General features: G+C 44.0%; 2 long non-coding RNA genes across 2 annotated transcripts; both read left to right on the top strand.

The window, feature by feature from the left end:
• The first annotated feature begins 31,038 nt into the window (after window positions 1-31,038).
• On the top strand, window positions 31,039-34,721 carry LOC144323864 (uncharacterized). The gene is made up of 2 exons (XR_013389223.1): window positions 31,039-31,218; window positions 34,500-34,721. It is a non-coding gene; the product is annotated as an uncharacterized LOC144323864 (long non-coding RNA).
• Window positions 34,722-35,709: 988 nt separating this feature from the next.
• Window positions 35,710-47,765, top strand: LOC144323865 (uncharacterized). Its single transcript, XR_013389224.1, has 3 exons — window positions 35,710-36,266; window positions 43,073-43,171; window positions 44,076-47,765. It is a non-coding gene; the product is annotated as an uncharacterized LOC144323865 (long non-coding RNA).
• Window positions 47,766-72,089: the final 24,324 nt, after the last annotated feature.

Genomic DNA, 72,089 nt, shown 5'->3' with positions numbered 1-72,089 from the left:
GAGGATACTCAAAGTTCTCTCATTTAAAAACATACCTCCACCACCATGCCTTCATCACCAAAAAAAATGTTATTGCCATTAATGCCCAGGCCCTTTCCCTGGGATTGAAGCCCCCATAGTGTGTCTACCAGTGAGGAGGATCTCTTGGGCTTCAGGACCCAGAGGAGCCAGTTGGAGGGCAAAGAGGTTTGTAGAGAGACTTGAGGCCCAGCACAAGAGTTAAACAGAAGGATCAGAAGAGGAGAAGCAACTGTGTCTTCAGTGTTTCTCTAAGGCTAATCCTAGTAAAGAAATTGCTAGAACTCTGTTCCCCTACACAATCCCTCAAACATTTCTGAAGTCACTAGATCACTTTGGGTGTGCCCATGAACGAGTCCCCTTCACACTTCAGCTTCCGCTCTATCAGGAATGTTTCCCATCCCAGCCTCGGCTGCTCACAAATCCACCCTGGATATGCTGATACCAGCATTATTGGCCCTGGTCCTCCAGCATTGTCAGAATCCCTTGAAATGACTCCTTCTACTTTATTCTCCACCCTCATTCCCTGAGGACACAATTAGGAGCCTCTCAGTGCTGGGTGAGATGACAAAGACTCACATATGGGCTGTACAAAACATCACCCACTGTCTTATGACAGTTCTATGGCCCCCAAAACAAACCTCTGCACCTCTACTCTTTACTGAAGGTGAATTCCAACCCAGAAGTTTTCTGATTCCCCATATAACCCACCCTATTGTCCTTCCACACTTAGCAGATTAATGTTTTAATGCAATCACTGTAGCAACCATCATGGTAGATTTTCCCCATATTAAGCCAGCCCTTATATTCCTGGTGTTTCTCCAAGACACATCAGCCTTGGGGCAAAATGGCACAGAGTTAATAGGCTGATTCCAGCCCCACCCCTGTTGCAAGATCTCAGATGTTCCCAAGAGTTCCCTCTTGCAAAGGGGCCACCTCCTCCATGCTCACAAAACTGCTTCACCCTTTTCCAATTACCAATACCAGGGAGCATATTGTGTGATAAGTCACTTTCGCCTCCAATGACATCTTTAACTCCTGCTTCTGCATCCACTCAAGCTATCAATGCCCATGATGGCCATCAGAGTGGCCTACAAGTCACAATGTCAGCCATCAGAAAATCATGACCAAACTAGCAAGAATTTTTAGAGTTGCTAGTGATAGACACCCAAGTAAATGTAAGTGCAGGAATTTGTTAGGTCCCATGACTGGGAAAAAATCAAGATGGTACCATATTTAGGAATCCCAGTCTCCCCTCCCCTACCCGTCTCCTCCACTCACTTGTATGCTGGCTTCATTCCCAAACAGGCTCCCTCCATGCCTTGGCAAAATTGGTCACTGTGACTGTTGGCTCCAAATTTACGGCTGTGCATAGCGGGAAGAAGGAGAATCCAAGCTTTCTCATTCAGAAGCTCCAGAACCTCTGATTGCCCCAGCTGGTAACTGCTTTCCCTGAACCATGCCCTGTGACCAAAGGAACACAAACTTCTGTGGACCAAGGTCAGAGGCCCACTCCTGTGTGGGAGAGTATTAGCTTCAACTGAACTAAATGGAAGAGGGTCCCCAGAGGAAAGAAAGATTTTTATCACCAAAATAAGGAGAAGTGTTCCGGAAAGTCTAAAGCAACAGAAACCCAAATAGACTTTATTCCAAGAAGTTAAAATATCTCTTAGCTCTTTTACGTTTGCTCAAGAACTGGGGTAAATAAAACCAGGCCTGCAAGCTCAGGAGTGAGAACCAGTGTGGCATTGAATCTGGACCTTAGTGTGGGAATCTGGGATCTGGAAAGGCAAGAGAAGCAAAGTAGGGACAGCTGTTGATTCCAACTCAGCCTGGCCAAGTCCCTTGCTCTTCGTGGGCCTCCTGAACAGATTGGCCTCACTCACTGTCCTTCACACTGAGCCCCTAAGCCCACCGAAGCTTCATTATTGCCCCAGGATCAAACCTCAGCATAAGGTATGAAAACCCTATCTCCATGCTGCTCTTTTCAAATGTGCCCAGATACAAACATGTTAGCAGTTGAAAAGCAGCTCCTGGCAAACATTAACGTAGGAACCATTAAGGTAGCTTGGGAATAAAGGCAACAGAGAGCTGAGAGATGGAAACAGGCTTCTGGCTACATCATTCGAGGCCTGATTCCCATCCCACCTGCAGACAGCACCTTCCATTACAAAAGCTATCCAGTTCCCCTTTCTGCGTACATCAAATTGGGTTGAATTTTCTATCACTTACAACCAAAAGAACCCTAAGCAAAAGAAACAGGGAGTGCCTTTCCTGAGCACTATCTTGAGTAATATGATGAACATTTGTGGTTTAGTGAGAACACTCAACAGATTAGAAATATCTGTCCTTGGTGTGAGTCCTGGTTGGGACAAGGAATGTTGGCACTGATGTCACATACTTGAGGAAATAAATAAATCCAAATCTATATGGCGCTAAATATCCTGTCTTTAGTTTCACAGATGCTGATCATTGATCAGACTCCAATCTCCATTTACCAGGGAAAAAAATGGGTTTAGAAACACATCCAACTTTCATTGCCTGGCACGAGATAATTGGCCAATTTTTATCCCACAGGATATCAGGGAAACTAGTGCAGTGAGATTTCATCTGATTTGTAAAGTAGTAGATCCCTGAACATTAATGTGCTGATCGGCTTTCAGAGAACCAACCAAGCGTCAAGCCAAAATGAGTCTTACAAGGGCTTCTATGAACCTGTTATTTTTCTGTTTAGTATTCAGTTTCATTTTAAGGATTAATTCTCTCAGTACAAGGTGAGCACTGGAACTGCATATGAATCTATGTACCCTATGAGCAGCTTTGTATTAAGCTAAATACCTGGAGCTTTCATGCATTTGTGAAACCCAAATCTCCCAAATGAACAACTGAGGTCTTACTTGCAGCTGAGAAGATAAAGCATTTTAAAGATAAAACTACTTCTTAGGGTTTTGAAGGCCTTGGACTTATTCACCTTTGAGATTGGGGTTTGGCTCACTTTTGGGGTGTGAAGAATCTGAACTAAATTTGTCTAACTGCAGAACCAGAGCCTCCTCACCTCTCTCCTGTCTAACATAGTTCCTGCAACAGACTAGAAAAACCACAAAAATATTTTTAGTTTTTTTCCTTCCTCTCTAAAAGAAATGCTAAAGTTAAAAAAGGTCTATTCCCTATCAACCAGGCCAAACCCATATATTAGCCTTCAGAAAACTAAATTCAAACAACATGAGGAATTCATTAGTTCATGAAAGTGAATGGCCCAGGGATGAGTGAAACTTCAGACAAAGCTTGATCCAGCACCCACTTTCTGAGATCAAGACCTAATATCTTCCTGCCCATTTTTAAGCTTAATTTAATCTACTTACTTTGGTGTTGGCTCCATTCTCAAGCAATCTCTCCTGGGATCCCTGGGTGGCTCAGTGGTTTAGTGTCTGCCTTTGGCCCAGGGCGTGATCCTGGAGTCCCGGGATTTAGTCCTGCATCAGGCTCCCTACGTGGAGCCTGCTTCTCCCTCTCCCTGTGTCTCTGCCTCTCTCTCCCTCTCTTTCTGTGTCTCTCATGAATAAATAAATAAAATCTTTTTTTTAAAAAAAAAAAGTAGTCTCTCCCTTCATTGTGTCAAGATGATGAGCAATAGCTTTCAGAGCTACATGATTCTTTATTCAATCCAGCAGAAATAGAATCTGTATCTCAGAATCTCTAGCAGAAGTTGTAAGGTTCTTCTGATCGGACTGGCTTAGATCATAAGCCCATTTCTTTTTCTTTCTTTTTTTTTTAGGATGCTATTTATTTATTCATGAGAGACACAGAGAAAAAGACAGGCAGAAACAGAAGCAGTCTCCATGCAGGGAGCCTGATGTGGGACTCTATCCCAGGACTCCAGGATCACACCCTGGGCGGAAGGCAGGCGCTCAACCACTAAGCCACCCAGGCATCCCAATAAGCCCATTTCTGAACCAATCACGATGGGAAAGGAGGATGCAACATGCTTATTGGCCCAAGCCAGAGTTCATCCTTGGAGCTAGGAGAAATGTCAATCCTACCCAGACCACATGGCTGGAGAACTTGGGTTATAGTAGGTAGGAGGAATGGGTCATGCTGGATGGTAATCCCCAAACATCCATTACAGTGCTCATTTTACACATGAAGCAACAGAAAACTAGAGAGGTTTCTTGACTCGGAATCACACAATGAACTAAGTGGGAGAGAGAGAAAGTACACCCCAAACTCACTGTCCTAAAGAGCCTTGTGAAACTAACTCCCAACCAACACTGAACAAATGCCATTGTGTCTTTTCATACTTCCAAAGTTTCTTGGGGGGGGGGGGGGAAAGACAGAAACATTCTATAGGTATGTGAGGGAAAGTAAATTACCTGCAAGGCCCTACATTCCTTAGGAGCAAGATCCAGGATTTTCAAGAACAAACAGCAAAGAAAAGAAAAGTCCCAAGAACCCAGTGCATAGACTAAATGGGTCATCGCAGCCAGACAGAGCAACCCAGGGTGCCAGGCATGGGAAACAAAAGAGAAAGTACTGCTTGGGCCTGGGGCAGCCTCCAGACTTGAGGGAGAAGTCTGGGGGGTGGGGGGTGGGGGGGGCGGCAGGACTGCCTTTTCTCTGTTCCGAATCCTTTGCTAGGCCATTTGCATCTCATTGTGGTCCTGGATGATTTAAGGAGCCCAGTGAAAGCCCTTGGATGTGGTTAGGACGTTCATGCTCCAGTGATAAATAATGTGACCAATGTGTATGGCCTAGAGTCACTGCATTATCAAAGGGCTCCATGGAAACGCGGGAAATGCCAGGGCTTCTTTTCCTGCTTCTGCTTGTTTTCCTTCTTTATTTATTTAATCTACTTGATGAATTGATTTCTTGTCCCTTTCCAAGTGTTTAATACCATCCTAGGAACTGACACCCTTCCCGTTGTTGGCATGTGATCTCTTCAATCCTGCAGTTCCACCAGAGCTTTGATCAGCAGTCAGAGTTGAAAGAAGAGGATGAAGGAGACCAGGCCCCTTGCCCATCCCTCTCCCTCTGCCACCCTCTCCAGACACTTTTTTTTCTTTATCAAAAGAAATCTCCTGGTTGACTTCAAAGGCAGCTCTGTATCCAGAGAGATAATACTGGTAGGGAGTAGGGGAGGAAGGGGAGGGTGGAGAGGAAGGGGTGGGGTCTCTGGGTGGGAAGGGATGGGGGCAGCTGGAAACCAGCCCCCCGCTTCAGTGCAACTTGTCCTATGGGGCCGGGCCCAGTCAGGAAGACTCAGGCCTGCATTTGGCAAGGGGTGTGACAGTAAGAACTCAGAAATCTGGGCTTGTCTTTGCTGACAGGGAAGTCAGGTTTGGACAGGGCAGAAAGGAATGACTACTGGTTGTTTATGGCACAGCTTCTTAAACTGACCCCTATTTCTGCCTCCAAACTGGGGTTTGGAGTCTGCGTTCGGGTTCCAGCTCTGCACATTTCAGATGTGTTCAGTTGAGCAAGCTTTTTACCTCTCTAAGCCCCTCTGACTTCTCAATGCATCCCTTAAATGAGATTATTTCTCTTTCCCTTCCACTGCAGGCATGACAAGCCAACAGGATTGGGAAGGGCAAATTGAGCATGCCCTGATCAAGACTGGTCACCATTGGGACTGAGCACTTCCCCCTCCCCCTATGCAGGCAGGGAGATAAAGCAAGACAAGTTCAAAGGCCTTAAGTTTTCCAGGTCACAAGCTGTTGGGGATGGGGATGTGTGTGTGCAGGAATTGGGAGGAAGCAATTTGCCAAGGGACTATCACAAGGTACACATGGGTGAGGACAGAGGTGGCCCAAATATCAGAGCAGTGGCTTTCAGGTGCCACATTCGAATTTTCACCAAATCTTCTCCATCACTATGAACCAGATAAAAAGAGTGTCACCCAGCAATAGCAGAGGAATAGACCACCAGCTTCCCAGCTACTACCGGGAACCTAAGACAACATCAGGGGAAGGAGGAGACTCCTTAATAGAGAACACATGCCAAGGTCTATTTCCCTGGGTGTCTTCCTGCCCCACTAGAGCTAAAGCCATCTCTGTGGCCAGAGAGAACATTACTAGCATCCAGGATACAGGGGTCATAATCTTCTTGCCTCTTAACAGTTGTTAGGATCCTAGAAGTTAAAGTGTATGGAGGTCTCTGAGACAATGCACGGCAGAGTGCCTATTGCAGAGGTAGTAGCCTTTGTTGGTGTTTCAACCACATGTTATTTGCTTTGTTTAGATTATAAGTTCCATCAGCCCTTCCTCTTTTCAAGGTGGAAACACCAGAATGCAACACAGATTTCAAATGTTTTCCTCTCTCATTTTGTGTGGTGGCATTTTAGGCACTAAGGCTGATAATGTTTTCTTTTCCACCATCCCATCATCACAGAACTTCACTTTCTGACATCATAAAGCCCTCTGTGCCAGAACAACCAATTAGGCATCGATGGATGGAGGAGCCTGTAACTCAAAGGCTCTTTTTTTCCATTTGTCTTCCAAGAGCAGTGATGGTTGCTTTTCAGACCCACACAGACTCCATCTGTGTCAGACCCTCCAACAGAATGGTTACATACGTCTCTTTAGGGGCACCTTGCCCACTTTGTGGATTCAGTATTGTCTCAATCATGTTCCGGTTTCCTTTTGGCATTTGTCACACACCTGGAGCCTTTGTGTCCTCCCTCTATGCTGTCATCGTGTGGTTACTCAGCAATTGCCAACTGGTTTTTCATATTAACCCAAGAAAAACATCATTAGGAATGGTGAGCCTGTGGCCAAATTCATTGCTTAATGGTCTGCTAAGCCAAACAGGAATAAATTGGAGATATCTGAGCTGAAGGCCTCCCTAACAGCAAGGAACATGAAGCTGATTCCTTGAATGTGAAAAAATGGTAGAGTTGCCCTTGCTGCATTATAGAGAGTTTTCCCTAAAATCACTTAAAGAAATGTACCATTTCTCTCTAAGTCTTCCTGCAAATATGCTTTTTTCCTACAAGATAAAGTCATCATACTGTTGTTTTCATTAAAATTCCTATTCCCCATAGAACAGCTTCTTTGGTAACTGGTTCTACTTCTTCTTAATAGAGCTGCAAATTATGGAGAAAGGGGTTCAATGTCCTCTTCCTTAGGGCTGCTCTTTTTCCTTCTCCTACCATTCTACCTCTACTTCTCCAGCTGACCATCTTCCCACCACCAGCAACCCCTACCTCCACCACCTCCCCACATCTAGCTTCACTATCATACAATCCCATAGATACATAAGCAGAAAAACCAAGTCACCTACAGGGTAAAATTCAGACTGCCATCAAACATCTGAATAATATAAGACAGAAGATCCTAAATGTCAAGGAAATAGAGTGACCCCCAGAATTTTATATGTAAGAAAGTTGTCCTTCAAATTCAAAAGCAACAGCCCAGATAAAACATACCAGAGAGAGAGAGAGAGAGAGAGAGAGAAATAGCTTTTGAAAAAAAATTTATCAATCAAATCCAGCCAATGAAAAAAAATAAATAAATGAACATAAAGAACTCAGAAAAAGAAAAATCCAGTTTTAAAATGCTTTAAAAAGAATAGGTGGCAAACATTAACATATCATCAAAGTACAAAGTTCATGCTATCGAGATACAATAATTGCAATAAGGTGTAAAAAAAAATAAACAAAATGTAAAAATTATCAGGTAACTAATAAAGGTGAAGGATGAAAGTTCTAATTTCCAAGTGTGACATATTATGGAGTTTGTAGATTTGTCTACATTTAAAGCACATGTTCAAAAGGTCTAGCAACCCCAACTTGTCAGGTTTTCTATAATCGTATGCTTTTACCTTTGGTAGTCTCTTCCAAGAACTTATTCACTAGTTGTCAATAAATGTTTACATGTGGTTTTAGTGATTTCCTTATTTCCTTACTTCTGTGAAGTAGCAGATTATGTAATTTACTACTTTTTGCTTCTCAAGACACACATGAAATGTTCCTATTTTTTCTCTTCTTTTATCTGTAGATAGAAGGAGAGAGACGATGGAGCAGTTATTTCCATGGAGTAAGATTGGATGCCATCTTTAGGTTTCTTCTCTGTATTTTAATGTGTTGAGTGATTTATTTTCATCATTATCATGTAACATTCTACAAAATCTGTTATTCAAGTGCTGGACTGGAACAAAAAAAGAATTGCTGGTACCTTCTCCTACTTCTCAGACTCCTTTCTGACCAGCTAGCAGGGGCATGAGGGAATGAGCATGGTTGTCAGGGTGCGAAATGTCCTATCTGTGCATTATCTCCGGAATTATTTTCTATCTGCACCAAAATATGAATTTCCTAACAACTCAAGTTATCAACTCCCCCTTGGAAGCATCTATCAGTTCTGGAAAAATGAATGTCTAAAGTAAATTGCAGTAATCTAGAATGAACATAAATATTCAAAGATGGGGGCAGTGGAATGGTTTCCATTTCCTCACCTGGAATCCCCACCTTCTGAGTCAGCCATCCAGGGAACAAGGCAACAATAGGGACAAATACTTTGCAACCCCCTAAGGACCAAATCCTTTATTCATGAATTACCTGGGACCTTTAAGAAAAATACAATTTCTAGAGGAAGTCAATAAAAGTAAAAGAAAACTTGTTCTAGCCAAAATTCAATGACACTAAAGGTCTTTGGGCGGCACCATATTTGGGGCTCAGTAGAATAGAGTAAGTGGAGAGGGCTTTGCATCTGCTGTAGGGTGGTCACCTGTGTCACTTATACCCCGATATTCTAGGCAATGGGCAAGGCAGAGTCTCAGGAGGAGCAATCAGAGCAACCATCCCAGAATAATTGACCATTCGGCACCACCAGAGAGTCCCACGTAGGAAAACAACTACTTGTATGTGCATTCATGGAGCGCTTTATGTCATTAAGTCTCATTCATCTTCCCAACGGCCTTATGAGGTCATCGATCTTATCTCCACTTTTTGCACAAGGAAACAGAAGCTTAGATAGTTTAAGTCTAAGGTCACTTAGCTACTTTTGGTGCCCCCAGGATTTAAAAATAGACTAATGATGAGCTGCTCAAATTTAAAGAGACAGGAGAATGAGTAAGGCAAAATCAGCTGAAGAGAGAGCAGAATGGTGTCTCAGGTCTGATCATATAAGAGTTCAATCTGGGCAGCTGAGGCTCAGAGTCTGGAATTCTAAAAGGCAGCCACAGCTGACAGGGTTAAGGGCCATATCCTCTCCCAAATCTCCAGTTACACAGCCTGATGGGCCAGGAGAGATGCCCTATTCCTCAGGATGGCACTCTAACCAAGAGAGATGTCAGGGTTCTGCACCTGGGCCCAGCCCTGATGAGTCAGAGATCAAGGTGTTCACCTGATATAAAAGGCCTCTTGAATCTTCTGGAGGTGTGCCACCTTTTGAGTGGAATTCAACCCAGACCTGTTTTAAATAAAATTAAGCTTTATTCCAAAAGCATAAGACTAAGGTGGCCAGATGCTTTCATTAAGACAACGCCCAGTCTCCACAGTGAATTGCAGCCCTCAAAGTCCCATTATCCAAAGATGTTCTCTATGAATTTGCTATAGCATCATCTTTGTCCCCACAACCACAGCTGGGCATGGTGGAAATCAGCAGTCATTCCTGAGAAGACAAGTCTTGCTGGAGCCGAGCACTTTCCTCCTACTGAGGGAACATCCTTACTCCAAGGATGAAGTATTGCCATGGAGCTCTGTGCCACACAAGTCCAGGGGGAGCCATGCGCATAGACTGCCATGTAAATGGTGCCCCTTGGAGCTGTGCCATATGGTGATTCTCCCTTCCTGCTGACCTCCTCAATGCCAATTCCCACTCATCCTCCATGACTCAGCTCAAGTGTTCTCTCTGAATGCTTTCCTGGCCTCCCTGCCAGGTGGCAATAATAATAGTAATAATTATAACTAACATTTACTCTGTACTACATACCTGCCCAGCATTACACTAAGCACTTTCTATACAGTGTCACATTACATAATTACCAGTAAGTATCAGCTTCATTTTATAAATGACAAAACTGAGACTTTGAAAGCTTGTTACTAGCCCAAAGTTCCAGAACTAGTCACTAATCAAGTCAGGATTCAAAGGAAGGCATGCTGATGTTAGGGGCCAAGCACTCCCCTCCCACTGAACCAACCATGTTCTCTTTTGTGTTCACAGTGCCTGAGAATCTACTTCTTTCAAGGCACTTGTAATAAATCGATGTACCCACTTGTTTATGATTTGTGTCTCCCACTAGACCATGAGCTCCTTGATATGGGCTCCTGGTTATTCATCTTTATTCCCTGGGCATCCACTAAAGAGTTATAATGACCAAGATATGGAAGCAGCCCAGATGCCCATCGGTAGGAAAATGTATAAAGAATATGTGGTATGGGGCAGCCCCAGTGGCTCAGGGGTTTAGCGCTGCCTTCAGGCCAGGGTGTGATCCTGGAGTCCCGGGATCAAGTCCCACGTCAGGCTCCCTACATGGAGCCTGCTTCTCCCTCTGCCTGTGTCTCTGCCTCTCTCTGTCTCTCATGAATGAATAAATAAAATCTTAAAAAAAAAAAGATGTGGTATGTATATTTACATATTTACAGATATAAATATGTACATACAGTGGAATATTACTCAGCCATGAAAAAATTAGATCTTGACATTTGCAACAGCGTGGATGGACCTGGAGGGTATTATGTTAAGTGAAATAAGTCAGACAAAGACAGACAAATACCATATGATTTCACTTATATGTGGAATCTAAAAACCAACATAAATTAACAAAGAAACAAGCCAAAAAAGCAGACTCTTAAATACAGAGAACAAACTGGTGGTGGTTGTCAGAGGGGAGGTGGATAATGGGAGGGATGAAATAGATAAGGGATTAAGAAGTAAAAACTTCCAGTTATAAAGTAAATAAATCATGGAAATGAAAAGTGGAGCATAAGGTATATAGCCAATAATACTGTAATAATGTTGTGTGGTGACAGTGGGTGACTAACTTATGATGAGCACCAAGAATGTATGCAGTTGTTAAATCAGTATGTTGAACACCCTGAACTAATATCACATTGCATATTAATTAATTATATTTCAGTTAAAAAATAGGAGGTGATCATGGAATGTACAATCTTAATGTAGTGGGAATAAAAGGTCAAACACACATACCCAGAGTTGGAAGTCAATAAACAGTTGAAAGCACTCATGCAGATATGATTGATACCACTTGGCGTGGACCATCTCCATCTGCCTCCACTTCAGGCTCTGTGCCTCGGTTTGCTTAAACATAGAGCACAGGCTCTGATTCAAATGGAGACAGGGAGTAAGAGAAGACAGGAACGGGTATGAAGGAGGGCTCTTGACTCCATCTTGCCAAGTTAAATACTTAATGCAGGCAGGAAGCCTCAGCTGTTAGCTTTGAGGCCAGTGGAAGACTCAAGGGCACTTCAGTTTCTGAAGAATATCTTGGGCTGAGAGGAGACCCATTTCTATGCTGAACGGAGCTATGCAGCCATTTTTGTTCATTGTCGAAGGCCTAGACCTCAGAAACACTCTAATGAAATAATTTTATACCTTTATTAGCAATTAAACCCTCTTATATGAAAGCCCCAAATATAAATCTGATGAAAGATGAATGGTTATAGTTGAAGTGGGGGTCAGGGAAGTGGAGCACCTCTGTTCAGCATTCCCTTTGCATGCCACCACAGCAGCCACTGAAGCACCTATGTCCAACGCTTAGGACCTCATGGAATACAGCAGGGGCCCCACTTTAACACTGCTTTGGCCTAGTCCCTCCACCTTATAAATGAAAAAAGAGAAAACCAGAGAGAAGAGACTCATTCCAGTTACAGGGCGTACATGCTCCTTCCTCTTTGAATATGAAACTGGCCCAGGAAGGTCATCTTTGACATGTCTGTGCCCTGCTTCCATCCGCCCAGCAATGGGGAAGGGCAGGCTCTGATTCACCCACACTTTCCCCTGTCTCTTGGGAAACATGTTTCTGAAGCATTCCAAAGGGTGGTGGGAATCTTGAATTTCCATTGTTCCCCAACACAAGCCCTGTATTTCCTAGGCCTGCCATAACCAATCACCACAAACTGAAAACAACAGAAGTTTATTCTCTCACAGTTCAGGAGGGTAGATGTCTGGGTTGAGATGTCAAGACGTCTGCAGGGTTATTTCCTTCTGGAGGCTCAGAGGGAGAACAATTCGATGGCTATCTCCCACCTCCCAGTAGTTTCTGACAATCCTTGGTATTCTTTGGCTTGTTGACATATCACTCCAATCTCTGCCTCCATATTTTAAAATTTTTTAAATTTAAATTCAACTTAATTAACATACACATATTATTACTTTCAGAGGTAGAATTTAGTGACTCATCAGTTGCATACAACACCCAGTGGTCATTCCATCAAATACCTTCCTTAATGCCCATCATCCAGTTACCCCATCCCCCCCACCCACCTCCCTTCCAGCAACCTTCTGTTTGTTTCCCAGAGTTGAGTCTGTTATGGTTTGTCTCCCTCCATATGTACATGGTTTTCTCTGTGTGTCTCTCGGTGTCTGCTCCTTTTTTCATAAGGACACTAACCATCCTAAATCCAGGAAGATTTCATCTTGAGATCTTTAACAAGTTACATTTGTAAATACAGTACTTCCAAATATAGTCACATTCTGAGGTTCTGAGTGGACACGAATTTGGAGGGAACACTATTGAACCCATAGTAAGCCTTAGAGAACTCAAATCCATGACCTCAGTTTCACTGGCTAACATAAGGATCAGCCCCTCTAGCTGAACCAGCACAGTCCCTGCTAAAATTGCTCTTGACAACACAGACCCTTCAACTCCTGCATGCCCTGTCAAAGGTCCCAGCAGGTCCCACTTCCTGTGTCAGTAGAGATAATCCAGAGGAAAGCCTGGTGCCTCTAGATAATACAGGAGATTTTTCTTGCAAGAGGCTGGCCGGAGGTGCCTCCCCTACCCAGTGCTCCCTTGCTCCTCACTCAGCAATGAACTTGGGAAGGGGCTCTTCCTAGCTCTTTCTAAAGTCAATTCAAAAGTTGACAGTGCCTATAAACCAAGAGACAGAAGCTTATCAGTGACATTCCAAACTCTTGGAATCCTACTGTGCTTTCAGATCTGGATCCGAGAGCCAAAATTGAGAGTATCCTGGAACATCTTCAGCTTATGTCCAATCCACTTAAAAGACCACTTATCTGCAGACAAACCTGTAGGCCACGGTTGGAAGAATGTAGTTATTAGGTGATGCAATGGAAGTTTCAGTCAAGGCCCAAAAGAGGCTTCCAGAAACAAGACCTTGGCAAGAATTATGAACTGGAATGAGGCCAATTGCCATGAGATAGCGCCATAGCTCTAGATGGTGACAAGTCTGAACACACTGAAATTGAGATGACTCTGGTTTCTGTGTGCCTATTCACTACACTCTGGCTTTTTGTATCCAAGACTGGCTTCTTCCTGACAATGACTTGGACCAGGAATACATGCTTTCCCTCTTAGTTAGTCAGGACTTTGAGGATACAAACCATTCAACTGCAATAAGATCACAAGTTTTGTCATCAGGTAGACCTGAGTTTGTGTCCCAGCTCTGCCACTTAAGAATGATGTGACCTAACACAAATTACACTAAGCTAATAACAATACTATCTAATGAGATTGTTATAAATTAAATAATAAACTCATATAGGGTACTTAGCACAATGTTAGTACATAGCATGGAGCCAATGGAGATTAGCCATCATTATTGTTGCTATGGTTGCAATATCATAAGGAAAAGAAATTTACACTTACCGTCCCCTCCAATACATTATGCATGCAACAGTTGATGAAGATTTAATAATATCTCTTCTTTCTAATTATTCTCGCCCTGCCTTTCTTGTGACTGAACAAATAATATAAGTTGCTAATGCTTTCTGAGGGTTGTTTACTGCATGCCAGGTACCGTTCTAAGTTCTTCATTTTAACAACCATAGGAGGTAGGTACTATTATCATCTTCACTTTATAGGGGGAAAAAATGAGGCACAGAGAACTTATACACTGTCCAAGATCCAAGTTTAGTAATGGTAGAAGTGCAATTGGAACCAAGGCAGTCTGGCTCAAGAATCTGCAGGCTTAACCTTCCTGATGGAGGTTGGCTAACATTATTCTGTTTAGATTCACTTCTAGGGACCTCCAAGGACTGTCAGCAGGATCTGTTAATTGACAATTTAATCTGACAGACTCACCTGGATTCAAAACTGATTGATCCATTTGATTTAGGTTCAGAAAGTGCACACGAGTTGTCTAAAGTCCTACAATGAGTCTCTGACAGATCCCCAGGCAGCCCAACTAAGACCAGTGTTCCTTGCAAATTCAAAAGAGAGAAGCAGCCTGGATTGCAGTAGGCTCTTCCTGAATGTCTCTTGATTCCTGGGTTTAGGTGCCAGGTCTGGGTTATTCTGCATGCCTGCCTTGGGAACTGAGAATTCTGCCTAGAGTCCCAGAGCAAAGCCCCGCCATAGGTACACAGGCTGAGGACCGGCTATTACTCCCAGGAGACAGGATGGGAAGAGTTGGAGACTGAAGCTAGATCTCAGGACTCTAGGATGGAGATTCTTGGCCATGAAGGAGACGAAGGAGCACAGAGACCATTCCTAGTCCTTGTGGGATATCCCATGGCCGTCAAGACATTCACCCTAGCCATGGATGACTTGAGATGGTAGATTCCACTCTAAGTTGGGAGAATGATGTTAAATAGTACATGGGGGTGGGGGTGGCACCACACAAACCTTCTCTAACCTCAGTACAGAAAGAATTTCTTCAAGTTTCTTTGGGAAGAGTATTACATGAAGAAGGGACAGGCTATTCTCTTGGAATCTACTGATAGAGCTGAATTCCTGGGACCAGTTAAGGTGGGGACAGAAAATTCTTTCCATTTGGTAGCAGTTGATAGTATAACCTCAGTAAAAGTGCCACGGTCACTGAGTGTGTCTGAAGCAATGATAAGCAACAGCAGCAATAACAAAAAAGCTTTAATTCTTGACAAGAGAAATATGAGCCACCCCACTCTGCCTCTCTACCCTGCCAGAAGTAGAGGAAATAATTGAAGGGCTTAGGACACCAGTGGTTCTCATGAACAGAGGCTCTAAATCACAGACAGCTGTGAAAGACAGTCCTCAGGTCCTTGGAAAAAAGTCTGCATAGAGAAGAATATTATCTTTTGTAACTCTCTCAACAATAACAAAAGACTGTTATTATTATTATTACTTCCAACTGATAGATGAAGAAACCAGGACAGAAGGATTGTGTGGTAATCCACTTTCTTTTTGGCTTTCTGCCTGTGTGTACTGGGGGAAACAACAGGCCTCTTGGAAGGATTGGGAAGGGGCTTCTATCTGCCTTTCCATCTTTCATTTCCTTCCATCAAGGAGATGTACCCAATTAGGGAGCCCTGGGTACATGTCCTTCATTCCCTTCCTGGTTCTTGACTTTTCCAGAGTAACCTACTCCCATCCCCACTATTCCTCCTGTAATACACACACACACACACACACACACACACACACACACACACACACATTCTCTGCTTCTCCATCTAGTAAGCCAACTATTACCACAGGAGGAAACCTGCTTTGAACACCTGGGTAAGAGTCACCGACAGATGAATACAGATGTCTAGACTTCAGACGCCTGATTTTGCTGTCAGGTCCCATCAAGCTTTATTAGTAACAAAGTTGATGAATTAAGGCCTACTACTCCATTGGTACAGCTCCATGGCAAGGAGAGGGGCTGGGGGCACTTCAGAAACCCAAAGGCTATCCTGACAATAATAACTTGCCAGACAGCTAGGAGTTTTGCAGACACAAGACCTGAATCCAAAGGATGAACTTTTAATTGCTACTCTACATTGGAGGAAACTAAGGCCCAAGATGATGAGGCAGGAGTTACGATACAAAGGGCCTGTGGAATGTGGAATAAATTTGTATCTTACCACAAGGGCTGTAGGAAGCCACACCCATATTTCAGGCAAGGAAAGGAGACACCATCATTTGCCATAACCCTGTACCAGACCCCCACAGTGAAGAATTTGTGTTAGAATTTTCTTCCCAAAGAGAAAGTATTTGAGAAAACTATATGTGTTAACTGTCTTTGGAAACTATTCTTGACATGTGAGGCTGAGGAATGGAAGGGCTTGTTGTTGTTATTTGTTCTGAAAGAAAAAACATATCTGAGCAAGTAGGGGTTGTCTTGTCTCTGCTCAACTTCTTCATTCTTGAGAAGTCAGGCAAGTTGGTGTGGCAGCCCTGGAATGTGTGTGGTCCTCTCTGGCCTCACAAATGAGTCCCATGGAGCCAGATTTCACTGGTACCTGCTGGTCTTCTGCCCTAAGCTCACAGTTTGATTCTCAACAGATTCCTCATCATCATTAGCAATTTCCTGTTCTCAGGATATACTGGCCACTTGACATGGTTAAACTCAAACAATTTCAAAACAAGCCTATGAGGTAAGTACTATTATAATTTCTACTTTACAAGTAAAGAAATTTAAGCAATTTAGTCAAGGTTAAGAAAGTAGGATTTGGCAGAGCAGAAACTTGAACCCCAGTATATTTGACGCCAGATTTCAAGCTCTTAACCACAAGACTACCCTTTGCCACATAGCAGGGGTGCATAGTTGGTGTCAAGACTATCAAGAGCAATCCTGTGTGAAATGTTTGGGGTGTAGTTGGGGAGGGGAATAGCTTTGATGGGACTAAAGATTAAATGCCCTGATGTAGGCGCATGTGGAGAACCAAAAGCTCATCAGTACTGATAGGATTGCACAGCAATACTTAAGATAGAAAATGTCTTCATGAGCTTCAAATCCTGGGTCACTCAGAACAATGTGGAAACCTCTCCTTAGTAATCCATATGCAAAATAAATAAGTGAACAAACAAACATTTACATCTTTATCTTTAAGCATACTTCACACAACAGAAATAGGGGCAAATGGTGACTGCTTCATGCAATTCAGTGTTTATGGAGTGTGTATTATGTACTAGACACTGGACACAGAAATGAATCAGTTACAGCCATTGCCCTGACAAGGCCTATTGAGTACTTGGAAGGGCAGAAGTTTAGAACTAGCTACACCATCATGTCCAGATTGAATAGATATGATATGAACACAGTGTCCATCAGAGCACAGAAACCTGATCAGTTTTTTTGTTGTTGTTGTTTAGAATTTAAGGAAGATTTCACAGGGGCAGGGATATTATGATTGAGCCTTGAAAGATGAGAAGAGTCAGAAAATAGGAAAGATATTCTGGAAAGGAAGATGGTTTGAAGACCAAAAGTATGAGCAGAGAAAGAGAGAGAGAGAGAGAGAGAGAGACCTGTGAGAAATATCATATGTCTGGAATGAAAAGGACAAATGGAAATTTTGCAAGGGACATAAGCAAGGGTCAGATCACAGAGTGCCTTGCCTACCAAAATAATGAGCTTACACTTGATCCTGTGCATTTTGCAGTTCATTTGGAAGCAGTGAAAATCACCATTTGGCATACATTTTTGGAAACATGTATCAATGTTAAAGTGTAGGATAGACTGGAGGGTAGAGGCAAAAGGTAAGAGTAAAAGAACACTGAGGAGCCAATTTAATAGTCCAAATTATTGACAATAAGGGCCTCAGCCCCAGCAGTGGTAGGAAGAATGAAGAGAATTGGTACTGGACAGATCCGTCTGGAGTAGAATAGACAGTTTGCCAACTAATTGGACATGGAGGAAAAAGAGCCGGAAGGGAAGACCCTAAGGTGTCCAGTGTTTGTGAAAGGACAGAGAGTCAGTGATGTCCTGAATCAAGATGGGAAACCCAGGAGGAGGAGCAACAGTGGGGTGTGGGGAAGATAATGGATTCTGCTGGGGATATGTTGTGTTTGAAACATTGCCGAACAGATGCAAAATTGGAAAGCAGTTGGATGCAGAAGCCTGAATCTCTGAAGATAGAGATAGAAATGTGTGAATCATCATCATTTTGTGGTAATTGAGGGTCCCAGAGAAGACAGGAGGAACAGAAGGGGCAGAACCCTAAGGAGGAACTATTAGAGAAAGAGGCAAGAAAAGGAGATTAAGAAAGAATAGCCAAAGACAAACTGAGGTGATAGAGATGAAGGTGTTCCAAGTCTTGTGTCAAATGCCTCAGAGAGACTGAACGTTAATGTGCTACTGAGTCACTTGAAGAGCTTGTTAAAATGAAGATTTGGGCCCAGTAGGTAGGCCCTCCAAGTCCTCATATGTAACAAGTTTCCAGGCGATGTTCTTGATTCTGTCCACATTCGAATAGCGAGGAGGGAGAATGAAGACAGAGATAAAATCATAGAATTTAGCACTTAGGAGACCACTGGGGACCTTTGAGGGGTTTTAATAAAGTGGCAGTGGTTGAAGCTTTGGATGAAGAGTGGCAGGACACTGAGAAAGATCAAAGCAACGATGGAGCCAAGATATTTCAGAGGCTCAGCAAGGAGAAGACATGTAGGGCAGTGGCTGCACAGAAAGGCAAAGGCAGGAGCACAGAAATGTGGGCATGTTTGTAGGAAGGTGAGAGAGGCAGTGAAGAGGAAGTGGACATTCATTCTAGAAAAGGTGGGAAGGGGATCCCTGGGTGGCGCAGCGGTTTGGCGCGTGCCTTTGGCCCAGGGCGCGATCCTGGAGACCCAGGATCGAGTCCCACGTCGGGCTCCCGGTGCATGGAGCCTGCTTCTCCCTCTGCCTGTGTCTCTGCCTCTCTCTCTCTCTCTCTCTCTCTCACTGTGTGCCTATCATAAATAAATAAAATAAAAAATTAAAAAAAAAAAAAAAAGAAAAGGTGGGAAGGCACAGGCTTTGTCCTCTTACCTCCTTCCAACACACTCCTTCTAAGGCAAAAGGGAAGGAAGGTAGAGTTTTGAGGATGCAAGAAAGGGACTTTTATCACTAATATCTTTTATTTTCTCAAAGAAGTCATAACTAAAATTATCTGCTGAAAACAAAGTAAACTGGTTTTGGAGGGCAGGAGACAACAGTAATGATTTGGGATCGCCCCTGCAGAGGGTGGCAAAAAGATATGATGCAGATAAGAAGATGTGAGATAAGATAGTGATTCTAAAAATGAAGTAATAATAAGAAAAACAATTCATAATAATCCTATTTGTATAATAATCCATTACATATAATATTATACTTATCATGTGAGAATCCATTTTGGGACCTCAGAATCCAGAGAATTTTAGAGTTGGAAGGGATTTATTCTCAAAACAGAACTACCAAAGCCATAAAATCAGCACTGCACAGGACTATGACATGTCCACCTTCATTCTGGGGGAATCTTTAACTGTTGTTGCTCCCAGCTCTGAGCATAGACCTCTTGGTCCTCACAGAATTTCCCTACACCTCCTCACCTCATCAAGCTTAATTTAGTTCCCAGTCACACCAATTTCAGCCTATTCTGCTATTTTATAACAGGCAAATCTTTCTTTGCAATCTTCCTTTTGGAAAAGATCTACAAATAGGGTGCCTGGGAGATGAAATTTTATTTATTTATTTTTTTAATAATAAATTTATTTTTATTGGTGTTCAATTTGCCAACATACAGAATAACACCCAGTGCTCATCCTGTCAAGTGTCCCCCTCAGTGCCCGTCACCCACTCACCCCCACCCCCCGCCCTCCTCCCCTTCCACCACCCCTAGTTCATTTCCCACAGTTAGGAGTCTTTATGTTCTGTCTCCCCTTCTGATATTTCCTACCCATTTCTTCTCCCTTGCCCTCTATTCCCTTTCACTATTATTTATATTCCTCAAATGAATGAGACCATATAATGTTTGTCCTTCTCCGATTGATTTATTTCACTCAGCATAATACCCTCCAGTTCCATCCACATTGAAGCAAATGGTGGGTATTTGCTGTTTCTAATGGCTGAGGAATATTCCATTGTATACATAGACCACATCTTCTTTATCCATTCATCTTTCGATGGACACCGAGGCTCCTTCCGCAGTTTCGCTATTGTGGACATTGCTGCTAGAAACATCGGGGTGCAGGTGTCCCGGCGTTTCACTGCATCTGTATCTTTGGGGTAAATCCCCAACAGTGCAATTGCTGGGGTTGTAGGGCAGATCTATTTTTAACTCTTTGAGGAACCTCCACACAGTTTTCCAGAGTGGCTGCTCCAGTTCACATTCCCACCAACAGTGCAAGAGGGGTCCCTTTTCTCCACATCCTCTCCAGCATTTGTTGTTTCCTGCCTTGTTAATTTTCCCCATTCTCACTGGTGTGAGGTGGTATCTCATTGTGGTTTTGATTTGTATTTCCCTGATGGCAAGTGATGCACAGCATTTTCTCATGTGCGTGTTGGCCATGTCTATGTCTTCCTCTGTGAGATTTCTGTTCATGTCTTTTGCCCATTTCATGATTGGATTGTTTCTTTGCTGTTGAGTTGAATAAGTTCTTTATAGATCTTGGAAACTAGCCCTTTATCTGATAAACACAAAATGGATGAAAGATCTAAATGTGAGACAAGATTCCATCAAAATCCTAGACGAGAACACAGGCAACACCCTTTTTGAACTCAGCCACAGTAACTTCTTGCAAGATACATCCACGAAGGCAAAAGAAACAAAAGCAAAAATGAACTATTGGGACTTCATCAAGATAAGAAGCTTTTGCACAGCAAAGGATACAGTCAACAAAACTAAAAGACAACCTACAGAATGGAGAAGATATTTGCAAATGACGTATCAGATAAAGAGATGAAATTTTAAAAGTCACATCATCGTCTTCTCTATCAGGTGAAGAGAGCAAGTCACTTTGGAAGGGTTTATTAATGGGGCTTGGGGACATATTATTTAAGGGGCCTCCCTTTGTCTGTATAACACCCAAAGTCTATCTCCCTGGCACTGAAGAAAAGCTGAAACAGAAGTGTTTATGGCTAATGTTTTCTATGGTTTACTGAAGCTTTGTGGTACTTCTGCTTCTCTTGGCACCAGAGCTCTGGAGAAGGTTTTGAACAAATTGTATAAAAAGCTCAGAGGTCTCCTAGGAAGAAAGGTCCTGAGACCTCCAGCTCCTTTTTCATGAAATTCAAAGTTTAGGGACATGCTGGCATGGCCCTCACCAGGGAATGTTGGTAGGGAAGAGTCACCAAAACCCCACAAATCTCGAAGCTATCCAGAACCTGACCACTTCTCACCAGTTCTCATGTCCGCTATGACCACCCTGGCCTGACACCAGCCTCTGTCTTCTGGATTACTGAAATTGCCTTTTAATTGTTCTCCATGCTAAACCTCTGAACACCAATCCTCTATTTCCAAGATGGCAGCAAAGTGATGCCTTCCCAGCTTTAAAACCCAGGGCAGCCCTGGTCACTCCCTGGTTGACATCACTCAGAGAAAAGTCTGGAGTCCTTACAATAGCCTACAAGGCCCTTTATGAGCTGAACCCCATCAACTGTTTGATATCTCCTACTACCCCCTCCCTGTTCATTCACTCTGTTTGAGCCCACTGTTTCTTTGCTATTCCTCAGACAGGCCAGGCACCTCCAGACTCAGAGCCTTGGCACCCTCTGTTCCCTCTGCCTGGAATGTTCTTCCCTCCACTGTGAAAATGGTTTACCCCCTCAACCTCCTTTTGAGGCCTTGAATCACAACCAACTACACTTGCAATCCTGTGTCGTCCTTCATTTCCACCTCCCTCCTCTCTGCTTTTATTTTTCTCCCCAACACTTCACATTCTTATGAATCCTTTGAGCCACTTACTTGGCTTATTGGGTATGCTCCCCACTGAATGTAAGCTCTTGGAAGTCAAAATTACTGCTTGTTTTGTTCTTTTTTTGTATTCTTAGTGCATAGGGCCTGGAGATCAGTAGGTACTAGATAAGTGTTACATCAGTGAATAAACACAGGACCAAAGTCCTCTATAGGGATCTAAAGCATGACCTGTGAGTCCAAATGCATGTAGGGGCTCAGCAGGCAGTGACTAGAAACATTATAAAAGATGGGAAGCAGGGTGCACTGGAGAGTCCCTGGCCATCAGCTCCAGCTGGTCATTGCTGGACAATGATGTAGGCAAAAGAGAGCCAGACCTTCACATCTCTTTTTAAGAGAAACCATAAATATTATTTTTATATAAAATGTCATGATTTTGTTTTTGATGACTAGGTGTCTAGCCTAAAAAGATCAAGGAAAATGGCCTGGCCCCATAGAGCATGTGGCTGAGGCCAGAAGTCCCTCCACACCTGGTCATCTTGCCTAAGTGAAAGTCTTCAGAATGACACATGAGCCCAAACAAGGGCCAAGGAGAAAGGAGGCAACAAGAGAGGTGTGCTTTGGCAAAGGTGGGTGTCTGGGGTGTTTAAATTCAAGAGTGTGCCAGAAAAGCTGCTTGCATGAGTTAGAACAGTCCATATTATTAACATGCCCTTTCTCTCCAAGTTGATTCAACCCAATACTGAATTAAATACCAGTAGGCTTTTTTTTTTTAAGATCTCAAAAAGCTGTTTCTAAAAAGCTTTCTAAAAAGAAAGCTTTCTAAAAAGCTTTCTACAGAAAGGCAAAGGAGCTAGAATACCCAAAAAATAATTTTGAAGAAGAAGAAGAAAGGAAGAGATCCCACATTATCTGATATCAAGACTTACTACAAATTTATAGTAATCAGGACATGTGATATTGGTGAAAAATTAAACACATAAATCAATGGAATAGAATGAAGTATCCAGAAATAGACCAAGGCAGATATGATCAGTTGGTTTTCAGCAAAAAAAAAAACAAAACAAAACAAAACAAAAAACAAAAACAAACAAACAAAAAAACCAGTCCAATAAAGAGAGGATAGTCCTTTTTAATAAATGATGCTGGAAAAATTGGACGTTCCTACACAAAAGAAAGTGGACCTCAATCCATACCTCATATTTTACTTTTAGAAATTTACTCAAAATGGATTATAGACTTAAAAACAAACTGTGAAACTCTAAAATTCTTAGAAGGAAATCTTTGTGATCTTGAGTTTGGCAGAGTTCTTAGAAATGACACCAAAGGCATAATTTATAAAAGGAAAAATGGATAAGATGGACTTGATCAAGATAAAACCTTTTACTCTCTGCAAGGCATTGTTTAAAGAATGAAAGAAAACCCAAAGATTAGGAGAAAAAAAATTGCAAATCAGACATCAAACAATGAACTTGGATCCAGAACATAGAAAGAATTCTCAAAACTCAACAACAAAACAAAAAGCTCAGAAAAAAAAAAAAAATGGGCAAAAGATTTAAGCAGACATGTTATCAAAGAAGATATATATATATATATATATATATATATATATATATATATATGCAGATGAAAAAGAAGCACATAAAAAAATGCTCAACATCATTAGTCATTGGAGGAGGGTAAATTAAAACCACAATGAGATACCAATACATATATATTAAAACAGTTAACTTTTTCTCTTAACTGCCAATATCAAGTACTGACAAGGAAGTAGAGCAAATACACCCCTCACCTATAACCTACTAGATGGCCTACTATTCCTACTGTGGGTAGGAATATTCAATGGTACAACCACTTTGGAAAATGGTTTGGCAGGCACTTGCTGTATGACACAATTTTACTCTTAGGCATTTACCCAAGAAAAATAAAATATATCTAATAAAATATATCTACACAAAAAACTTGCATGTGAATGCTCATAGTAATTTTCTTTATAATTGCCAGAAACTGGAAAGAACCCAAACATCTTTCAGCTGGAGAATGGATAAACAAATCTATACGCTGGATTACAATGAGCAATTGAAAGGAACTATTGATAAACACAACATAAATGAACTTCAAACACATTGTGCTAAGTGAAAGAAGAGTCTATATGATTTTATATAAAAGGTAAAACTATAGGGATGGACCAGATTAGGGGTTGCCAGGGGCAGGGGACAAAGGGGCAGGAGGAGAGAATTCTCCTTTACCTGAGTGTAGTGGTGACGTGATTCCATGACTCTGTGCATTTGCCAAAAAGTATAGAACTGAACACCTCCCCCAATTTTTATTGTATGTAGTAATAGTACCTACTATATATTCTGTAATAATAGTACCTATTCCACATCCTTACTTTATAATAACGGCACATACTTCATACCTACTCCATACTCAGAGGATGAAATAAGACACGTACCAGACTCACATCATTTGGGTGTTCATTTTGGTTTCTTAGTTTTAGGTGAAGACAAGCACTTAGCACAGGCCTGACACATAGCAAGCACTATGAAAAGCTTTACTTAACATCACCAGGAAGCAGCACTGTGCTGTGGTTAAAAGCGTGACTCACACACGAACTGAGACCATTTGTATCTCCATCCCAATTTGCCACTAATTAGCTAGTGGACCTTGGCAAATTACTTCATCCCAGTGGACCTTAATTGGTAAAATGAGGATAATCATGGTGCCCGCTTTCAAGGCATGGTAGGCAGAAGAATGGAGGGCCACATGCTTCCTCCTACACCTGTGAAGATGCTATCTTACAAAGGGAAAAGGGATTGAGTTTTTAGATGGAATTAAGTTTGCTAATCAATTGGCCTTCAGATAGGGAAATCATGCTGAATCATCCAGTGAGCCCAATGTAATCACAAGGCAGGAGGGAGACAGAGAAAAAAAGTCAGAGAGAGGTGTTGACTCTTGAAAAATGGTCACAGAGAGGCATCAGGCTAGCTTTCAGCACGGAGGAAGGGGCCAGGAGCCAAGGACTGTGGGTGATCCCATGTAGCTGAAGAAGGCAAAGGAAAGGAGTCTTCTCTGAAGCTCTAGGAAAGAATGCAGCCCTGCCTACACCTTAGTTTTAATGAGACCCTTGTTGGACTTCTGACCTCCAGAATACTTGTGTTATTTTAAGATATTAAGTTGTAATTTGCTGCAGCAGCCAAAGAAAACAAAGGTCAGTACATATAAAGTGCTTAAAAGAATTCTGGGCCTGAGATGCGAGGTCAATAACACACCCTCCCTTGATGATGAGGAGGAAATTGCTGATTATCACTCCCATTATCAGTTCCCCCACTTCTGTTCATGCCTGCACAAGTCACACCACTCAAAGCTACATCTCTGACACTGTTCTGGACGCTGGAGGCACAAAATGTGAAAGAAATACTCTGTGGCCCTCACTCTGTAGCCAGGAGTTCACAGTCTACAAGCTGTAAAGAAGTCACTTTGCTACAAAGTGGCGAGATTAACAAAGAAAAGAATCTAAGGGTGCAGGGCTCCTGCCCACTGTTCCAGAAGGTGTGCTGGCTGAGTGAGGATTAATCTGGCCTGGCTTTCCCAGAATGTGAAGCAAAAGAAAATATCTGTGGTTTTCTGATATGATGACTATTTGTGCTTCTCCTGTGGATTGGGCCTATGTGGGAGAGCTGGGGGAATCAGAACTCACAGCCAAAATGGAAACTTCAAGGCAAACTTTAAACCTGTTGTAGCAAGTGCCATTTAGAAAGGGCAGGAAGATTAAGAATGAGCCAGGAGACCATCATGGGACATCTTGTTTCAATTATTTACTTTGGAGCTCCACCGTACCATCTCCTCCCCCCAACGAGGCATAATCAATAAAGATAGAACATGTTAGGGATCCCTGGGTGGCACAGCGGTTTGGCGCCTGCCTTTGGCCCAGGGCGTGATCCTGGAGACCCGGGATCGAATCCCACGTCGGGCTCCCGGTGCATGGAGCCTGCTTCTCCCTCTGCCTGTGTCTCTGCGCCTCTCTCTCTCTCTCTCTGTGACTATCATAAATAAATAAAAATTAAAAAAAAAAAAAAGAACATGTTAGGTGCTGACAGTGGTGTGGGCAGTAGACGATCAGAAGGAAAATAGATCAAATTGGGCTGGAGAGGCCACTCCACGCTTCATGATCTTGAGCTACCTTTGTAAGGAAGGATTGTCTAAGTGCACATGCTTATCTACACCTATGCACACTCTTGTATACACACATACACACCACCACCCTTGGTCCCCTCCAACTCTCCGACATTTACAGCCTTGTGGGGAGAAAAGGAGGAGCAAGGAGTAAAGGATGCCTTCCAGCTCCTTGTGGCCATTCATTCAACCAACATTGATTCATTAAGCATCTGCTTTGTCATGCCAGGAACTTTCTAGGTGCTAGAGACAGGTAAACAACACAGTGTCTGCGCATGAGGAGCTCTCTGTGTAGCAGGAAGGGCAAAGACAAAAGCTGGTGATCCCAACACCAAGCCACCAGAGGGAAAAGAGCAGCGAGCACCGGTACTACAGCAGCTCGGGATGAAAATGCCTCACAACCTGAAGGGGTCAGAGAAGCTCCCCAAGGAGGTGACCTTTGGCCTGGGCTTGGAGGCCCAGAGCTGCTGGACCATTGGCCGACCCAACCACAAGCAAAGGAGCCTGTGATTTAAAGAAAGCCGAGGTAGAACTAGGGGCTGGCCCTCTTCCCTTCCCTACATCCACCCAGAACTTCAGCCAGTAGTTCAGACCTTCCCATACTAATGGTGTCGATCACACCACACACAACTGACCTGGCTTGTTAACGTTGTGCCGCATGTAGCCAGCAGAGCACCCAACGTATGAGTAGACAAGGTGCAATACGCCTTGCTAACCACTCACAGATGCATGAGGCAGGGAGACAGAGAAAAGAGATCCATCTGGGGATGAACCCTCCTCACTCTGCCACCTGACGGTGGGAGGAGCTTGCCTTGACTGCGTTGCTTTCTGAGTCTCTGCTTCCTCATCTATAAAATGGGAAACATGGGAGTATTGTGAAGAGACAGCAAAATGGACACAGATGCAGATACTGTAAGAATTATGTATTAATATTCAGCAAATGTTAATTGAGAATATCCACGAGCCATTCTGGTAAGATCTGGAATTGCAGTTGTGGACAGACTAAATTCCTCGTCTCATTTCTGCCCCACGACTGTCTTCCTGAGGCCTGCCGTAGGAGAGCTAAGGACTCCAGGTTCCATCTACTTGCTAGAACACTAACAGAAGCTGAGTGATCACTGGGTGCCAGCCACTGCCTTTCTCACCTTGTGGTGAGTTCTGGGTGAAAGTCAGCTGCACCTTCCCAGGGCAGCAGTGGAGGCAGCCAGGAGCCCATCAAAGTGAAAGAGGATTGGGCAGGTGGCTCTGGTCCCAGCTCAGCTCCTGACCTGCCACCAAAGGTTGCCCAGTCTCCGGGCTTCAGTGTCCCCATCTGGCAGGGAGGAAGTCAGATGTGATGGTCTCTCTACAACACTTTCTCACTCTTGGAGCACTGACAGAGCAGCCTCCATGTACCCACATCAGAGGAGGCAGAGACTCACTAGCCATGATGCCCTGTCCACAGGGGCTTCCAGTCTGATGGGGAAACTGGAACACACAGCACAAGACAATATGCGCTCGGTGCAAAGTGTGGAGGGGGTCTTGAAAGCTAGGTGTTGCCTTTGGGTTCAGAGAAGATCTCTACATAATGGATGGTCTGGGAGAGCTTCCAGCAAGAAGTGGACTCCAGATTCTATTTTGATCCTATGTTTAGGGCCTAGGGTCAGAGCAGTGGGGCATCAGGCAAATTCCCAACCACCAAACCATTTTCATTCATTTAACAAATGGTTGAGCATCTGTGTATGCTCCCCTTCTAGGAAAAGTAGAAAATTGTGTTGTCCCTCAGTATTCTGGAGAAATTCTAGGATCTCTCCTGTGGGAATCCCAATTTCAGTCCTATCGTGTTCCCATTTGGGTCTCAACAACCTGGCTTCTCTATCTGTGTAAAGGCTTCCCAACCCATGCAGTGTGCTTGCTGCTATCCTCATGTTCACTTCTGGGGATGCGGAGTGCCATTCTGTCCTGCTTCTTTGTTGGTCTCTCCCACTCTCTTTGCAGATACTGACATCTCTCATGCATGAGACACAGGTAAACCCTATGATCTAGCAGCAGGCTCAGGAGTCAACATACTTACACTGCAGACAGAGTTTAAGAAAATGTTCTCAAATGCTCACATTCACACATTCACCCTTACGTCCTCATGAGCTCTCTTTCAGAAAAAAAAAAAAAAAATTAACTTGGGTCATTTATCATCTTCCTTTTTTTCCTAAAGGACATTTTTGGGATTTCAGTTGAGTTCCTGGAAGTTATCATACATGCCAGGAAAATCGGTGTGGTAAGAATTTAAGAAACAGGCAGTGAATAGATGCTTACATTGGAGAAACAGTTCTATCAGAAAGACTGGCAAAGCAGAGGCCCCAAAAGATGAGAGGAAGGGGGACGAGCCAAGAGTCACGTGGCCGGGGTTTTAGCTGAGGTTTTGGTGAAAAGCTGAGAACAGATATTGAAGAAGAGAGGGGCTTGGGGGCCACTCTGAGGTTGGAGAGACATTGAAAGTGATGGAAGTAGTCAAAGAAGATTTGAAAAATATTGCTGAGATTTATGAACTGGATCTTCTGTGATATTCTTGCCAGTCTGTAGAGGCTGACATAGCTTTTAAGAAATGTTGGTTGTTAAAGCAATGTTTCTTGGATGGTGATACCATGCATAAGCTAGGCCCCCACTTGATCTCTGGGTAACATGTATTTAGAGAATTAATTCATGGATGAGCAGTACCAGGTTGTCTCATGCATGGCACGGTTAGGTTATGTGGACCCTGATGCTTATTCTAAACAGTTGGGCAGTATTAATTGTGTTCTGCAGCAAATTTTTATGGGTTCCAGTCCTTACCAGCTGGGTCAGGCAAGCGGCTTAACTTGGCTGAGTCTCCATGTCATAATACCGATATCTGCTGGATAGGGTTAGCATGCAGATGACATGAATTAACCCATGCAAAGATCTTAGGGCAGGTAGTGAGGTACAGCAAGCACTTTATAAATGCTAATTCTTATTGTTTATGTGTGGTTGTCATTATTATCCTACCAGAGTCTACATAAACACAAGGCCCTGTAAGTTTGAGTTTCTTGCTCAGGGGCCAAGCCACAACTTTGTCCCCTGTGCCAACACTGACCATCCTTGTAGGCCTAGGTCAAACCTCATTCACGTCTGTGTCTTTTTCATTTTAATAATGAATTGTATCCAATGTATTCAAAATATCATTTTAACATGTAATTAACATAAAAATCATTAATGTGCTCTTTTACATTCTTTTTTATATATTAAGTCTCTGAAATCCAATTGGTATGTTATCCTTACATTTACTTCTAAGTGCCTTAGCAGTATTTTCTAAACCATAATTGGGGATGAGCCTTTCTGTCTGGTATTTACTGTTCATCCTGCTTCTGTGATGCAGCTGAAAGCTCCTTTAAGAGCACAGGAGTCATACTTGCTGGACTTCCTCGTCCTGGCCCCAGGCAGCCCAGATGAGCACATATTGAACTTGGAATGTTCTTTGGTTGAGTGGAATGGACAGGAGTTGGTGAATCATTTGGTGGACAGTTAGCTTTTTGGTTAACATACTTCTCATTGACCTCCAGCTCACCCTCATCTATCCTATTGTCCAACCCAAGAAACAACCAGACTCTATCATCTAGAAAGTTCTCAAATGCAGTGACAATGAGTGTTACATGCTTACAACTGTAGCTATGTTTCATCTCAAATGTCCTAGATTTGGTAGATACCACACAGACTTTCCTGTGTCTTTCAAAGCATCACAGTCAGCATGGTATATGAGAAAGGGCACAGGCTCTGGAGGTAGAAAGCATGTCCTTGAGTTTTCTCCCATCTCCTGGTTGTGATGATGGGCAGATCACTTACCAGCCCTGGGCCTTACATTTCCTGGCTCTAAAATGGGAATAATAAAATGCCTGCCACATGGATGTGTAAGTCAGACAAAAAGATATCATGTATGGGAAAGTTCTTTGAAATGGTAAATATACCACCATGGTTATTGTTCCTATTATCAAATAGAGGAATCCACAAGAGAGAGGGTGACTTACAGAAGAGGCACAGGCCACTGACCTTCCAGCTTGTGTTCAGCCTAATTAACATTCACCCAGAGAGATTTTGAAGCTGAGGAATGAAAGAGATGGAAGATGTGGGCATGTGGGTGGGAGAGGAACAGTTGGCGATGAAGAAAGAAATATCTAATCTTCTGATAATACAGAGGGCCGCGGCTTAAGAACACACAAGTAAACAGTGAAGCGTGGTGACCCAGGACCAGCTGGAGGACCTCCTGAACAAAAGCGGTTAACAATACTGCTTTCTTCTGCCCAGCTCACCACGGCCTGCTCCGGCCTGGGGTGGGTGAAAGGAGCCGGGGTCCTGCCTGGAGATCCAGCCTCACAGTCAAATGTCAGCTCATCAATACCAAGTGAGCAGAAAGGAACCCATAATGCTCAAGGCCCTTGTTTCTTTGTTTTTAATTAATTGGCCTTTTGTTCACCAGTCTGGGTCATAAAGGAATCTCTTCTGCAATCCTTTCAAAATCCAACACCCCCACATGTACCCACATTAGTGAAAACAGAATAAAATCTGTGGTTTTGGCTGACTGCCTTGGCCATGTGGTCAAATAGGACTTTGAAGGGCTCCTTTTCTTTTTCTTTCTTTTTTTTTCTTTTTCTTTTCTTTCTTTCTTTTTTCTTTCTTTTTTTTTTTTTTTTTTTTTGAAACAAGTGTTTATTGAGTGACTGCTATTCATTCAACAAACATGTAACGGGTGCCTACTACACTCCTGGCTCTGTGCTCGGCGTTAGGGACACAATGATGAATAAAACCCAAACTTGGAACTCAATATGCTCAGTAAAGAAGGTCAGACACTGACCCTGGTTAACACAGTACCTGGTAGAAAATGCTAGCTGCCACGAGAGACATCGAGGTGGGATGCCCTGTGAGCTCTGAGGAAGAAGAGAATACCTCCTTGGGCAGGAGCAGAGAAGGCTTTGTTTCACCATGGCATGTGAGTGCTGAAGTATTCAGGCGTGCATTCCCCCACATGTTTACCACGTTCAAATAATAGCAAACTGGCACAGAACAGCTGCTGGGTGTGCCAGGCACTGTTCTCAGCACTTTCCTGCTATAACTCACACAGTGATCTTTAACATGGGCCCTCTGATTATCTCCACTTTGCGAAAGCACATCTGAAGCCAAGCAGCCTGGCTCCAGAGCCCAAGCTCTTGACCTCAGTGCTATGTAGCCTCTGTGTACCAGACCCACCATTGCTGGAACAGTCTGCCTCTCCTACCTTGGCCCTCAGGAGCAGGGGACGTACTTTATCGATCTTCAGGTCCTCAGAGACCAGTACAGTTCCTGACATGAGGTGAGCCTTGGAAAAGAAAAGAGCTTCCTGGAGGTGCAGAACTGAACCTTTGCAGCCGGAGGCTGAGGTCCCCCTAGTAGATCTCGTGGTAGGGACTGGCAGGTTGGAAGAGCAGGGAGCCCAGAGCAGGGGCTGGGCTTGGGGGGGAAGAGAAGACACAATCAGCTTGTTTGGTAAAGCCTTGCTTGTGGCTTTTTTTTCAGAGGCCAGGAATGAGGGCAGAGCTGGGATTTGGGAAGTGGAGGCCTGGAACCTTCATGACCCCATGCACATGCTGCTTCTACTCTGGGTGCAGACCTGCCCTCGGGTGCACTTTTGTGGCTCTGAGGGCAGAGTTTGGGCTTTAGATAATAATTGCATAGATTTGCTTAGTAAACACAGGGCAACCGTAGGATAATTACAGTTCTTACAGAGATGGGACTTGGTAATTACTTTCAGTGGCCCCAAAGTATTATTTAACACATATTCTGGTTTATAAGACAGAAATAATGATGAATTTGCTTGGTAATTACACAACACTTACCCACTACATATCCTGCCAGTAGCTGATACTTAGCCCATCATTAAGGGGCTAGCAGTTGCTTTGGTAAATAGTAAGTTCTTTTTATGATTGGTCTCCAGGCACATAAAGCATTATTAAAACACCATTAGTGACATTTCTCCAAAGAGTAAATACACAAGTCTGAGAGAGAAGTCAACTTTCCTTGAGCTAAATGCTTTATTTTTATATTTCTGACAGGAACAATAGAAAAGAATTAATTCTAACCTGAGCCTCTGCTCACTGTAGACATTCCCTTAATGAAACTGAGTTGATGAAGCAAATCCGACCCAGCTTAGGGGCTGGGAGGGGAGTCACCATTGCCTTCAATATGAAGATTGCTCTTTAAATCACCCAAATGGTTGTGCCGAGTGATGAGGAACCCCAGGTCTGGCACTGCAACCCCAGTGGTGGGCTGGGTCAGCACACTGAGAGCCAGGGAAACCACAGCCTTTTGATGCGTCCTGTTGGCACCATCCTCAAGGCTCCTCTTTGGAAGGGGCCTGAGAGGCTCGTAGGGTGCCTGGGACTTGGAAAGGGGGCACCCTTGTTCTCAGACCATTTGGGGTACACATGGAGAAAGAACATATGCACCCTGGGTATCAGACAAGGAAGATGCAAGTCCACGACTAGCCTCTTTGTCCTTGGAAAGGGCTGTTGGGAAAGACGCCTGACATACTTCATCTGAAAGGCAGTAATTTGGGGGGCTATGGCTCAGCAGTAACTGCCCTTGGCTCAGCCACTTGCATCAGAAGAAATCAACTCTCTGTAATCAATAGGGGGCTTAAACAGGGTGGTCAACCATTATGGCTGGTGGGCAGGATAGGGAGTGGGTCCTCTGGGGGCAAACAGGGCCCTCATTACCATTCCATTCCAACCCATCCCATTTCTGGAGGGAACAATTCAACACCACGTATGAACTCAATTCCAGATCCTGACTGCCAAGGCAAGTGGCCAGTTCCAATGGTCTGTTTCTTCTGTAATGAACTCCAGGACTCTGACTTTGGCTTTGGAAGTGACTTCAGTTACCATGAAAGCCAGTGGGGAGTAGTTGGGAGAATCTTAGGGTTAAAGCCAGAAGACCCCGGTTCAGATCCTAGCTCGGCCCCTTGCTGGCTGAGCAATCTTTGGCAGGCACTTCTCTGAGCTTTGGTTTTAGTTTCTTTGGGTACAAAGCAATCTGCAAAGACTATAAACTCCATTAGGTCAGAAATCACACCTATTTTCTTCACCATTGAATTCCCTGGGCCCGGCCCCATGCTGAGCACTTTCTAAATCTATAACCAACATTTTTAATCAAGTAAGATTGGGGAAATGCATTATACAACAATTTACATGAATCTACCCATTTGCACTTAATGAAGAACAAAGAGAAAGAAATAAAAACAACTATTTAAGTAGTCCAGAAGATTCTACTTGACAATCCACTCAATGCACATGTGTCCCAAAATGATCTTAAAACCAAAGATGTGGAACGGCTCTTCCGTCTCTTTCTAGTTGTGAACAACTTGCTGCATTAAATGCATAAATGGTGTATTTTAATATTGCTCTTAGGGAATGGACTCCTGCTAAATAACAGGCAATATGTTACTGTCCCCAGCCACATAATTCACAAGTATTCCAGTATTTGGTTGAATCACAAAACCTTTTAAACTGTACTCTGTGGATGATTTATAGGAGTTTCCAGTGAAATTTTGATTACACCCAGTTTTTGCCTTAGACTTAACCTTGAAGTTTACCCCATAGCATTTGGATCATCTCACAGGGCTATTGTGAGTAAGCCAGCAATGCAAGTATTGTGAACTAGAAACACCAGACAAAAATAGCTGTTATCCTGTTCTCTGCTCTCTTGGTATGGCTACTTTGCTCAGCCAATGTTAAGAGACTTGATTACAACCTACACCTCTTTGGTTTTCAGGCTTGCCATTTCTTGGCACCGGTATCACAATTTAACCCAACAAAAACTTGTCAAGTAATTATTAGGTGCTTGCAAAAGTGCTAGATACATAGGGTGGTATAAGAAAAATATAAGGCAGACAGCACTGACCACCAAGAGCTCAATAATTCACAAAGAGTATTTGGCTGATCCCAAATTATGGCAAATCTTGGCGTCCTATCTGAACCTGGAGGCAGCTACTAGGGAGCATGAGGCAGAGGGGCCCTCATACATACTGGCCCCTGTCTTTGTCACTAAGCCCCATTTCTTCCCTGTTCCAAACTATTAATTGTTGTAACTATTTTCCCCTGCTTCAAAGCTGCCTCATTTCTATTTGATTTCACTAGGTTTCAAACAAAGAAAGGAAATACAATGCAATTTCTAGCACTCATGTCCTACCTATATCTTACCCCATGCCTTCTTAACAAAGAAGGCCCTCTATCCCAGTGGGAGAAGCAGAGGAGGTACATATAATCTCATATTCAATTGTTAGAGTGCTATAGGGGCAAGAAAGGGGAATCTTATCTGGGATGAACTTGAGCTTGAGAAGCAAGCTATGGATTATGTATCTACTGATCTTTCCTCGTCCTACATGCATTCAACCCCATTCTCATAATAGAATCCTATTCTCCCCTGGGGAAAGACCTAAACTCTAGGAGTGAGCAAGGGACACAGGCCTAGACAAACAATAGGGATCACATCCCCTTGATTATAGTGATTAAGTTCATAAGTGAACATGAATGTGTCTCAAGGGGTCTAATCAGTCCCATCCTCAGGATAACTGGGAAAAATACAATCTCTTTCCAGGAAGGAGCTAATATGGTGACATAAAAGACTGGAGTCCATTCAGTGACTACCTGAAACTGGAGCCAATGTAAAAGAAAACAGAGTCTGGACCTGGAGAAACAGACAAAGACCAGATCCTGGAAAGATCATTTGAACCCCTGGATTCAGCTACACCTGTCTTTGAAGTCAAGTGGTTCTGAATTTTAAGTTACATTACTCATTAAATGTAGATTTTGGCTTTAAGGGAGTTGGACTGGGTTTCACTTAATTGTGGTGGAAAGAGTCCTACAAAATTTGTAGTCTTAAAATAGAGAGGCCATAGAGACATGGAGAATGACAGGAACAAAGACCTAGAGGAAGCAGGAGCATAGGCTTTGGGGCATCTCAGTCATATTCATCAAGAACCATACATAGAAGATAAATAAGGAGGAGTATATAATGAAAAATACTAAGTGATAGAAAGAGGCATTTGGACCTCCCTTGAACTTCTGAGAACTCAAATCCAGAGCCGAAAGTAGAAAAATACATACCTGGACCCAAAGGCATCTCATGAACTGGCTGGTCCAGTTACAGTCCTCATTCAGGGAAACCCCTTCCACATACCAGATGTTGCACATCTGTGGTTAGCACTGTTCCTTTAAAGAATAGCACAGATTCTTCCTCGGGCAAGCCACAATTTTCATTAGCTGTGGTCAGGAGGGAACCATGCTCCTTCAGACAAGTTTCAGCTGACAGACTGCTCTGGGGCACGTCTTTCAGGGAAGCTGATTCATCTTCTCTGTCGGCTGGCTGTGGGGGATGCACACCTGTGTCCTAGGATGACTTCAGAGAGAGGGGAGACAAAAGACCACGTTGGGCTCCAGCTGCCTCTGCAGACAGTCCTGCAGTGGAGCCATGCCCGGTGGGCAGGCCTCAGAGGGGCTGTTTATGTTCAGCTCCTGGGAACCCCCACTGGGGACTCTTCCTCTGAGTTCTGTTCCAGCCTACAGCTTGGGTCGGGGGAGACTGAGTGACATCTGGGCTTGATTTGATCCCCCACTTATCCACCTCTCAGCCATCCACATGCTACTCATTCTTCAACTATTGCAGAATGCAGGCTGTTCAAAGATGCTTTGATAGTGGAGCCCCAAACAGGGCTGGAGGGGCAGTCGCATCATGGCCACATTTAACTTAGGAGAATTCTGCTCGATGTGCTTGGTGAGAGGGCGAAAAGAGACCAAAAGAGAACAATGTATCACGGATGTGAGTGACTTGACCTTCTTCTATCCCACTCACAGGGCAGCTGCTCTGCAGTGACTTTGAGGGGGTCTATGTCATCTGTGGTCTCAGTATTCATAGACCGCTCATCACATAAAACCTTGCCTTGTTGAATATATTTGTCAAAATAAGCAGAGCCGGCTGCTGTAACGAACAATACCGAATCTTAGAGGCATCACACAATAGAGGCGGATCGCTAACCCACTGTCACAGGGGACGGGTGTCTGGAGGTGTTCCTTAGTGACTGTTCTCTAAACAGTGATGCAAGGTCCAGCACCTTCCATCTGTGACATCCCCGTATTACACACTCCAGAAGGGGATGACAGCTGCTGCTGGTGGGACTCCCCAGAAGAAGGTTCTGAGATTGAGATTAGAATGCAGGATGTTTATCAGGGAAAGCTCCTGGGATCAACGCTTGTGGAAGGGAGACCAGGATGCAAGATTGGGCAGCGGGAGATGGTGAGCTGCAACCAAGAGGCTTCTGCGAACCCACTGAAAAATTCTGGAGCTGAGCGGCCTCTCAGAGCTGTTGTGAGTTGGGGCCAGATGGCTATGCTGTTAAATCTCTGTGTTATCAGTCAGTGAGTGCAGAGGAGGACCACCTTCCAGCAGCACTCCCAGCAACTGAGGAATTAAGTTGTCATTGCTAAAGGGAGAGCTGCGTAGTACATCGTAGCCACCACCATGAGAGGACTAGAGCAGAGGTCAGCAAACTTTTGGTAAATGGTTTTTTTCCCCAGAATTTTCCCCTTCCAATTTTGAAAACTTTAATTCCAGTATAGTTAACAGGCAGTGTTATATTAGTTTCAGGTGTACAATACAATGATTCAACACTTCCACACATCACCCAGTGCTCATCACAGCAAGTGCACCCCAGAATCCCCATCACCTGTTTCCCCCATCCCCCCACTTGCCTCCCGTCTGGTAACCAGCCATTTGTTCTCTATACTTAAGAGTCTATTTCTTGGTTCCTCTTTCTCTCTTTCTTTCTCTTTATTGTTTCTTTTGTTAAATTCTACATACGAGTGAAGTCATATGGTATTTGTCTTTCTCTGACTTATTTCACTTAGTATTATACTCTCTAGTTCCATGTGTGTCATTGAAAATGGCAAGATTTCATTTCTTTTTTGGCTGAATGGTATTCAGGTATATACACCACATCTTCTTTATCCATTTGTCTACTGACAGACACTTGGGCTGCTTCCATAATTCGGCTGTGGGAAATAATGCTGCTATAAACATAGGAAAGCATGTATCCCTCTGAATTAGTGTTTTTGTATTTGGGGGTAAATACCTAGTGGCATGGTTATTGGGTCATAGGGTGGTTTTATTCTTAACTTTTTGAGGAATCTCCATACTGTATCCACAGTGGCTGCACCAGCTTGCACTCCCACCTACAGTGCAAAAGGGCTCCTTTTTCTCCACACCCTTGTTAATACTTGTCATTTCTTGTGTTTTTTATTTTAGGCATTTTGACAGGTGTGCCATGATATCTCATTGTAGTTTTCATTTGCAATTGTCTGATGATGGCTGATTGGGAGCCTCTTTTCATGTGTCTGTTGGCCATCTGGATGTCTTCTTTGGAGAAATGTCTGTTCATTTCCTCTGCTCATTTTTTATCTGGATTTTTTGGGTTTGAGGTGTTGATGTGTATACGTTTTTTATATATTTTGGATACTAACTCTTTATCAGCTATATCATTTGCAACTATCACCTCCCATTCAGTAGGTTGCCTTTTAATTTTGTTGATTGTTTCCTTCACTGTACAGAAGATTTTTATTTTAGTGTTGTCTCAATAGTTTATTTTTGGTTTTATTTCCCTTGCCTCTGGAGACATATCTAGAAAAATGTTGCTATGGTCAATGGCAGAGACCATACTGCCTATGTTCTCTTCTAGGATTTTTATGGTTTCAAGTTTCATATTTAGGTGTTTAAATCATTTTGAATGTATTTTTGTGTATGGTTTAAGAAAGTGGTCCATTTTCATTCCTTTTCATGTGGCTGACCAGCTTTCCCAACACCATTTGTTGAAGAGACTTTTTCCCATTGGATATTCTTCCTTTTGGTATTTTAGGTTTTGCTGGCCATGTGGTCTCTATCACAACTACTTGTGTCTGCTGTTATAGCATGAAAGCAGCCAGAGGCAATGTGTAAACAAATGAGTGTGGCTATGTTTCAATAAAACTTTATTTACAAAAACAGGCAGCAGTCCAGATTGGCTCTGGGCCATAGTCTGCCAACGTCTAGGCTAGAGAACTACAGAAGTATGTAAGATCCAGCCCTTGTGATGGCATAGATCACTCTGTCCATATTCCATTGGCCAGAGCTCAGTCACGTGGCCCAATTTAACTGCAGAATGCTAGGAAATGGAGTCTTTCTGTGAGTCCCAGAAGAAAAGCAATGGAATTTGTGAGCATCCAGCCAGACTTTGCCACAGTGTGACGCTTATGTTGAAAGCCATTTTTTAAACATGATACAGTCCTAAAATATATTATATAGTTCTACATATCTATTACTAAGTAAAGTAGTATATGCTTAACTTCAAAGGAGACTTGGAAGATTTTCAAGAGTATTTTTCACAGTGTGTGAATTTTGTTCCATGCATTGACTTTGGAACCTAATCTCCATGTGAACTATGACTCCACATCAAGTGAAATCGTGAAGAGCAAAAGAGAGAGGAATCAGTCCTGGGTTTAGAGCTTAGAGCTGCTGTTAACCAGCCTCATTTCCTTCTTGATCCTCAGTGTCTCCTTTTCTAAAATGAGATGCTAATAGTGCCCACTCCATGTGGTTTTGGGGAGAATGAAAGTGATACAGTATAACTAAAGCACTTGGCACCCAGCACATAATAAGCACTCAACAAGTAGCAAAGACTGTCAATTCTTTATAGTCTATATACATAGCATAGGTGATCTAAGCCTGCTGGGGTGACCAGATGCCAGTTTCTGCATCTTTCCAAACCTCAATTACAGCCATAAAATAATCAGTTCCCTCAGCATGCAGGGTTGGGATGAGAATTTCTGTGACTCTTATAATTAAAAATAAATAGAAAATGGCAGTAATACTTACCTGACAGGGTTGTTGGGAAGATAAAGTTTATGTCAATAAAAATGCATGGAGGGCAGAAATATGCCAGGCAATTAGTAGGTTCTGGGGAAACAAACATGCTTAAGACATTTTGTTGGTTATCTACTGCCCCAGAGCTCAGTGATTTAAAACAACAGTTTTAGTGCCACAATTATGTGGGTTGATACTACTGTATCACTAGTTCTTCGACTAGTTTCACTTGGACTCACTTACACAGCTGCAGTAACCTGGTGGCTTGGCTGTGCATTGTGCTCAGCAGAGACAACTGGAAGACTGTGTTCCATGAGCATGATCCTCTGCTGACACCACGATTGTTGACATCCCGTTGGCCACATCAAGTCACATGGCATCAGGGTGGAAGGGAAACACACCAAGGCATGGATACCAGGAGGAGGAATTCATCTGGGGCCATTATTGTAGCAATTTACCACAAATATTTTATACGCTCTTAAGAAAGCTGCCACGAGGGACCCCTGAGTGGCTCAGTCAATTAAGCATCTGCCATCAGCTCAGGTTATGATGCCAGGGTCCTAGGACTGAGCCCCACATTGGCCTCCCTGCTTAGCAAGGAGTCTGCTTCTCTCTCTGCCCCTTCCCACTGTTCATGATCTCTCTCTCTCTCTCAAATAAATAAATAAAATCTTTAGAAAAAAAAGAGAGAGCTGCTACGAAGTGTCCATCTTTTTAAAATTATAATTATCTTTATTTTTTTAACATGATATATCCATTTTGCCACACTAGACTCATTGCTTTCCACCTTCCCTGATAGCCCCCAAGGAAGCATTGATAAAAGAACCATCTGGGGATCCCTGGGTGGCGCAGAGGTTTGGCGCCTGCCTTTGGCCCAGGGCACGATCCTGGAGACCCGGGATCGAATCCCACGTCGGGCTCTCGGTGCATGGAGCCTGCTTCTCCCTCTGCCTGTGTCTCTGCCTCTCTCTCTCTCTCTCTCTCTCTCTGTGTGTGTGACTATCATAAATAAATAAAAATTAAAAAAAAAAGAAATTTATCTTAAAAAAAAAAAAAAAGAACCATCTGGTGAGCTTGCATAAAATTGCCTAAGTCTGATTTTCCATCCAGAACATCAGGCATTATAACATCCATCTCACCATCAAATCACTCCCATTCAGATCCCACTGGCCAGAACCCAATCACATGGCCCCACTATAACTGCAAAGGAGGCTGGGTAATATGGTCTTCCTGGACTGAGAAATGGCTCAGCTCTCACAGAGATTCTTGATTGGTGTTATTTATGTCTTCACAGGGTCCCTCACACTCTGGGAAGTTCACAGTGGGGTCTTCCTTTACCTACTGGCATGTCTTGGCTGACAGTGTAGCAACTAGGGGGAGATGGTAGGATCTGTGGAGGTGGGACCATTGTTCAGGCCTAGAGTAGAATGAGTTCAGGAATACCCAGACATTATACCTTGGTTCTGAAGTCCTGGACATGAACCCCTCAAACAGACACTGAGTGGTACAGCCCTGTAGAGTTTGTCTCTACTTACCTTCTGGGAAAACAATGTAGAGAGAAAATTGGCCTTGCTGTTTTCCTCGAAGTTGGTATTTCATGGGTGGTTCTGCCTCAACACCAGGAATCAATTAGGACTTATCTCCTCCTACCATACAAAGGACAAGGCCTCTTAGGTTTGGGGACATAGACCTAGGGATCTAGGTCTCCATCCCACATGGAGTCTCCCCTCCTCCTGCCTTCTACTTCTCTTGTCTCTCCTTGGTTCTACAGTTCTCTCTTTTTTAAGCCATTCCCTATACAGTATCTCTGCTCTGCTTTCTCCTAGACATGACAATGCCCCCCCCCCTTAAAGAATGGGGGGTGAGTGTCTCACATAGTGATAGAATTGAGGGATATGAAGGAAGTCTTATGAATAAGACTCAGGGGACAGATGAAAAGATATTTAATTCAACAGAATTTGATAATGTAGGGCTCTTGATCCTGTTTCCTTGATGCACTACTCAAGGCCAGCTCCATAATTTGCAGGCCCCAGTGTAAAATAAAAATTTAGGATCCTGTTCAAAATGCAGGAAGAAAAGTGCCATCAAAGATACTAATGCATTTTTCTCTTCTTCCACAGAGTGTCTCTTACGACTTTTCATGGTATTTTTTTTAAATAAATTTATTTATTTATTCATGATAGACACAGAGAGAGACGCAGGCTCCATGCAGGGAGCCCAATGAGGGACCCGATCCCAGAACTCCAGGATCACACCCTGGGCCGAAGGCAGATGTTCAACCACTGAGCCACCCAGGTGTCCCCCATGGTACTTTTAATTTGCTGTTTATTGTCATTCTAAGTAAAGAAAAATTAAAAATTTAAATTAGTAGCATGAGTTTTACCATTCACCTTTATACTGAGCAATGTCAGTTTTAAATGCAAATAGAAGAGCATTTAGCTCTTATGCAGAATCACCAAAAGTGCACAAGTCTTGTTTCATGGCTCTTACATGCATACATATTTCATTTTTACCAGAGCAGTAGAAATGCTGCACCAAACTAACTCAGTTGTTTTCATTTCTTAATTCACCAACATTCTACCCAAAATAATGAGTAAGGAAGGAACAAAAGGAAAAAGGAACTATGGGTTGTCTATGTTTCCCTTTCCTTCTATACCTACATTTTCAGCCTAAGTAAGGATACAGATGGGTTCCTTGTTTCTGCTTCTTAGAACACTATTACCTTCTTTCTGTGTTCTAAGAAAATTGTTTTAAATGGAGGTATGGCTTCTTGAGGTTGTCAGTAGCCCCACTTGGCCAATCATAGATGTAATATATCTACCTTATACTCACTTTGAGTCTCACTGAACTCCTTCACGTCATGAATCTACTAAAATCTGTGTCGGGGACATGACAACTACTATATGTGAATGGGCGGCAAGGAATGGCAGACATACATAGTGCGTGTCCTTCTACTTGCACACATGCTCAGTTGTCCAATCCAACTTCACTTTATTATGAAGAATTTCAAGATGGCAATAGCAGAGCATTAAACAAAGCACAGGGCCCATCCTTCTGAGCAAAGAGCCCTGCACATGCCCACGAAGCTGAAATAGGCAGCATTTGGAATTTTCACCAGCCCCTCCAGCTAAATGCATCCCAAACTGATGTCTTGATCTACACACTACAACTATCATCAAATATTCTCATCTTCTCCTCCCTAACTCAGTAAATGGTTCCACTGTCCACTGTTGTGCTAAAGTCACACACCTGGTAGACACCTCCTTCTCCCTCTCCCCCAACCCCTCCCCTCTACCACATCCAATCCACTGCCAAATCCTGTTGCTTTTCACCTCCAAAATACTTGCCCAATCTGTCCATTTGTAGTTATCTCTGCTAGTCCTAGTGTAAACCACCATAAACCCTTGTCTGAACAACTGCAGTCACCTTTTAATTGGTCTCCCTCCTTCCATTCCTGCCCCTCATCCACATGGATCTCAGAGTGATCAACCTAAAATGTGAAAACTCCATTCAACCCTTGCTACTGAAATCCCTTCATTAACTGGCCCTTCTGACCCTTCAGATCTGAACTCAAATGTTCCTTCCTCAGAAAGGCCTTCCTGTACCCCCAAAACAAAGTAGTCCAGCCCCACATACCTCCCCCAATCTTCTCTCTCAGAGAGCCTATTCTTTCCCTTTGCCACGCTTATTACAATTTGAAACTATTTATTTGTGGCTGTTTCTTGAACCAGCATATAAACTGAAGGAGGACAAAGACTGTTTCATTCACCACCTATATACCCAGCAACTACCATAGTGCTTGGTCCTTGGTGGGTGCTCAAACTTTTTTAAGGGATGAATGAATGGATTCATGAGGTGAAGGAGAAGGAAGAGTCTAGGCTAACTCCCAGGTCTCTGGCTAAAGAGGACAGGGAGCCAGTGGTGGCAGACAGAAGAAGGAGCAGTTCTAAGGGGAAAATAATTAACTTGGAAAGAGAATGATATAGGTGAAATTGCTTTATAAGCTACAGATATTATAAATGTGCAATGATAAGTAACAGAAGCCAACTCTAGTTGGTGTAAAGTAAGGTGAGTGCACTTTAAGAGCAAATAGGATACTAGAAATAATTATGCTTGGATAATAGGCATAAAACAAGACTGGCCAACCAATAGGACATATGGTCATTCTAAGAATAGATTATAAAGACATAAAGACATGAGGCTATGTCACGGGGCCCAAGAGCAGGGCCCACCACTGCCCTGCTTTGGCCAAGTGCTAACCCCTTGGTTCTCTCTTCTAGGACCAGGGTGCAGAAGACCACTTCACAGACATGGTTTGCAGGTAGTACATGAAGCTGGGCAGATATTCATCTAAAAGAAATCAATCACAAGATACTAAGGTATTCTAACTCAGCTGCTGACAAGTCCTGACAATGCATCAAATTAAGTGGTGGTCAAATGTTTTCAAGGGAAAGGTAGTCAGGGAAGAATTCCTAGAAGAGGCAATCCTTGATTGTCAGACTTTGCACAGAGGCAGAGGAATGGAAAAGTGTTTCAGGAGAAAGGAACAGCATGAAAAAAGGCCAGGTGGCAGGAAAAATGAAGTTAAATTGGTCATTCTCATTTGTCCTTTGATTTTCCCCCACCACCACAACCATTTAGGTCATAGTTACTTATTGTGAAGTCATTTTTCTGGTAACACTTTGTTTGAGGATATAAAACCTTGCTCCCCATCATCATCCTGCTCTGTGTGGGTAAGCAGCTGACTGTAACTGGCTTCGTCTGTGGGGTCCAGGGTACTGGGCCTGGGACTGATGAATTAATGAAGCCATTTTATGAGAAGCTGATGAGACCATTTACAAAGATGTCTATAACAGAGTTTTTCCAATCATGCACTAGTAGATCAACCAGTTCCTTTTTTTTTTTTTTTAGTAATATAAAATATAGTAGAGAGAACCTATCAGAATTAATTGCAAAAGTAAGGGTAAATACTGCTCTGTAAAACTTTTGTTTCAGTCACATTTACATGGGTGTGTGGATCATGGTCAAAAATATTTAAGAACATTCCCTAAGTCAGAGTCTTTTTATTAACATCTACTCCCAAGGAAATGGCTTTGGGAGAAAAGTAAGCTGGAGGTCTATGATGGCAACTGGATGCTTTCCTAAAATTGGAAAAGCAGATAGAAGAGAATCCTCCAGCTTTTGGATGTTGCATTCTAAAAAGGAGCCAGAGATGTATGTCATGCTAAATTATAAAGTGCTTCTCTTACCTTCCTTTCCTTCTCATTCCTACCCTCCTTCTAGCCATTAATAGATCCATCCATATGGAGCAGACACAACAGAGACAGCACGGGCTGCTGGGCGGTACTGACGCATGGAGCGGACAAGAATTTGCTTCTCATCAACCTCAACTGTGGATTCCTCTGATGGGCTATTCTTGGAGATGCCTTAACAGTGACTTTAACTGTCTCTCTAAGATACGAAATGACCAAACCTCCCTCCCATCCGTAAACAGATTAGCCCTAATCTTCAAACAGCCACGCTAAGCATTCGGGTTCACCAGGTAGCTCAGGGGAAGCCAGCCCCTGATAAGCAAGCTAAGCAAATTCCCAGGGTTTCAGCTCTTCAGTCAAGATCCTAAAAGCCAATGGACTCTGCTATATTCTTCTCCACCCATGGAGCACGGTGGCTCGGGTCACCGCACAGGCCACTGAACCAATGCCCAGTTGGCCCGTGAGCCACGCCTTGATCACTTCACTGTGGGAGGTCAGTTTCCTTTTTCCCTAAGAATCCAACATTGAATTTCCCAGTCCGTCTTTTCTCATTACATAAGCCAGCTGTTTCCTGCAACCGCCTGCTGGGATGAGAGCACTGGGCCGGGAGATCTGGCCCCCGGACTGGTCTCCAGCACTCTCCAGCCACAGACTGGCCTCTTGGAGATCCACTTCTTCATCTGCAAAATGGGAGTCCCCTCCCTGGCCTTCCTACGGGGCTGTGGCGACGACCCAGTGACATGATTGCCACGCTGCTCCCCTCCGTGAGCATAGGGTGGTGGTGGTATGTTACAGGGCACAGCTCGTGGCTGCAGCCTGGGGGTGCCCGGGTGGGGGTGCCCGGGTGGGGGTGAGAGAGGCCGAGCTGGTGCTCACACCAAGTGCTGACCCAGTGATACGTCCATTGTCCTTGGCCCTTGGCCCACCCACAACTTTCTCAGCAATCTCGCCGCTGCCGCACCTTAAAACCACCCAGCAAGAAGAGGGGAAACTATTTCTCTCCGTGAAGCCCTCAGGTCCTCCCTCCGAAACCAGAGCTTTGGGGAGAGCAGGCAAGTGAGCGGTGACTCAGTGTTTAGTCTATGGCGTTCCGGGTGCACACGGCCTCCGGCGGCTGCAGCCGAAGCCCCGCGGCTCGGAGGAATCTGTGTGGGCACCAAGTGCACTCGCGGGGCAGACGAGCCCAGGGCAGCAGAGGCTGAGGAGACGCGCTGGTCCAGAAAGAGGGAGGACAGAAAGGTTTCAAAGGCAGCCCTGAGTGGGCAAGCTGGGGTCAGGCAGGGATGGGCTGGGGTCACCCGGATGGCCATCCAGGCGGAGGCTTCTGGAGCCAATGAGGCGGTTTGGTGGTCAGAGAGCTGCTTTCCCCAACGGCTCCCTGGCTGCGAGTGTAAACAGCGAGCAGGCTCGTCAGGGCCTTGTGCGTGACTGAAGCAGAGGAAGCGGGGCTGGCCCACCTCACGCTTCTGGTCAGACCCCCCACCTCGAGCCCTGGGAGCAGCCAGGGATGATGCCCCCACATCTCAGCCGCTCAGACGTGGAAACATCTGCTCCTCTTCATGGGAGTAAAGTGGCCTCTGTGTGCGCTGCTGTTTCCTCCTTGGGCCTCCTCTCTCCCTTCTCTCTTTCTTCCTGACTTTTGTAAACATAAAATGCGGTGCCACGGCCTGGCCTGCAAACCAAATCCCAAAGATATCTGGGTGGGTTGGACCTGAGGGTCATTTGCTACCATGAAGCCCGGCCTGCCAGGGGGAGACATGTCTGTGAAGAGGGGGAGGGAAGGCCCAGGAGACAGGGAGCGCGTCGGAGGTGTGAAAGGAATCCCTGGAATGGGGGACAAGCTAGACTCGCACCTTGGAGATGTCACCACCTTCTCAGCCCATGTGCTTAGTGAGAGCTGAGGAAGCTTTGCTTTGTCCCGTCCTTACACGGAAACCCCCTCGGCCCCAGGCCATGCCTTCCACCTGCACCTTATTTCATCCAAAGCTTACTGCCAGGACTCAGCAAGTCATAAATAACAGTAAAATACAGAATATCCACTGGATGTTAAATAGTTCAATAAATCAGGCTAACTAGACTCCTTCCTGCTCTCACTGAAGGGACCAGTCACAGCAAAAGCAGCTGTTCCCTGCTGGCCACTAGCCACTCACGCCATGCATCTGGACCAATAATCAGATCAAATGTGAGCGCCCATAATTATTTCCTTCTAATGTGATTGCAAAAAGTCCAGCTACTCTCTTGGGCTTGGCCTTTTATCACCCAGCCTCCCATTTCCGAGTCATGGGAGACCAGACATGCTCCTACTGATGACAGGAGCATCTTCTGAGGAGTGTCCTGCTGACTCAGAGGCTGAAATGTGAAAAGAGAGTGGTGACCTGAACAAAGAGGTCACTCGCTTGCTCATCTAGATGTGGGGTGCTATGACCAGGGATAAAGTAGTCTTTGTGCCATAGCAAGACGGAAGATGCTCAGTCCCCTTCCTTCATTTTATCACGGCCTGTAGTTTAGGTTTTATCTGTATTTTATATGTATCACTATAAGATAAGCTCCCTGAGGGCAGAGACCTTGACTTCTAGGGTTGATTGCTCACTGCTGTGTTCCAGTATCCAGGACATGCCTGACACATAGTAGGTGTTCACTGACTATTCATTCAATGGAAGAATGATTGAATGAATCTCTCTGATCAGATTGGATCATGAATGACATGTGAAATGTCTAACTGTACCCACACAATGGGCATAGACACGCATGCACACCCACACTAGGGGTAGTGAGGTTTTCTGAGTATGATAATAATACTATTAATTCAGATAATAATGACTAAAAGTCAAGCTTTTCTGTGCCAGGAAAAGCTGTTGATGGTCCTAGGAAACCCCTAAATGTAAATGCTTGTTCTAAGCATTTACAGGCATTGACTCAACCAATAATGTCTTGTCCTAATTGTAAAGCTGATAGAACTTTCAAAGAGCTTAAGTGACTTGGCAAAGTCAAGACTTAGTTAAGAGCAGAGACAGGCCTTAAAGTCAGGTCCAGATGCCTATAAAGTCCCTGCTTCTTAACCATGATACTTGCTCAAAGTCATCATTTCAGAAAAACACAATTAGGTGATTATTATTTGACTTCTCATGGGTATCTTATCTCCATCATTAAATTAGAACTTCCTCAAGTTAGGGACTAAATCGTATGTCTTTATTATGTTCCAAGCAAAACCTACTATGACCTGGACATAGTAGATGCACAATGTATGTCTATTCAATTAATTAATTATTATAACCATTGAGTATATAACAAAAGAGAAATAAACCACAGAAGATATTCAAAGAAAGAAAGAAATGATAAGACAGTAATGTCAAAATGGCCTTACCTGGCTGGAAACCTCTGCTGGGTAGGGCGGAGTTTTATTCCTCTTTATATTTTCAGTTGTTTCACAAAATTCTTGGTATCATGTTTGATGCATGAATTAAGAAAAACTGGTTCACAACCTGGAGCCTCACAGAGTAATAGAATTGAATAGCCTCGAGGGGTGTTTTATCTAGACTTCTGAAGGCTTAATGGATAAGTACCTAGGATAATGTCTAGCATACAAAAAATACTAAAAACTCATTGAATAAATCAGAAATGGTCTCATAGTACTTGGCATGGTATCTGACATTCAGTAACTAGTTACCAAAATGTATGATTAAATGATTTTTGCTGGTCTAATAAAAATAGTTTCCATTTACCTCGCCAGGCACATTTTTGCAGTTATTATCTCATTTAATCTTCACATCAACTCTATGGAGCAATAATAATTTAGGAAATTAAGGGAATGGCCTGGGAAAACAGACCTTCCCAATTCTTGTCTGGCCTTGCCAGATATCTTATCTGTAAGATAGGTAAGGAAGCTGAGGCTCAGAAAGATTAAGTAATTGCCTAAGGTCCCACAGATATAAGGGGTGGATATAGGAATTGAATTGTTTGACTCCTAAAGTTTAGCCATGATGCTTGTCAGCTCCTTCTGGCAGAGGCACTGTGTCCTGATATCATGATGGTCCTAGGAAACCCCTAAACCCTTTATCCTAGAAAGAACTTCAGGTACATGGCAGTGGGGTAGGTGGCACCCAGCCTTCTGACATCCCCAGTGTCTCACAGCCAGAATCCTCCATGCTCTCCTAACCTGGCAGTGACAACTTCAAAGCATGGGAAAGAACACAAAACGATTGAGGACTCTTGGTCCAATGAGGTGTCCAGTATCCAAGTTCTTTACTTTCATTATGCAATTCAGGTCTCTTGAAAGCATATGAAGTAGATACTGATTCTATTCCCATTTTATGGAGGAAGATACTGAGGCTTGGGGAGGTTGAGATACATGTCCAAGTTCACACAGCTGGTAAGGGGCAGAGCTGGGTTTGAACTCAGGTCAACTGGCTTCCCAAGCTCTTGACCACCATGACTGCCTTATTTACATTTACAGTATTTAGAAACTACCAGTTAAGATATTACTTTTTTTTTAAGATATTACTATTGATATAATAATTACAATCGTGGCAACCATGTAGTTATTATTTTCAAGGCATTGTTCTGAAAGTGCATTCTTTATTTGATCCCTCTGCTAGTGCCAAGGAATGAGGACAGTAGCCATATTTTACTGACAAGAAACTGAGGCTAATGTAGGGAAGTAGCTGGTAGAACCAGGAACTGAACCCAGGCCTGGATAATTCTAACAGTTGAATAACTCCAGCCCCCTCCTGGTATCCACATCCTTACTCCTTAAGCTTTCTGGCATTCCTATTTTGACTTTGCTCTTGCCCTTGAGGTTGTACTACACACCTCATCAGCTCTGTATGTACTATATTATGTTTTACTGGGGAACTACAGTCAGGACAATCATAGGGAAATACAAAGGCTTGATGTTGATCCCTCTATTCTCTACCCTCTACTGCACCTATCAGCCCTGGTTTTCTGCCTTTTTCCACACAATTATCAGGGATACACTCTCACAAGGTCTTGAAAGTAGATGGTTGTTGGAAGGATGCTCCTGCTCTATGAGAGTATATCTGGTTAGAAAAAGTGTGATGTGGGGCATAGTTTCATTAACGAGCAGAATGGCTTCATCAAGGAGAATCTCTCTGAACATTCCCGTAACCAAACACTAAGCAACAGAAAGAAAAGTAAATATATGTGCAGATGCTAAGTGGAATCCCCTTTAATATGTAGGTTTAGGCCCTTTCAAATTATGTTATAAAAACCTATAAAAACCTGTTGGAAAATGAATAATTCAAAGAAATGCCTCTGGGTGTTTTCCAGAAATAAGCATGCTGTGTTGTTATCATTAGAATCAACATTGTCAGAGTGAGTCTTACACAGTAATTGAACTACCAAATGCTTCTGAGTATAACTTAAGCAATCAAGGAATGACGGTAACACCCCTTAACATCTGTATAAATTTATGGCGTGCAATATTTTTCCACATACATTGCATTGTTTTGTCCTTATCACAACCCATTGAGATCTATAGGATCTCTGTTTATTTTTTTTAAATTTTTAAAGATTTTACTTAGTTATTTGAGAGAAAGAGCACACACAAGCTGCAGGGAGGGGCAGAGGGAGAAGGAAAAGCAGGCTTCCCACTGAGCAGGGAGCCTGATGTGGGGCTGGATCCCAGGACACTGGGTTCATTACCTGAACCAAAGGCAGATGCCTAACCACCCAGGTGCCCCAGGATTTTCATTTAGATAAAAGAAAACTAAAGTTCAGATTTTAGGACTCCTGAATTCAAATCCACTGTTTTTTCTATTACTCTTAAATGTAGTAGTAGTAATAATAATAATAATAATAATAATAGCAATAATGAAGGAAATTAAGGGAATGGTCTGAGAAAGGTGATATCACCCCCCACCCCCCTCACAGACACACACACACACAATTCTGTCTGGGTCTTGCCTGATATGTTGGCTTCTTGTATTTTACTAGGGATGGTGAAAAATAAGTTAAATAGATGTGATCCCTCCCTTCTGGATGATTATGTTTCAGTAAGGCAAAAGCGCTGCCCATCTAAAGAGTATACATTTATTCATTCATCAAATACAAGGACATATGGCTTTGCTGGAACACAAGAAGGTTTTGTGAAAATTATAGAAAAGTGCACCTCACCTTCTGAGGTGATGTGACCTCAGATAAAGGCACAACCACCAACCAGCACAGCCCTAGCCAGAATTTTAACCCCCTATTTGTCCCTCCAGCCTGACTCCTTTGTCCAGTGCACATATTTCACAACCAGAGGCAGAGACTCACACTCTAGAGGAGAAGACATCTATAAGTGGATCATTACAGTGATATAACCAATATCATAAAAGAGATTTGAAAAAGACACTACAGGAGTTAATTCCGCTCAGAATTTTACTCTAAACTATTGCTAAGGTTTGAGAGAGCCTGACTAGTGGTATCCTTTTCCTGCCTCTGAGCTAATTGAGAGATAAATTTTAGAAATAAGCTACTATCAGAGGATATGACTTTAGGTCTATGGATAAGTAGACTTCTTCATACTAAGCCCTAGAATGAGACCAGTTTACCCACCTGGTCAGTTGCAGGCAGTATCGGATTTTCACTGCATACAACGCCCCTAGACCCACACTGGGGCCTGGCCATGCCAAACTCAAATTTGGAGAAGTCAAACAGAATGTGTGTTTCCTGAAAAGTGGATCATGTACCAGAGAAAGAGGGAAGTAAAGGTTGAGACTCTCATTCCCAGTTACCAATCCAAAATACGCAATTTCAAAACTTTGAAAGGCTGGAGTCTCCATGGAAAGAACAACCAGAAGTGGGGAAGAATTCCCCTCTACCCCACTCCCCATGTAACAAATATGATGACGTATTCATTCCTATTCCCAACACCACACCACGAGCAGGGACCATATCTGTTCCACTTTCCACTTTATCTCCATGGTACCTAGTAGGCACTCAATAAATATTTGTTAAAAAAATAATGATTTAAATGTTGACTGAAATGATCAGAAAAGGCTTCCAGAAAGGAAATAATGTTTAAGCTAAGCCTTAAAGAATCAGTAGCCAAGAAAAAGCAGAAATTAAGGGCAACTGCAAGCAGTTCAATGGGACAGTAGATTTTGTGAAAAGCGCAAGGTTGGAGGTGGCATGGGAGAAAGCACATCATAAAATGTCTTGTGTGCCAATCAAACAAATATTGGAATACAGAGAAAATTAAACAAGGATGAGCTGTGGATTCATGGAGTAACGTCTGGGTTCACACGACAGCAAGTTGTGACCTTACAGGTATGCCTCCTCCACACCTCCTATTCAAATGCCCAAAGAGATGCTCCAAAAGGTAAAAAAATCTTTAACAGGGTGAGCAAAAGATAAGGGAAAATTGTAAATCACATATCTTCTGGAAGTGATACATGCAGTGGGAAAATTGAGAAAAAGTAGAGCAAGGTAATCAGAAGTGCTGAGTTGTGGGACGGTAGGGGTGGGGCAGGCTACAGCTTTTGCCAGAGTGCTTAAGGCAGGCCTGCCTGTGGAGGCAGCATTTGAGGAAAGATTCAAAGGAACCGTGGAAATGAGGGGAAGTGTGCCAGGCAGAGGAAAAGCCAGTGCAAAAGGCCTCCACTGGGGGTGTACCTGGCCATTTCAGGAACCACATGAATTCCAAGGTGGTTTAGGTGGAATGGGCAAGAGGAGGTTGGGAGGAGATGAGGACAGGGGGTGAAAAGGGACCTCACCAAAAAGACACTTTGAAAAGCCTTTGACTTTCTCTGTAGGACTTTGGAATTTTAGGAGGTAAAGGGGTACATAACTGAGTCTATATAAAAGAGTCACATGGGGTGCTGTATTGAGGCTAGACCATGGGGGTCCAGGATGGGAGCAGGGAAACAGCATAGGGGGCTATCACAGTAATCCAGCTCAGGGAAGGCAGTGGTTTAGCCCACAGTGAAAGATGGGAGATGAACTTATTCTGGGCCTATTTTGAAGGGAAAGTCAGTATGATTTCCTGAGGGATTGCTTTAGGATGTGACAGAGGATCAATGATAATAACACCATTTGTGGCCTGAGCAACCAGAAGGATGGAATTGCTATCAACTGCCTAAATTTGGGAAGGCTTTGAGGGAGCAAGTTTAGGAGTCAAAAATGTTGAGTTTGAGAAATCCATCAAACATACAAGGGGAAATGTTGGGTATACAGTTGGATGTGTGAGTGCAGAGTTTGGGTGAGATGTCTCAGATGGAAATTTCAATCAGAGTTTTCAGCATATGAGTGGCATTTAAAACCATGAAGCTGGATGGAAGTATCAGGGGAATGAGTGTAACTGAGAAGAAGACCAAGTCCGATTCTTAGGGCTCTCCAGTAGCAGACGAGGGAACACAGAGGTAACAGAGAAGGAGCAGCCAGAGAGAGAGTGGTACTCTAGAAGCCAAGGGTGGAAGCAAATTAAGGAGGAGAAAGTGATCAGCTGTGTAACATGCAGTTGATGGACAAGTAAGACAAAGGCTAAGAAGTGAGCCTTGGATACAGTCTCAGGTTAGGCATCGTGGACCCTGCCCACAGTACTTTCAGTGGAACACTAAGGCAGATCAGAGTGGGTTTAAGAGAAAGTGGGAGAAGAGGAGATAAAGACAAGGTATAGACAACTCTTTTGAAAGAATTTTCCTGCAAAGGGAAACACAGAATAGAAAGGCTTTGGGAAAGTAGAGTCATCAGTAGTTCATTTGTTTTTAAGATGGAAGAGAGAACACACATGCATGTTTGTGGGTTTGATCTAGCAAAAGACCAAGATTGATAATGGAGGGGAGGGAGGGGAGAATCACTAGAAATATCATCAAGTGATTGGTTTTAGATTGCGTAGCGCATTTAGTGTAAGGACAGGGCAGGCAAAGAGGGTGGGGGTGGACCTGGGAACAGCATGGACAGCAGGGCAAGGAGGGCATAGAATAAAGGGTTGGGTGTGAATATAGTATGGTATTTATGAATAATCAGTGTATATATTTAAATTGAAAGCCCAAAACTATAATAAAAATAAGAATTATATGGCTTCACAAAAATATATGATAAAATATTAGTAGTGATGACAAGAAGCTGGCTCTCTAACTCCAGTTTAAAGTCGAAAAAAACCCTAGGATATAAGCGGTGAAGGGAGGCAGAAGATGAAAAGATAAAAAAGAATCCTCATGGGGGCACCTGGTGGCTCAGTTGGTTAAGCATCTGCCTTCAGCTCAAGTCCTGATCTCAGGGTCGTGGGATTGAGCCCTGCATCGGGCTCCCTGCCCAGTGGGGAGTCTGCTTCTCCCGCTGCTCCTGCTCTCTTTCTCTCTCTCTCTCCCCCTCTCTCTCTCTGTCTCTGTCTCTATTTCTCTCAAATAAATAAATAAATCTTTTTTTAAAAGTCCCTATGGATTCAGGGATTAAAAGTAACTGGTCCTCAGCTCTGATAATTAGAGAGAGATTTCAAGCATATTGTTATTTCAGAGGTAACAAAAATCTGTAGAATATAAAACAAGTATTTTAAATCTGAATGCCCTAGAAATCTGAGAGGTCTGATCACTCGTCCCTATAAGCCACATGGGACAGGCCACGGCCACACCCAGAATGAGGCCCCAGAGGTTAGAAGAGCTCCATGGGAGAAACAGAGGCTAGGTAGGAGAGTGGCCTACTTCACTTTTGTTTTTCCTTTCGGGGATATGAATCATTTGTGAGATTTGCAAATTTGAAGGCAAGCAGAAACTCTCACACATCCACTGGGTACAAAAGGACAGGTCTGTCACCTATAGCCCTCATCATTGTCAGCAAGGATCATTCTCTTGGGGCACCCACTGAAGGCTGGCTGCAGGAAGGTCTCTGCTCCTTCTTAGAAGGAAGATGGGAAAAAGCCTGCATTCCTATTCTCTGCACTCTCAGAGAGCCCCACTCCACCCATCCTCCCTCCCCTTCTCCATCAGTCCTACCCCTCCCTACACACACACACACACACACACACACACACACACACACAACAGCCCCACTCCTTCCCAACACACAAGCAGCTGTGTTCTCATGATTGAAATGATATGAGGTCTATTTATTTTGGTTAAGAAGAAAATGTTTATAATTCACAAAGTCAGTGAATGGTTTCCTAGCAACTTCTTGTATAACTATTGTGAAATAATATTCTCTTTCTCTCTCTCTCCTTCTCTCCCCCTTTCTCTTTCATATTCTCTTTCTGGCCACCAAGGATTTTTTTTTCTGTTTTAACTAACAAAACACATTGAAAATTTGATTAAAAATTGGGACTCTCTCTCTAGGAAATACATGTGAACACATACGTGTTCACTCACAATTCAACTGCAATATAGTCAATTCTATACATAACTCAAGAAGTTCCTAGAATTCCTGAAATGTACCCATGGAGCCCAGTTAATTACCCTGTCCTACACACAGATAATAAAAAATTCATTTCCGGGATCCCTGGGTGGCGCAGCGGTTTGGCGCCTGCCTTTGGCCCAGGGCGCGATCCTGGAGACCCGGAATCGAATCCCACGTCGGGCTCCCGGTGCATGGAGCCTGCTTCTCCCTCTGCCTGTGTCTCTGCGCCTCTCTCTCTCTCTCTGTGACTATCATAAATAAATAAAAATTAAAAAAAATAGATTTTCTGAGTATGGCAAAGAAATTGGGAATAATTAGAGAATAACTACCAAAAAAAAAAAAAAATTCATTTCCTACCCCTCTCATCCATGCAAGAAAAAAGATGACTACATGTGGTCACCCCTTCAAAAATTTGATGGATTCAGATCACTTCAAAACATCTCTTCCAAGCAGCCCGGGTGGCTCAGCAGTTTAGCGCTGCCTTCAGCCCAGGGCGTGATCCTGGAGTCCCCGGATCAAGTCCCACGTCAGGCTCCCTGCATGGAGCCTGCTTCTACCCTCTGCCTCTCTCTCTGCCTCTTTCTCTTTCTCTTTTTGTGTCTCTCATGAATAAATAAATTTAAAAATCTAAAAAAAAAAAAGATTTTATAAAAAACAAAACAAAACATCTCTTCCACCCTTCTCTGACATTACACATTTGAATCCCAAAGCATCAGTGGTCCTGCCGGGAAGGATCTGATCTGCCTGCTTTTCCCTACATTCTCCCAGCCAGCCAGCACTTGGGAAATGTGAACACACTTTATGATGGCCTGAGGAATATGCCATTGAGATAAGGCAACTTGAAAGCCTTCCAAAACCTAACAGAAATGGCATCGGTGGTTTCCTCACAAGGCTTCGTTCCACAGGCTCAGCCTCCACTAAGCATCAACCATCTGTGAGTGTCCAAGAGCCAAAGCCAAGTGCAGATGCTGAGTTGCCCTTCTCTCCCTCATCCCTTAACACAGCCCAAGGGCCCAAGGTTGATTTCATTGCTTCATGAGGCCCAGGGGCCTCATAAACGTCAGCTGGACTGGGGTTAGTCTTAGATCCTTGATCACATCAGTGTCACCAACTTGGAACATCTTGACCCAAGTCCTTTATAAAATGAAAAACACATTGAATAAAGGAAGATATGAACAATGATCTTGCCTTGCATGTGTTTCTTTAGTCTCATAAGCAATCTTCTGAAGTATCACTTCAAGGAATCCGTATGGCAATGGGAATTAAACAGGTAGCCTCTAGAGACAGAGGAACCTGGTTGGAAACCCATCACCACCACATACCAGCTGTGTGACTGTGGGCAAGTTGTTTACCTCTCTGTGCTTCATTTTCATCTGTAAAAGGAGAATAAAAATAAAAATAAAAATACCTCTGGTATAGGGTTGTCCTGAGAATTAAATGAGTATAAGCCATTTGGAACAACCTCTAGCCATCATAAGTTCTCAGTAAATGTAAGCTGCTACCACTCTTCCCATTTCACAGGTCAGAGACTAAGGCTCAGAGGGCAAAATGCCTCTCTCAAGATCACACCATCTCTAGCAAGTGATTCTAAGGACTGGGATGCTGTTGATCTTTCTCAAACACCAAACTCTTTGAAACCAATCACCTTTTTCAAATTAGTCTTTATGATACTGCATTGTACCTGGGATATTCCTGCCCAAAATGCAAACCTGTATCTTACTATAAGGAAACATCACACAACCCAAATTGAGGGTCATTCCAAAAAAAAAAAAAATAATAACTGGCCCATACTCTTGAAAAATGTCAAGGTCATGAAAGACAAAGCCTGAAGTTTACTCCATATTGAATGAAATTATAGAGACATAATGATTAAGTTTAACACACAATCCTGGATTGGACTCAGAACCAGAAAAATGTGAGGGGGTTCTGCTACTGGGACATTATTAAGTCAATTGGCAAAATCTGAATAAGGTCTGCAGGTTAGTTATAGTATTATATTAGTGGAAATCACCTGATTTTGATTATTGTAAGAGAATGTCCTTGTTACTTGAGAAAATACACATTAAGTTATTTTGAGATAAAAGGACATCATACCCACAACTTCCTCTCAAGCAGTTCAGAAAGAATAAATAAATAAATAAATAAATAAATAAATAAATAAATAAATAAATAATATATATATATATATATATATATATATATATATATATCTTAGAGAGAAAATAAATGTAGCAAAATGGCAACATTTAGAGAATCTAGGGAAAGAATATTAGGGAATCTGTGCTATTCTTGCAACTTTTCTCTAGATCTGGAATTACTTCAAAATAAAAATGTTTTGGGAGGGGCATCTGGGTGGCTCAGTCAGTTAAGCAACCAACTCCTGTTTTCAGCTCAGGTTATGATCTCAGGGTCATGAGACGGAGCCCGGCATAGGGCCCCAGGCTTAGAGTCTGCCCTCCCCTGCATGCTCTCTAAATAAGTAAACAATAGTCTTTAAAAATAAACCGTTTTGAGAAAAGAAACACAAGGAATCAATCTTCTCACTGCCAGTGATTGCCCCGAGCTACAAAGTCTAGAGCAGAATTTCTCTGCAGTGTCACCTACAGATACAGCTTCATTCCAGAGAAGCCTTCCTTGTTGATGTTAACATAGTGTATTTGTTTTTCCAAGAGAAAAAAATACTCTGAAGCCACTGGACCCTTAAAAAGAGAGACATTTTTAAATTAGAAGACATCATTCTCTGTTGTCCAAGAGGACAGAGAGATTTTTCACCCCTTCCCCCACTCCTAAAAAAATGTCCATGGTTACACTCATCATTTGACACCCACTCACAAAACCCTTTTTTGTCTGCCAGATTTTCACAGGCTTCTAAAGAATGTGGTGAATTTGCTGTTCCTGAATGTGGTTCATTTGCACAAAATTCCTCAACCCCTTTTTCTATCCCCGCTTTCATCATCCATGCCCTTTTGTCCTATAGGCCACTTAAAAACAGCACCACAGAGTGAGCCGATAACCAGGACTGGAGAGGAGGCCGCAGGTTGCTCAGTGGGCAAGCATTCATTCAGGGAGCACCTACTATGCACTGCCCACAGACCAGGCACCCAGGGAGCAGGGGGCAAGCCTGCCCCCCCCCCACAGAGCTTCACTGGGGAGAAGTGGCCACTGCTAACCAGAGCTTGGAGGCTGTTGCAGAAAGAGAGGTACAGGGTGCCGGGGGACCCGTACAAGGGGGGGCCAACGTATCCTGCCCAGGACTGGAGAAATCCCACATCACATATTAGTTAGATCAGAGGGAGTTGGGTGGATAGTGGGGAGGAAAAATAATGCTTTTCACTCATAAAAATGAACACCCATACTTTCTCGAAGCAAAACAAAACAGCACTAGAGGTAGAAAAGGGACTGCTTCTTCCTTAGCTCTTTAACCCACTGGCATGGATACTCGCAGAGTCCCTGTCCGCTTCCCCTCCTGCCACCCTGCCAGCATCAGGTCACCTGGCCAGAGCCAAAACCGGGTGGCCAGTGGAAGGAGGGCCCCTTAGTTGTCGCTCACTGATCACGACTCATCCCAGGGCTGGGTAAGGGCTCAGCCTCTCGGAAACAGCACAGCCACCAACATGCAAAACCAAATTGTTGTCCTGGCAGTGAGCAAGGAAGAATGGGGCTGCTGGGTGGGAAGCCAAAGGTGTTTGCCAAATCCGTGTCTCTAGCATTCCCCCACAGCTCGGACAGCCCGATTTCACATGGAGCCTCGGAACAGTGATTCTCCAACCTAAACGCGTATCATTGTCACCTGGAGACAGAAACTTCCACGCTTGGAACCCTTGCAGTTTTTGCCCTATGTATGACTTTACCAGCTGTTCATTTGTATCTTTTATAATGAAATGGTAATCATAAATATAGCACCTTCCTGAGTTCTGTAGGTCCTTCCAGTGAATTATCAACCAGGGAAGGGGCAGGTCATGGGAATCCCCAAGTTCATAACCAAGTCAGACAGAAGTGTAAGTAGCCCGGGGACCCCACTTGCAGCTGGCATCTGAGTAAGGGCAACTTTGGGAACCTTGCCCTTCAAGTAATGGATCTGATGCTAACTCCAGGCAGTTAGTGTCAGAATTAAACTGAACACCCATGTGTCAGAGATCGGTATGGGAATGCACACGTGTAATCATTATACATATATAATATACATATATAATCATAATCCCCAGTTTAGACATGAGACGTGGACACTGAGAGGCTTTCCCATTCCCATGATCACACAGGAGACAGTGGAGCCCAAACCAACACTCAGATGTTGGTCTCCAGAACCTGAGCTCTAAATCCAGGTGACAGCTCGACACAGTGCAAAGGGTACCATTTACCTGTTGTGTTTGTGAACGATGCTCCAGTTTTACATGACAGAGAGCCCTGTCATCACCTCCTCAGTGCGGGTCAAACTCGTCTCATCATGAATCATCTAGGGCATTTGTTAAAAATAGGGCTTCCCAGGCCCTTCCCGGGACGATTCTGATTCACTAAGTTTGGGATGCGGCCTGGGAACTTTCATTTTTAACAGGCTCCCTGGGTATTTCTGACAGTCAGGCAAGTTTGGCCAACACTGGGCTGTGCTGCACTCCACAGCCTCCTTCCCCAGCTGCATGGATTGGCCGAATAATCACGCCCTCCTGCCACCCAGTCTTTGTCTGGGTACCTGACACATCCCAATGCAGAGATTCTAAGACCTGGGATATGGTCTCCTCCGATCTCCACACTGTTGTTCAGTCTTCCACTTGGAAGAATTTGAATCAACTAGTCAATGAAACCAATGTGGCCTGGCCAAAGCCAAGCTCATTAACAGCCCCATTCCTTCCTGCTTCCTGCTCTTCCTCCCATGTTTTCCAGGGCAACAAATGTCCCACCATCTGCCCAAACACCAGAGCCTGAAATCTTTGGCACATCCTTGCTGCACTCTTTCCTTCATTCCTCATCTCCTGGTCACCATGTCCTAGCAATCTCTTCCTTCTACATGACACAAATCAGCTCCTCCTCTTCTCTCTCCCTGCCTAGATGATACCCCACTGCATTTGTCACCCATACCAACTTACTAACAAGACTTTCTGCTGTCCTCCTTCATCCTTACCCACCCCATATATGCCACCCTAGGGAGGTAAATTGCATATTCCAAAGATAATTGCAACACCATCTCCCATGTCACATGTTCTTTTAGAATCTTGCCACTATCCCATAAGAGGTAGGGTCTTTTTCCCTTTTACTTGAATATAGGTGCATTTTTGTGACTGTTTCAATTAAGAGAGTATGCAGAAGTCACACTACATGACTTCTGAGGCTAGTTCCTAAAGGTGACTCAAATACCCCTTTACCCACCATGACACTCACTCTTGAGGCCTTCCGTCTCCATCTGTGTCTCCATGTCAGCAGCCAGCCACCCTGAAACTGCTGTGCTGGGGAGAAGTCCAAATCAGTCCACACAGAGAGGCTATAGGGGATGGTTCTGGGGCTACACAAAGGAAGAGAGACACCTGATAGGCCCTCAGTGGCCTCAGCCACTCCATTCTTCAATGCCAGCCACCACTTGGCTACAACCACATGAGAAACCTCAAACAAGAATTGATAGCTACACCTTTCCCAAATTTCTGACCCAAAGAAATGATGAGAGATGATAAAATAATCATGGCAGGATTTTTTTTTAAATATTGTATGTATGTATTTATTTGAGAGAGAGAGAGCACAAGCAGGGGGAGTGGCAGAGGGAGAGGGAGAAGCAGGCTCCCAGCTGAGCAGGGAGCCAGACACAGGACTCAATCCCAGGACCCTGAGATCTTGATCTGAGCCAAAGTCAGATGTTTAGCTGACTGGGCTACTCAGACACCCCAAAATAATTGTGATTTAAAACCAATAAGTGGGACATCTGGGTGGCTCACTGGTTGAGGATCTGCCTTTGGCTCAGGGCGTGGTCCTGGAGTCCCAAGATCGAGTCCCGCATCAGGCTCCCTGCATGGAGGCTGCTTTTCCCTCTGCCTATGTCTCTGCCTCTCTTTTTATTTATTTATTCATGGATAAATAAATAAAATCTTTTTTAAAAAATTTAAAAAGTAAAAATTAAATTTTTAAAAAAGCCAACAAGTTTCTGGAGTGGCGTTTGTACGTGGCAACTACTAACTGGAGTACCCTTCAATGGGCACACAGTGGCCGGAACTGTATGAAGTGGTGCTACTCAGAGTGTGGTCCCTGGCCCAGGGCTAGAGAGCGAACTGTTAGTTATCACTCAGTATGGATATTGAGAGTAAGTGCCTTTGACAGGGTGATTTCCTCCTTGTTGGGTCTTGTTATAAAAAAAGGAAAAAAAAAATCTTGGTCTTGAGCTTTGTCTGGTTTTGGGCAGACCTGGGTTCAAAGAAATCACTTTTGGTGGGTTGGTCATATGCTGCCCCTCTTGGAAACTGCACTGCATTGGAAAGATGAAGAGAGGCCATGAGGGAGGACAGAGGAAAAAGCACACGGGCAGAGGCAGTAGTATAGGGGGCAGGGAGTCCCTATCTAAGGCAAGAAAAACAGTGACGTGTTCATGGGACTGCAAGAAAGCCAGATGCCCTTATACAAGGGCTCATCTTGGGAATCTCTTCAGGTGCAAATAGCAGAAGACCCTGCTCCAGTGGCTTAAACAAATCAAGGTTTATTTTTCTCCCTGTATCAGAATATCCTCTTGGCACTGGACAACATACACCAGCCAGTCTTCCTACTGCCCAAACTTGCAACTCTTTAGGTGCTTTTCCCAAGTCACAAAAGCTCACTCTGCCTTTGGGTGGGATAACTGAAATGTGTGTTCCACTCTGGCTCTGGCCATTCCCTTGCAGGATGAAGCTCCAGGTGCCCACAAAGGATTGTACATAATGATCCCCCTATTGCCTTTCTCCCCATCTTGGTCTCCTGTTGCGTCTCCCTTCTCAGCATTTCCTGGGATCATTTACCAAATAAGCTACTTGCATTCCGTGAAGCTGAAGCAGCAAAAGCAAGACGGAGAATGGTGGGTGCTAATGCTGGAAAAGTAGGCAGGGATCAGAGAGGTGGAGAGACAGGGACTTGCCTAAGGACACACAGAAGTTAGAGGCACTGCTGGAATGGGCCCTTGCCCCTGGAGTAGCACACCTGTCCATCTCAGGTCGCACTATGCTCACAAAGACCTAAAGAAACAAAATGGCAACTTAAAGTTGCCTCCAAAACAATCTTGGTGGTTTTTCCTACAGATCACTTCATCTGAATTCTTCTCGTGGTTTCCACACCAAGCAGCATCCACCACAGAGCCTTTCTCTAATACTAAGACTATCGATAGACTAAAACCAAACAAAAACAAAGACTCAGTAGGAGCTAGGAGTATCTTACAAGTGTATCCACATCAGTCAGCTTAAAGTGAAAGCATAGCCCTTGAAGTCAGACTGCTCTGTGTGTGTCTCCTGCACTTGCTAGCTGTGTGGCTAAGCACATTTTTCGAAACTTCTTTACGCTTCCTCTGGAAATATAGGTACATTCATAATGCTACATTATTGGATCATTTCAAAATAAAATGCATATCGTGGACAGGTGCCTAGATCATGCCTGACCACAGTATATGTTTGGTAGTAGCCAGGCCCCTCTCTTCTTTTCCTACACAACAAAATGAAAGACCAAGTAGAGATGGATTGCCCAAATAATCGACTCCATTTGTCTAGTGTTTCTCAGCCACTTGCTTCACCTGATTATTTCTATGAGGCTACTACCTCATTACAATAACACTGCACTCTATTACCAGTGGGCCCATAAACAGAGGCCCCACTAAAATAAAACCATTATAATCAAGGCTCAGATTTAATCACTGGCTAGTGGGCTCCCTGGTGGTTTGACCAAGAGCCAGGCAATAGTCAAATAATCAAACTGCAGATGCTGGGATAGCAAATCAGCTTAAATTTAAACAGTGGCAGAGACCCAAACTACAGTGGGGAGAGGGGAGATGAGGAGGGGGAGATGCAGGCTTGCACAGGGTTGGAATTTCCCTTCTGCGGCCTCCCAAGCTAATTGGCCCATAAAATAACCAGGCTTGTTAATGAATAATAGGCTGGTTCCTGAGAGGCTCCTAGGTCATGCTGTTACTCTGGGCCTGCTGGCTGTTGACTCTGTACTTAGAGCTGAAAGGGATCCTGGGGTGACATGAAGACAGAGGCATTATGATCTCCATCCTACTGGTTGCCCATGGGTGCTTGGCTACATGGGAAGAGGAGCCTGAGTCATGGAGCCAATAATAACAGGGAAGGAACCAGATCAGTTATGGTGGGCTGAGGCTTAGACAATTCGGGAGCCCCTTTCAAGAAAAATAAGACAAAACTGTGCATATAAAATATCTTGGACCATCCAGTACCATCTTACATGAAACAGTGGTAACCCCAACACCAACCAACCCAAAGAGAAGGTTGGTGGGGGCAAAATGGAGTGGGGAAGAGTTAGCAGTCTTAGCCTGTTACAGTTTGAATATGTAAAAACATAAGGCCACATAAATGTGACTCTGGACCCACTCCCAGGCAAGTGGGGGGCTCCAAAACTTCATTAGCTTCACGGTAAGCCCATCGCAAGAGGGATCTAAGACCATGAACTCTTAGTTTTTCATGTTTTGCTTCCTGATATGATTCCATCAAACCATGATGTTAGTGCTATCTAACTTCAGAGACGGGCTGTCAGTAAGAGCATGATGAGCAGACTATATTCCAGGTGAGTGTCTCAGGGCACATCAGACTCTTTCCAAAACCAACACACCATGGGCTTTTGATTCCCCAGTTTGTAGTTCTCTCTGTGATCCGTACTGTGTATTTAAAAACTAGGTGCTTTGTGAAATAGGCAGACATCAAAGCCCATCGAAGAATGTCCCGGGAACCTGGACATTCAGGAGAACTGCAGTTCAGACCCTCACCAGGCAGGTGGTCAGTGTCTGGAAGCATCATGGCTAAGATTAAATTCAACAGATTTGGGTTCTGGTTCTGGCTCTGCCTCTTGGAGCTCTGTGACCTTACATACCTTACTTAACTGCCTTTGACATTGAGTGCCTTACAGAAAATTGAGGCAAGGAAAATATCTGTTTCGGGGCACCTCGGGGGTGCAGTGGGTTAAGTGTCTGCCTTCAGCTCAGGTCCTGATCCCAAAGTTCAGAGATTGAGCCCCAAGTCAGGATCCCTGCTCAGCAGGGAATCTGCTTCTCCCTCTCCCTCTGCTCCTCCCCCTGCTTGTGCGCTCTCTCTTTCCCGCTCTCAAATAAATAAAGTCTTTTAAAAAAGGAAAATATCTGTTTCATAGCAGTGGAAAAAGCCAATTAAGATAATTCATATAAGTCACTTAGCCTCATTTCCGACACATAATCATAGGAGACTGAGATTCTCTGGGATTAAGAATGAATCTACTGTCCCTCCCTGTTACAGAAGGAATGTTATTCCCCGGCCCCGGGCCCCGCCAAAATTCATACATTGAAGCTCTGGCCACCGATGTGACTATATCTTTGGAGTAGGACTTTTATGAAGGTAATTAAGGTTCAATGAGGTCATAAGGGTGGGTCTCCTGATCCAATGTGATTAGCACCCTTATGAGAAGAGACACCAGAGAGTTCTCTACCACGTGAGGAAGAAGGAGCCGGTCATCTGAAAGCCAGGATGAGGGCCCTCATCAGAAGCAGCTCCTGCCAGACTTTGATCTAAGACTTCAGTCTTCAGAACTGTAAGAAAATAAATGTCTGCTGTTAAGCCACTCAGTCTGTGGTATTTTGTTCCGACGGCCTGAGCAAACTAATACACTTCCACATCAGTCCTCTCCTTAGATACAATTACTGGCCAGGAGACCCTGTATGTCCTCTCAAACATTTGCAGCCAACACGGCACTTTCTCTGTGCATATGTGATCAGACCAGAAGGAAAGTACCATGCAGGGACACTTTAGGCAGGTCCTCCCAGATTTCATTCTCAGAGTCGCAAGAAGGAAATAGACAAGCATATATAACTATATATAAGAAGTGATGGCCTTCTTGCAAGGATCCTTGGAAATGTGAGGTGGAGGGAGAAATCAGCACACTGAACATCAGCAGTACGATAATCTCATCTCTCTCTTCTACTCTGAGGTGGCTGCAGAGTAAAGGCAAATGTCACCCACCAAGGCTCAGAAAGCAACTTAAGTGAAGGCATCTGTCTTCCCTAAACTGGGCCACCATTTGTTCTGATTTCAAGATTTGAACACAAATCTTGATTGTTGAGGATCTCTTCCAGTTGTGGATACACTCCTCCCCGGTCCAGGTGCTCTCCGGGGACTGCCAATCCCCCACTCCAGCTCCGGGATGACCAATCAAAACACTTTACCTCTCCAGTCACAGTGACTGTGTGAGAGGTGGGCACATGACCCGAGCCATGTGGGCTAGTCTTCACTGAGACTTTTCAGCTAAAACAATCTAGGAAGATCGCTTCCTGTTACAGGAGTTCTTGAGGGGATGTGAAGTCATGGTTTCTAGTGGTCACCTTTGCCCATCATACGGAGTTAACCTATCTTAGGGGAAGAAAACAAAAACAATGCAGAGAGGGAGGGAAAAGAGCAAAGAGATGAAAAAATAGAGTTATCTCTGAAGATGCTGAGGCCTGGATCCAGCTATGCCTAAAACCTACATGGACTTCCCAATCATAAGCCAACAAGTTTTGTGTTCCTTTTGAGGTAATTTGACTTGGTTGGTTTGGTTTGTGGTGGTTGTTGTTGTTTCTGTCACTTCTATCAAAAAGAGTCTTAATACATTTACCATGATACCCAACCTGACTGGAAAGTTTTGGCACGATTTGGTCAGGGGGTCACTATGGGGTGGCAAATTTCTCTCCTTACTGCATAGTCAACTGTGGTGAGACTCCCTTGCAGCCTCATCTTCCAGCTTCCCAGTCCTCAGCTGACAAGTGGTGCGGGTGGTATCACACCCACAGACCTATGCAAGGCCTGCTGCCCACACCACAGCAGCTAAAGTGGGGAAGTAGAGTGGAGGCCCCTCTGCTGAAGCCTGATCCAGGCAACTGTAAACCTGCAAATCCAGTTGTCGAAGGGAAAGTTTGTGGAGTCTGCCAGCCGAGCAGGGTCAGCAAGAGGGAGCAGCTGAAGTTCTCCTGTCACCCACAGATGGCTTCCAAAGCAGGCACCACATGTCCAGTGTTTGCTCTAGAGAAAGATGCAGTTTGTCTGCCTTGGCTTGTCTGTGTGCCATGGGGAGTGGAGGAGAGGAGGATCCAGCATCTCCAGCCACAGGACACAGAGAAGTGAAGTCAGCTTGCATCTGAAGATCATCCAAGCCCTGTGACATGTGACCAGGCCACCAGCTTCTGGGGGAAAGCACATTCCCACGTGTTTATTTGACAGCCCAGTACATACAAAACAGACCTGCTCCTGGGCTACCACGTCACCGTCCAGCCTTGCTGGGGACAGACAGCACATCTGGGAAACAAGAATCCAGAGCTTGATGGCATTTCCTTCCCTTGTGACCTGTGAGGGGCTTTCACAGACGTCAGCTCCCACCAAGTTTGAAGACAGGAGCGGGGAACAGGACAGGTTAAGTGAGATCACATCGCTTTCCCAAAGCCATGCTGTCAGTCCCATGCCTCACTTTCCCTTCCTCAGCTTCTCCCAGCTGAACCTCATCTTGGCCTACCGGTCCATCTACCCACAAAACCCATGAAGAAAGACTTAAGCAATCCTGTGGCATCCTGCCTAACCAGCCTGGATAGAGGCAAAAATTTCTTCAACACACATTCTTACACATATGCATCTACATGTGGGCATAGCCTTGCTCACGTGTTGGCACGCATATACATAATACGCCATACGCTCATGCATAGAGGCTCATCACAAGCACACATGCAAACATCCATGAAAACATGTAACAGAAAAACACCTCTGCTAGAGTTTAGAACCCTGGCATATTTTTTAGTCAAGTTCATAAAACCAATGCCAGTGTTCTTCCATTGAGCAGAGTCACTGAGCCTATAAATGCCTTTCTGACACCCCCCCAGATTCCAGTGATTTCATCCAGGATGAAGATGGGAGTTTTTCTTACTTACAACCTCTCACTGATGCTGCAAAGATGCAGATCTGTCATGACAGCCAGAATAAAATCTGTCACTAACATATGTGGAAATGCAACCGAGAGGAGGTAGGAAAGACTATGGATTCACTTGTGCCAAAAGCTAAACAAGGAGAGCACACAAATAAAAAACCATAGTCCATATTCACCAAAATAGATCATAAATTCCTAATGAATATTAATGGATCAGACCCAGCATTCTAACCTCAGAAATACAAGAATCATGAAGACATCTATTATTGTAATTCACTCTATTAACATTCAAAAATATTTATTGTATTATTTGAATATGCATTCTTTGCCAATGTAGTATTGGCTCAACTACAGAGAAATAGAGCAAAATAGATGGATGAACATGATCGAGCCTATAAATATATTAATGGAACAGGAGATTCCAGAGACAGACTCACATAGAGGGACAAATTGTAATGATAAAGGTGACAGTTTAAATCAGAAAGACGAAAGGAAAAACCATCCAATATGTGGCACTGACACAACCCTTCAGTTCACAAGGGGAAAAATAAAATTAGATCCTGCTCAACATCATTCAAAACAATAGATCCCAGATGTATGAAGCTTCAACATAAAAACCCAAACCAAGAAACCTTCTCTTAACTGTAGAGAATGAACTGATGGTCCCCAGGGAGGAGGTGGCTGGGGGGGATGGGTGAAACAGGTGATGGGATTCAGGAAGACACTTGTGATGAGCACCGCGTGACATATGGAGGTGTTGAATCACTATTTTGTACACCTGAAACTGTATGTTCACTAACTGGAATTTAAAATAAAACTTAAAAAAAATAAAAAAAACCCAAACTGCAGAGTATGTCCTATAGCAAATGAATTCAGATAACGTTTCCAACAAGTTCTGCCCTTCAGCGCAATAACACTGAGCCCACATTTTGAATGATAATACTTCAGGCCCCACTTCTAGCGCGATGAGGTTTTAGTAGAGTAGGAGAGAACCTGCGAGAATGTTCTTACAAGCTTGAGACGAGGAGGTCTTCCTAAGCAAGATGCAAAATTCAGAGCTGCAGAACACTGACAGATGTTCAATGCTCAATCAGTATTGAAAGTTTTATCAAATGGACCCCAAGTGAAAGTTCAAATGTGAAATGCTACCAACAATCCAAAGTGCTTTCAACAGAAAAATCATTAATAAAGGTGATTACACCATTTACTATACAGCCATTCTATGTATGGAATCTTAAATAGTGGTTACCAAAAAAGATGCAAAGCTGGACATGGAGTTTTGGTAAAAATTTCTAAGACACGGAGCTAAGGGTCCAGAACTGGCCACATAGACAGATGGATCCCATTCGTGTTGAAAAAATGCACGTGCAACTTATTATAAGACTTCATGGGAAACGAACTAAACCCATCTGTAATGAACTGCTTGTGGTGGTTATCTCTGAGGAGGACGATGGGGTCAGTGGGTGAGGGATGAACTTCACTTTCTAGCCTATAAGCTTCTGAATTGTTCAGTTTTTACAAAGAGAAGGGATTCATGAGTTTCCTTCGTGTCATAGGTAAGAGACAAAGAAAATCCTAACATTTGGAATCAGGCAGGCTGTTGTCCTGGCTCTCATGTAGCTGAGCTTTGTCACCTGTGGCAATTGGCTCAGTCAAAATCAGGCAACAGCATCACCTCATAATAATGTTATGAGCACTGAATAAGAGAAATTATAACCAATGTTTATTGAGCACCTTCTGTATACCAGGCTTTTTAAATGCACTGTTGCCTTTTAAATACACCAGCAAGAGGATCCACAGCAGCAGCCTCATAATATAACTATTGTTACTGATTTGCATGTAAGGAAACAGAGGCCCAGAGAGGTGAACTAACTTACTCAAGGTCACCGAACGGGCGGGTGGGGAGAGGGTCCAGGGGAGGACCTGGATCTTTTTGACTCGGAGTTCCCCCATGTTCCCCACTCAAGGTCCTTTTGTTTTCTCTCTCAGAATGATGCTGGCACTGGGCTTAGACAACACCCCGGAATCAACCTTAAGCCAGCTCAGCACAGCCCCCAGGCTAGACCCTGCAGAAAGGGCACCAGGAATTCCTGACTCACAGCCGCAGCCGATTGCTCACAGACTGTGTCTGGAAGCACCCATCTCCCACTTCCTCTGAAATAGATAACAGTGATTTTAGCCTCAAACGCTCCTGGCATAAAACATGAACTGTAATAAATTTGGACTGAAAAAAAAAGCCCTCCTTGTAAAATAGCAGCCAGAGACTTGTATTATAAAACTCTCTACCCTGCTACATCCTGTCAAAACCCCCACTTCAGCCAAAGAAAAGGAAGAAAAGAAGAGGCAAAGACCAGGAGACAGGTACTACGGTCAGTGAGGGCTAATCAGAACCAGCAGCGGCAGCAGCTAAGCAGATGCTAAAGACGAGGAATGGACAATTGCGTGTTTGAATTATTTACAGCAGGGCATACAATCTCCTTTCTCTCTGTGAACCTGATATTGTCAGTAAAGCCCAAAATACCTATGAATATTAGCTACGCCCTTTTATGGGCTTACTAGGTGCCAGCAACTCTTAAAAATTTCCACAGATTAACCCATTCAGCCCCGCACGATGACTCATAATCCCAATTTTCCCGATGAGGAAGCTATGGTGCAGAGAAGTCAGGTAAGTTCCCAAAGCCTGGCCAGTCTGACATCAGTGTCTGCTCCCTTAACCACTGCTTTAGACTGCCTCTCAAACACCTGGCGTGGGGAGATTGTTTGCACTGAAATCAAGGAAGGAGCTGGACGTTGGGTCTGGATTTACATGGTGCAGAGAGGTTAGCCTCAATACAAAACTGACCTTGAGGCTATCAAGATACTTAGAAGTCTAGAGGAGAGAATTGGGCCACCTGGGGAAGGGAATGAGGGGTCAGGCTTCATTCTACTACACCGCTGTCCTTGTTGGTTGCCGTGGGACTTAACAGGATCAATCTCACCTGGGCCCCGCTGCCCCCCTAAATACACCTAGAGATACAGATGCAGGAGTCCGGTGGGAGGTAGACCAGCGGCTCTATTAGTGAGTTGCCTGAATGGACAACACGGCTGATACCCCCGGCGAACTGGTTTCCATCACCTTTCCCAAAGCTCATGCCAGTGCCATCCAGTAGAACTTTTGGTGATGAAGAGAATATCTGCTGTGCCCATGAGGCAACCAAGCCACCTGTGGCTGTTGAGCCGTTGAAGGGTGGCTAGCACAACTGAGGAAGTAAATTTTAAATTTGTGCCTGATTTCAATTCTCAGTGCCACATATGGCTACTGGTTACTGTTTGGGACTACAGAGCTCTAGAGCTTGGAGCACACCTGCCGGAGAAGAGCCAGGGACCCTGGCAGCAAGAAGGGGAATCACAGCCTAATACCAACTGAGTCTATATTTGTTTCCTGTCACTGCTGTCATAAAGTACCAAACTGTAGTGACTTAAAGCAACACATCTGTATTACCTTATAGTCCTGGTTGTCGGAAACTCAACACATATTTATTTCACTAGGCTAAAAGCAGGGTGCCACAGGGCTGCATCCCTTCTGGAAGCTCCAGGGGAGAATCCTCATTCCTTGGCCCCTGGACCCTTCCACCGTCTCGCAGCTAGCAGCATCACGCGTTCTCGTCTCTGTCTTTCCTTATCACATCACTTTCCCTCTTATATGGATGCCACAATTCCACTGGGCCTGCCCAGAGAATCCAGGGTGAGCTTCTTGTCTCAAAATCCTTAGCTTAATCATATCTGCAAAGTTCCGTTTGCCATGTAAGGTAATATATTCAGAGCTTCTGGAATTGGGATGTGTGTATATCTCTGGGAGTGTGAAGTCAGTATCCTGCCTACCACAGAGTCCTATACTGGGACAGTGAAAAATGGACTTCCAAATCTGCCTCTGGGACCTGACCATTGAGGACTGGAATTGGAAGAGAATGCAGGGTACCCTGCTCAACTAGGAGGTGCCATTTGCTCCTTTTATACAAATGAGACCCCATGGAGTTTTGCAGTGCACAACCGGAGCAGCTGTACAAGGGGCTCTGGGAGATAGCTTCTATCCTACAGACAGGCCATCATAAAATGAGAAAGGAAAGGTGAGCATACATACTCAATTCCTTCTCCTGGTTCGGCTAATCAGATTATGCCTTCTTCCTCCCTTGGGGGAAGATTCAGTGAACAAAAGGGAGGAAATGCATTATTTCCTACTACTTTTCACCACCTGGAAAGTGGGGTAAAATTTCCTCATAGAAACATGAGGATAGGAGAAGTAGTTTCTCCTAAAAGGCTGTCTAGCTCAAAGCATCCAGCTCCTACTTGGCTGGAATAGATTCCTCCCCACAGCACAGCACATACCCAACACCTCCCCACCCCAAATGTTCCTGGACTGACGCAGCCAGAAGACCGATAAGACCAAAAGACCCTCACTGGCAAGGATGACCCTTTATAACAGGCCCACAGGAATGTCCTGTGAGGTCGGCCTTTCCCCACCGTGGAGAACTAAGTGCAATCAGCATTCTCTACAGCTCTTGCTGCCTTAGTCCAGTTAACCAGATCCAGCTCCCTTAAACAAGAAGGGATGTAATTTCAGCCACAATTTTCTCCCCTTCCTAGTACCAAGAACAGAGTTTCTCTGGCTCTACCCCCACACAGTTGGGGAAGCTCCAACTAACATCAAAAGCCCCTCTAAGGGAGTTATGAAAGTCCTCGTGGGGGGGTAGGGGCAGCTCATGTGTGCTCACCGATATCCCCTCCTAGCCACCAGGTAGCATGGGACATTCTTTTTCTGCTGCTCCAGCAATGACATCCCGTAGTCCCTCGGACGGTCTGGGTGCATCTCAGCCTCCCCCACTCCCTGGACAGTGTGGAAGCTGGGACAGCTTACAGCCTGACTCTGTTCCGGCCCCTCCCACACAGGCTCCCCAGCCCAACCTGCCTTAGGCACCAGGGTCTGACGAGAGCTCCCACCACAGTTCCCTAAACACTGCCTTCTATTCAGTCACCAGTTACCATGGCCTCTTTCCAGGGCTCTGCCTTAGACACCAATGAGTGTCAAGAAGGTGGTGAAATGTGAAGATAAGAGTGTGACTTGAGGGCCATGAGAGGGCAACCTTACTGGGGCAGGCATGACATCTTCTCTGAGGAATGATATTTGGAGTGATCCCTTAACCTGAAGGAGGAAGAGAGGTAGCTGTGCAAAGGGCTTGGAGCAAGAGTACCCCAGGCAGAAGGAAAGGTTGTGCCAAGACCCCAAAGCCATGGCAGGCTGGCTTTTGGTCTGAGGAACAGAAAGAAGACCAGTGTGACTGGCACTGGGTGACAGAGGACAGAGGGCCCCGAGGCAAAGTGGGAAAGGGCAAGAGTAGAAAGTGGTCCAGGGGTGCCTGAGTGGCTCAGCTGGTTAAGCATCTGCCTTTGGCTTAAGTCATGATCCCAGGGTCCTGAGACTGAGCCCTGAATTGGGATCCCAGCTCAGCAGGGAGTCTGCTGCTCCTTCCTCCTGCAGCCCCTCCCCCGGCCTCTGTGCACATGCACCCTCTCTCTCTCGCTCATGCTCTTTCTCTAATAAGTAAGAAAAACCTTCACAACAACAACAACAAACTGGTCACATCATCGGGGCATTGTC

This window comes from Canis aureus, chromosome 11 (genome assembly GCF_053574225.1).
Source record: "Canis aureus isolate CA01 chromosome 11, VMU_Caureus_v.1.0, whole genome shotgun sequence".
Taxonomy (NCBI): Eukaryota; Metazoa; Chordata; class Mammalia; order Carnivora; family Canidae; genus Canis; species Canis aureus.
Note: the sequence above shows the minus strand (reverse complement) of the source record. Positions and strands in the feature narration are given on the sequence as shown.